This window comes from Caloenas nicobarica, chromosome 32 (genome assembly GCF_036013445.1).
Source record: "Caloenas nicobarica isolate bCalNic1 chromosome 32, bCalNic1.hap1, whole genome shotgun sequence".
NCBI classification, from domain to species: Eukaryota; Metazoa; Chordata; class Aves; order Columbiformes; family Columbidae; genus Caloenas; species Caloenas nicobarica.
Window position 1 is genome coordinate 2,920,001 of NC_088276.1, and position 70,668 is coordinate 2,990,668.

Consider the following 70,668-nt stretch of genomic DNA (forward strand, 5'->3'; position numbering starts at 1 on the left):
GCTCTACACCGCAGCCGGAGATAATGGTCCTACCTGGAGCCTCTGGCAGAAAGCCTCAGGAGAAACCCGAGGTCGACCCTTAGGTTTTTGGAGTCAAGGATACAAAAGATCTGAGGCCAACTATACTCCAACTGAAAAAGAGATACTAGCAGCATATGAAGGAGTCCGAGCTGCTTCAGAAGTGATTGGTACTGAAGCACAGCTTCTCCTGGCACCTCGACTGCCAGTGCTGAGCTGGATGTTCAAAGGGCAAGTTCCCTCTACACATCATGCGGCTGATGCTACATGGAGTAAGTGGATTGCATTGATAATGCAACGAGCTCGAATTGGAAGTCTCAGTTGCCCAGGGATCTTAGAAGTGATTACAGACTGGCTCGAAAGTAAAGACTTTGGGATGTCTCCAGACGAGGAGGAAGTAACACATGCTGAAGAAGCACCACCGTATAATACACTTTCAGAGACTGAAAAGCAGTATGCCCTGTTCACAGATGGATCCTGCCGTCTTGTCGAAAAACATCAAAGGTGGAAAGCTGCTGTGTGGAGTCCTACACGACGAGTCACAGAAGCCACTGAAGGACAAGGTGAATCTAGTCAATTTGTAGAAGTAAAAGCCATCCAGCTCGCTGTACCCCATGCTACAGACCGAAATACGATCTTGGGCCTTGAAAAGCAAGTCCTCTGGCGACATGGTACGCCAGAAAGGATTGAATCTGACAATGGTACTGATTTCAAAACCAGTCTTGTAGACAACTGGGCCAAAGAACATGGTATTGAGTGAGTATATCACATTTCATATCACGCACCAGCGCCTGGGAAAATCGAAAGGTACAATGGTTTGTTAAAAACTACAGTAAAGCTACAGGAGAGTGTCCAGATGAGGCTACGAAGTTGGTGAAGGGTTTGGAGAGGAAGCCATATGAGGAGTGGCTGAAGTCCCTAGGTCTCTTCAACCTGGAGAAGAGGACACTAAAAGGAGACCTTATTGCGGTCTACAGTTTCCTCACAAGGGGAGAAAGAGAGGCAGGGCTGAGCTCTTCTCTTTAGTGACCAACGACAGAACCCAAGGGAATGGCAGGAAGATGAGCCAGGGGAGGGTCAGGTTGGACATGAGGAAAAGGTTCTTCACCCAGAGGGTGCTGGGCACTGGAACAGGCTCCCCAGGGAGGTGTCATGGCCCCAAGCCTGACAGGATTCAGAAGGAGATTGGACAACATTCTCAAACACACGGTGTGAACTGTGGAGTGGCCCTGTGCAGGGACAGGAGGTGGATTCCATGATCCTGATGGCTCTCTTCCAACTCAGGACATTCTATGATTCTATGATCCTTTGTCTTTGGTATTTTGTATCTCATTATCATAGGTAAAATTTTTATAATTGCATATTTTAATTCCAATTTGCTAAATTACATTTTTAAATTATTATTATTTTTTTTTAAAATTCCAATTACTTAGCTGTTTTTAACTCAACCAATGAGTGTTCTCACTGTTACTCCTCCAGTTCTCTCTCCCATTCCACTGCAGGGAGGGAGTGAGCGGTTGCATGGGGCCTGCTTACTGGCTGGGGTTCAACCACAATGGTCCTTTCTCTACCCCTTGTTCCACCCCAGGGACGTCAGGCTCAGGTCCCACACGATCCAATACGTCCTCACCAACCACCGCTTCCCTTCCCACCCTTTGATGTCACACACACACAGTTGCCCTCAGTCCATGGGCTGCCCCTGTAAAACGTCCATAAAATGTCACTACAGCCCATTGAGCTCATGGAGTCCACGGCTCTGGGCTCTGTCTCTTCCGTGGCCACTCCGGACAGCAGAGGTGTCTGTTCCATGGGATCACAAGCACCAAATCCAGCTCGGGTCAGAACCAAGAGGGTCCCCTCTTTAGTGCCATCTGATAGCACCTGCCCATCCTTTTGAGTGCAGTGCCTGTACGCCATGATAGCGACTGTCAAAGACAAGAGGAGAGACATCTAATGGCACTTGGGAGAGACACAGAAAGGGGAGCAGGCAGCCCAAGGCATAACCCAGCCTTAGACCAAGTTCTAAGCTCTGGTGTGTGTCTGACAGGTGTTTACCACGTGGGATATCTTGGCACAGAAAGCCTCTGGAGCACCGCAACAGAGATAGAAGACCTGAGTGAAACCCTGCCCCTGCCAGACCAGCTCCTTAAACTCCAGGAACAGCTTTACCATCTGCGCTGCAGGGCAGAGGACGTCGCGGAGCGGGGTCTCCAGGAAGGCGTGAAGCAGGCAGAGCTCCCAGGCTTTACCGGACGGGTAAGGGCAGAAGGCAGAAGGATCTACTGAGGGGTTTTATCCTCCTTCCGGCACATATCCTACTGCATTCCCTGTCCCAGCCAACAGGCTGGTGCTGCTGGAACAAGTGCTGTCATGGCCACACTTCTTTTTCCTGTTGCTCCACACTTCCTTATGGGGAAGAGAGAGCCATGATGGGAATGACAGCTGTCTGAGTCGTACCTTCCTCTGCGTCCAGATCTCGGGTCCCCCTCAAGGGAGGACTGGAAAGAAAGAATGGTCTCAGAGGTCCAGAGTTAAACCAGTCCTAACTCATGCCCAGAAGGCTTTTCTGTCCATTCTCCCTGGCCTGGGGCCTCTCCACAGGAAAAGCCCCTTCGCACAGCTTCAGCATTCAGAGCACTGGAGTGAGCAGCCCCACCCTGTCGGTCTCTGTCGGGCTTTGTAGGGCCTTGTCGGCCTCTCTCTGGCCCTGTCAGGCCTATTCGGACCGTGTCGGGCTCTGTTGTGTTTTGTTGGGCCTTGTCCAGCACTGCCAGACTCTGTTGCACCCTGTCGGGCCCCGATGCACCATTTCCGGCTCTGTCTTGCCCTGTCTTGCCTGCCGGGCCCTGTCTTGCCCTGTCTTGCCCTGTCGGGCCCTGTTGCGCCATTTCTGGCTTTGTCTTCCCCTGCCTTGCCCTGTCGGGCTCTGTCTGGCACAGTCGGGCCCTGTCAGTCCCTGTCGGGTTCTGACGGCCCTGTCGGGCTCTGTTCATTTCTGCTGGGCCCTGTCAGCCACTGTCAAGCCCTGCCGGGCTTTGTCGGACTCTGTCATGCCCTGTCAAGCCCTGTCGGGCTCTGTCGGGCTTTGTCGGGCATTGTCGGGCGTTGTCGGGCTCTGTTGGCCTCTGTCGGGCTTAGTCGGGCTGTAACAGACCTTGTCGGTCTCTGTCGGTCTCTGTTGGTCTCTGTCAGTTTCTGTCAGTCTCTGTCGGTCTCTGTTGGGCCCTGTCAAGCCCTGTCGGGTCTTGTTGGGACTTGTCGGGCCCTGTTGGGTCTTGTTGGGCTCTGTTGGGACCTATCGGGCCCTGTCGAAGCTTGTCCGACATTGTCGGGCCCTGTTGCGCCCTGTCGGTCTCTGTCGGGCCTCGTTGGGCCCTGTCGGGCTCTTTCGGGCCTTGTCGAACACTGTTGGGCTTTGTCGGGCCTTGTCGGGTCTTGTCAGGCTCTGATGGGCCCTTTCAGGCTCTGTTGGGACCTATCGAGTCCTGTCGCAGCTTCTCCAACCTTGTCGGGCCCTGTCGCGCCCTGTCGGTCTCTGTCAGGCCCTGTCGGGCTCTTTCGGGCCTTGTCGAACACTGTCGGGCTCTGTCGGGCTTAGTCTGGCTTTGTCGGGCCTTGCTGGGTCTTGTCGGGCTCTGATGGGCCGTGTCAGGCTTTGTTGGGACCTGTCGGGTCTTGTCGGGCTCTGTGGGGCCCTGTCGGGCCCTGTTGGGCTCTGTCAAGCCCTGTCATGTTCTTTCACACCTTATCGAACCGTGTCGGGCTCTGATGGGCTTATTTGGGCTTTGTCCGGCCCTGTCGGGCTCTAATGGGCCCTGCCGGGCTCTGTCGGGCTCTGTTGGGCTCTGTCGGGCTTTGTTGGGCTCTGTCAAGCCCTCTCAGGCTTAGTTGCACTTTGTGGGGCCTTGTCAGGCCCTCTCGGGCTCTGATGGTCCCTTTTGGGCTTTTTTGGGCCCTGTCAGGCCTTGTCGGGCTCTGTTGGGTTCTATCAGGCTTTGTTGGGCTCTGCCAGACCCTGTCAGGCTTAGTCAGGCTCTGACAGGCCGTGTTGGGCTCTGTCGGGCTCTGTCAGGCTCTGTCAGTCCCTGTCGGGCTCTTTCATGCCTTGTCGAACCCTGTCAGGCTTAGTCAGGCTTTGACAGGCCTTGTCAGGCTCTGTCGGGCTCTGATGGGCCCTTTTGGGCTTTGTTGAACCCTTTTGGGCCTTGTCAGACACTGTTGGGCTCTGTTGGGTTTTGTCGGGCCCTATCAGGCCCTCTGGGGTGTAGTTGGGCCTAGTCGGGTCCTGACAGTCTCTGTCGGGCTCTGATGGCCCCTGTCGGGCTCTGTCGGACCCCGTCAGGCTTACTCAGGCTCTGACGGGCTGTGTTGGGCCCTGTCAGGCCCTGTCGGGCTCTGACAGGCTCTGTCAGGCTTTGTCGGGCCTTGCTGGGTCTTGTCGGGCTCTGATGGGCCCTGTCGGGCTTTTTTGGGATCTGTCGAGTCTTCTCGGGCTCTGTCGGGCCCTGTCGGGCTTTGTCGGGCTTAGTCAGGCTCTGACGGGCCATGTCGGGCTGTGTCGGGTCCTGTCAAGCTCTGATGGGCCCTGTTGGGCCTTGTTGGGCTCTGTTGGGCTCTGGCGGGCCCTGTTGGGATTTGTCAGGCTCTGTCGGGCTTAGTTGGGCCCTGTCAGGCCCTGTCGGGCTCTGACAGGCTCTGTCGGGCTTTGTTGGGCCTTGCCGGGTCTTGTCGGGCTCTGATGGGCCCTGTCGGGCCTTTTTGGGACCTGTCAGGCTTTTTTGGGACTTGTCAGGTCTTCTCGGGCTCTGTCGGGCCCTGTCGGGCTTTGTCGGGCGTTGTCGGGCGTTGTCGGGCCCTGTCAGGCTCTGATGGGCCCTGTCGGGCTCTGTTGGGCTTTGTTGGGCTCTGTTGGGCCCTGTTGGACTTAGTTGGGCTCCGTCAGGCTCTGTTGGGCCCTGTCTGGCTCTGATGGGCCCTGTTGGGCCTTGTTGGGCTCTGTTGGGCTCTGGCGGGCTCTGGCGGGCCCTGTTGGGCTTTGTCAGGCTCTGTCGGGCTTAGTTGGGCCCTGTCAGGCCCTGTCGGGCTCTGACAGGCTCTGTCGGGCTTTGTTGGGCCTTGCCGGGTCTTGTCGGGCTCTGACAGGCTCTGTCGGGCTTTTTTGGGACTTGTCGGGTCTTCTCGGGCTCTGTCGGGCTCTGTCGGGCTTTGTTGGACGTTGTTGGGCGTTGTCGGGCCCTGTCGGGCTCTGATGGGCCCTGTCGGGCTCTGTTGGGCTGTGTTGGGCTCTGTTGGGCCCTGTCGGACTTAGTTGGGCTCCGTCAGGCTCTGTTGGGCCCTGTCCAGCTCTGATGGGCCCTGTCGGGCTCTCTTGGTCTTTGTCGGGCTCTTTCGGGCGTTGTCGGGCTTAGTCGGGCTTAGTTGGGCTTTCTCGGGCTTTCTTGGGCTCTGTTGGGCTCTGTTGGGCCCTGTCGGGCTTAGTCAGGCTCTGATGGGCCATGTTGGGCTGTGTCAGGTCCTGGCAATCTCTGATGGGCCCTGTTGGGCCTTGTTGGGACCTGTCGGGTATTCTCGGGCTCTGTTGAGCTTTGTTGAACTCTGTCGGGCTCTGTCAAGCCCTGTCAGGCTCTTTCATGCCTTGCCGAACCCTGTCGGACTCTCTTGGGCTGATTTGGGCTTTGTCGGGCATTGTCAGGCCCTGTCGGGCTCTGATTGGCCCTGTCAAGCTCTGTTGGGCTTTGTTGGGCTCTGTCGGATCTTGTCGGGCTTAGTCGGACTCCGACAGGCTCTGTTGGGCCATGTCGGGCTCTTTCGGGCCTTGTCGGGCTTAGTCGGGCTTAGTTGGGCTTTCTCGGGCCTTGTTGGGCTCTGATGGGCTCTGATGGGCTCTGTTGGGCCCTGTCGGGCTTAGTCAGGCTCTGACGGGCCATGTCGGGCTGTGTCGGGTCCTGTCAATCTCTGATGGGCGCTGTTGGGCCTTGTTGGGCTCTGTTGGGTTCTGGCGGGCTCTGGCAGGCCCTGTTGGGCTTTGTCAGGCTCTGGCGGGCCCTGTCGGGCTCTGTCAAGCCCTGTCATGCTCTTTCACGCCTTGTCAAACCCAGTCGGGCTCTGTTGGCCTCTCTCGGGCTTATTCAGGCTTAGTCGAGCTCTGATGGGCCCTGTCAGGCGCTGTCGGCTTGTTTCAAGCCTTGTCAAACCCTGTCGGGCTTGGTCGGGCTTCGTTGGGCCTTGTTGGGTCTTGTCGGGCTCTGATGGGCCCTGTCGGGCTTTGTCAGGCTGTATCTGGCCCTGTCGGGCTCTGTCAGGCTCTTTCACGCCTTGTCAAATCCTGACGGGCTCTCTCGGGCTTAGTCAAGCTTTGTCAGGCCTTGTTGGGCTTTTTTGGGCCCTGTCGGGCTTTGTCAGGCTTAGTCGGGCTCTGACGGGACATGTTGGGTTGTGTCGGGTCCTGTCAAGCTCTGATGGGCCCTGTTGGGCCTTGTTGGGCTCTGTTGGGCTCTGGCAGGCTCTGGCGGGCCCTGTTGGGCTTTGTCAGGCTCTGTCGGGCTTAGTTGGGCTCTGGTGGGCCCTGGCAGGCCCTGGCGGGCTCTGTCAAGCCCTGTCATGCTCTTTCACGCCTTGTCGAACCCAGTCGGGCTCTGATGGCCTCTCTCGGGCTTATTCAGGCTTAGTCGGGCTCTGACGGGCCCTGTCAGGCGGTGTCGGCTTCTTTCAAGCCTGTCGGGCTCTGTTGGGATCTTTCACGCCTTGTCGAATCCTGTCGGGCTCTCTTGGGCTTAGTCAAGCTTTGTCGGGCTTTTTTGGGCCCTGTTGGGCCTTTTCAGGCTCTGTCTGGCTTTGTTGAGCTCTGTTGGACCCTGTCGGGCTTAGTCGGGCTCTGTCGGGCCGTGTTGGGCTCTGGCGGGCTCTGGTGGGCTCTGATGGGCCGTGTCAGGCTCTGTCGGGGTCTGTCGGGCTCTGTCAGGCCCTGTCTGGCTTAGTCGGGCTCTGACGGGCCGTGTTGGGCCGTGTCGGGCTCTGATGGTACCTGTCGGGCTTTGTTGGGCCCTGTCGGGCCCTGTTGGTCTCTGTCAGGCTCTGACAGGCTCTGTCAGGCTCTGTCGGGATCTGTCAGGCTCTGTTGGGATCTGTCAGGCTTAGTCAGTCTCTGACGGGCCCTGTCGGTCTCTGTTGGGCCCTGTCAGTCTCTGTCAGTCTCTGTCGGGCCCTATCGGGCCCTGTCGGTCTCTGTTGGGCCCTGTCGGGCCGTGTCACCAGCACTGCCCCTCCTCTGCTCCTCACCCCCACACTCTCTCCCAGACTGTGATGGACCCGTGTAGCTGAGCTGCTCCTTAGGAGCACAGGACACGGTTGTGCTGCATCTTCCCATCTCTCCTGACAGGCCTGTATCCCTGCCCCCCAGCCATGTGAGCCATCCCCCACATGCCCCGCGTTACTCCAGCCATGGGGGACTGAGCTGTGGGACTGCACACAGAGCTCTAGTGACTTGGAGTTTCCAGGGCCGGGGGCATTCGCACACATACACTGGAGGCGGATCAGCACCGCTCTCCACCACCGACTGCACTGACATAACCTCCCTCCTCGGCCATTCCAAGTTGAAAGCTCTTTCTGGTATTGGGGAAACTGCTGTGTCTTACCAACTGTTCTGTGTTTCCCCAATTTTTAGGCACGACACTGCCAGAGGAGAACGTACAGCTCCAAGAGGACTGGGAAGCCAAGACCAGCTCCTTGAATTCTTCACCCAGCGCTACTCACATTACAGAGGTAACGAGCTCCCCCCTTGCTGGCACTCTTGGCTGTGGCATCAGCAGGGGACTTGTGTGAGCAAAGTCCTCCAGAATCAGTGGGGCTGGCGTGGCCTCCCTGTCCCTGCTGAGAGGGTTCCTGCTGTCCCCAAGCAGGGACGATGCGAGGGCTGCGCTCCGGTGTCCCGGCAGCAGCCCCAATCCTCCTGGCCACCAGCAAGCCCTGGTTCATGGCAGGGCCAGCACCCTGTGCCCATGACCCCAGCCCTCACCACTCACCCTGGGGCCTCTCTTCTTATCCTCGCTGTGCAGGACTGCCGCTCCTGCTGCCAGCTTTGCTGCGGGCACTGCCGCCAGCACTGCCGGGTGTCTCTGCAGGGCTGCTGGCGCTGCCCAGCGAAGCAGCACCATCAGGGCACTCCGTGTGACATGGCTTTGCTGCCTCCCTTCCTCCCGTAGTTCTTTGCAGAATACCTCCAGCCTCCTGAGAGGACAGGCATGGTGCTGGTGTTCATTGAGGCAATGACCGACTTCAGCACCTTTGACAAGGAGGTGGCCAGAAACGTGCTGGACATGGTCAAGGGAAACTCTGACTTCTGGCTGGCGGATGTAAGTGGCCTGTGGCTGGATTGCCCTGCCCTTCGGCCCTGTCAGGTCTTGTTCCTCGCTCTATCCCTCTCTGCCTCCCAAACCCTGGTGTCTCAGGCACCTGAAGGCACCTGAAGGCAGCAGAGGGAGATGGGAAGGACAGCTGAGGAAATGGCTGCACTCCAGTGGCAGCACCATCCTCACCTGTGTCCCCTCCAGGTGTCAGAGATCACGAGCTGCATCCACAAAACCCTGGGGTGCTCCAACATGGCACCAGCCCGGCAGAGTGTGGAGTCCCTAATTGTCCCCATGGCTCACAAGTGCCCTGGGGAGGTGGTCTTGACGCTGCTGACAATCACACCACCAGGAGACAGGTACTGGCCCCAAAAGCCATGAGGGCTTGTTCCCTGTGGGGAGAGGGGCCCAGAGAAACTCCGGCTGCCAGAGCCAAGGAATCCTGCAGGACACCCCGGAGGAGCAGGACACTCCATCCCACCACGCTTTCCAGCCCTGTGGTCAGCCAGGCCCGCAGCAGCCACAGCTGAGCAAGCCAGCCCAGAGAACCCCCACGCTCTGCCAGCCCCACAGGAGCACCAGCTCAGCCCTCTGCTGCTGCCCAGGGCATCCCAACCGTCCTGCAGCGCTGAGCCCGGCCGTGCTGCTGTGGCCGAGGCTGCCCTGCTGACAGTGCGCTCTGGCTTGCAGCACTGCCCTGGCACTGTGGGAGGTGATGTTCTCTATGCCCCAGACCTTGCAGAACGTTTTGAAGGAGCTGCACATCCAACTCCAGGAGCGGCACTATGGGGTCTTATATACACACACCGGGAGGACACCTCCATCCTTCGCTTGGCTGTGAGTTACTGGAAAAAGCTCCCGGTGCCCCAGGAGCTGCATGGTGCAAGGAGCCCCACCAGCTCTGCCAGTCGCTCACTGCTGGCTTGCTTTCAGATACTGGCCAGCAGTGATCTGCAAGATGAGGAGTTTGCTGCAATGTACCTAATCAGGAGGTTTCTGAGGCAACAAAGACCAAGGGTGCTCTCCCTGGTGCTCAGGGGCATGATGACGCTGTCAGAGAGAAATGAGACGGTGAGCAGGGTGTCGCCAAGGGGAGCCATGTTGGCAGCCAAGGGCCGGGGCAGCGGGTGAGGGCTTGGCCTTGGCTGGCAGTCAGGCGGTGGGGTGACTGCTCCAAAGACCCTCCCTGCCATGGTGGGGCCTGGTGGCTGCCTGGGGAGCTTTCCAGGCGTGGACCTGGTCCCAAAAGGGCAACTCTCTTTTTCATACAGGCAAGAAAAATGAAGGTCATGCTGCCAGACCTGATGTGGGTCCTGCAGTACGGCAATCAGGCTGTCAAGATCAAAGCTCTGGTGGTCTTCAGAAACGTGATGGCTCAGCTGGAGAGGGAGGAGGCCAGCCCCATTGCTATGCTGCTGGCAGAATTTCTCCTGCCCTTCTTTGATGACGAAAGGCCAGCTTCTCCCTACCAGCTGCTCCCACAGCTCCTCCCCACCATGACTGGTGAAGCTGGTGGGGGATGCTGGGTGGCTGGGAGAGTGCTTTGAGGAACAGGCAATGCCTGAACAAGTCTCTGGAGTGGCCTTTCATGGAGCCAGGGCCGCAGATCTGGCCCACAACTCCAGTGTGCAGAATGCCACCCTGGAGCATCTCCCGTCACATCAGCCATGCTGAAGGTTCTGCTCACTATGGGCAGAGAGCTGCTGGCACTCCAGTCCTACTGCGCTTCTCCCTCCCAGGAGCTGAGCCAGTTGAGAGAGATCTCCATCAGCCTCTTCAGAGACCTGATGAAGATGGTGGTGGGGAACGACAAGAGAGTGATGAAGAACATGGTGCGACTTGGCCTGCTCCCTCTCTTCTTCCACATGAGTGACCAAATGCAGAGCGTGGCCAAGGTACAGATTTCAAAGCTGAGCAGTGATGCAGGGAAGAGACCCCTGGATGTTTGAGCCATGGCATGTCCCAGCTCCCTAAGGGCCGAATCAGCCCAGGAACAAAGCCAAGAGGAGGGGGATGCCAGGTGTCATTCCCCAGACTGTGCTGCCACCTCCCAGCTTCTGCTGTTCCGCAGGCCGCCGGGGAAGCCCTTCTTGGTGCAGCAGAGCTGCTCAAGTGGAAACAGCCCAAATACTTGGCACAGACACAGCAGAAACAGAGGCTTGGTGAGGACAACCCCAAGGCCCAGGGCCCAGGCTGGACGGGGGCTGCCCCACATGTCTGGGCTGTGGGCTCTGCAGATGTGCCTCACCTGCCCTGCTGCAGCCCCGAGCTGCATCCTTGTTCCCTGTCCTCAAGAACAGAGCCCCCAAGGGCTCTTCCCTCTGCTGCGCATGAAGCGGGAGGGAGGGCTCTCAGCACCGTTGGGAGCCCTCGGCCTGTGTCTCTCTCTCAGCCTCAGCCCCACAGGGCTCCTGGCTGGAACATGGGAATGGCCAGGGGGGAAGGGGAACGCGGGTTCCTGGAAGGAGGGACTGATCCAGCCAAGTGGGGAGGGACAGTGACGTGCCCATCCCCTTGTGCTCTCTCCAGCTGGAGCAGGACAGGAAGAGGGCTGAAGAATTCTTGAGTCAGAGCCTGCCGTACCTGAGGGATGCTCAGGCCAGCTTGCGAGAGGCGGCCTTGAGGTTCATCGGTGAGTCACAGCCCCCGGTGTCCCTCTCTTGGCAGCCTGGCCCCAGTCCCCGCTGCTGCCCTGGCACAAGGAGCAGCCCTGTGGCTGCCCGAGCCCTGGCTGCCCCGTGCAGGGCCTTGGCCTCCCCTCCCAGCCCTGCCCATGCAGGTGGCCTTGGTGGCCACCTTGCTCAGTCCCACCATCTCGGCTCCTGGTCTTCCCTGGGGCCAGCCGTGATGAGGGGCAGGGAACGTGGCTCTGACAGAACTCTCTGGCCAGGGCTCGCTGCGCGGCACCTGAGGGACCCAAGCGAGGAGAATCTGTCTGAGATCTGCAACCGTTAGTAGGGAGTGTGGTCAGGAGGGGATACCTTGGGGTCTCTGCAGACATCAGAAGTCATCTGAGTCTGAAAGATTCAGATTGTTCCCCATCATTTGGGTTCTTCTCACATGCCAGTTTTCATCCCAAGCATATCCTAAGGCTATGACCGTGAGAAATACGATTTTCCAGGTTTGACCTGGGTTACCTTCCATGGTGCTTTGCAGGCTTTCTTCACTCTAGAATGATGGATCCAGACATTCTGTTCTTTAATCTTGATAGTGGTGAAGGATGTCAGGAGGACTTGAAATGGACCTTCCCATTGTGGTTGCAAAGTCTTTTCTGCAAGAAACTTCACATACACATAATCTCCTGCTTGGATGTTATGTACCAGCCCATCCAAACCCCTACTCCGAGTCCCAAACACCCTTCCCAATTTTGTTGTTTACCCAGTGCCGCCATATAAGAAGTCTTCATCCCCTACTTGTGCAGACATCCCCTTTTGTACACTATATGGTCTCCCATACAGGATTTCAAAAGGACTCAACCCTTCCTTTGCTCTTGGCCTTGTTCGTATACGCAAGAGGGCCAAAGGTAAGGATTGAGGCCAAGCCAGTTTAGCTTCCTGCCCCAATGTTACAATTTCTTGTTTAATTAGATGATCCATTTTTTCTACCTGGCCGCTGGATTGAAGACGATAAGGGGTATGTAGTTGCCAGTCTGTTCCCAAGTGCTCACTGATTTGCTGTACAACTTTTGAAATAACATGTGGTCCTCCATCAGAGGATATAACAGCTGGAACTCCAAACCTCGGTATTATTTCTTGTACTAATGTTCTAGTCACCTCCCAAGCTTTTGCTGTTCTGGTAGGGAATGCTTCTGGCCAACCTGAAAAGGTATCGGTTAATACCAACAAATATCGGTACCCCCCTTTTCTTGGGAGTTCCGAAAAATCAATTTGCCATTGTTGCCCAGGCCCATTCCCTTTTGCCAATTTGACCCATTTCTGGCTTGGGTGTAGTCTTAGGATTAGTCTGGAGGAAAAGATCGCATTGCTGTGTCACCTGCCTTACGGTAGTTTACAAATTTCTAGCTACTATTTTTCAGATCAAATGTTTATATAGTGCTTCTGCTCCCCAATGTCCCTTCCTGTGCTCTTCCCTTCCTAAAGGCCAAACTAAATAGGAGGGAACAATAAGTTTTCCCTGTGGGGTGTGAGCCGACCCTTCCTTATTATGTGATCCCTCTAAATCTATAATAAATTTCCGGTCTTCCTTAGTATACTCTGGCTTACCTTCCAAAGAGACCTGCCCATCGGGGACTAGGGCACTTTCTATTTTTACCTTTTGCTTAGCCACTTGTTTTGCCTCTCTGTCCGCCAGTTCATTCCCTTTTTCCAATTCTGAGCTCACTTTCTGGTGTGACTTGGTATGCATGATTGCCACCTTCTTAGGAAGCAGAACTGCTTCCAATAGTTTCAATATCTCTTTTGCATGTTTGATATGTTTGCCTTGACAGTTCAAGAGTCCTCTTTCTTTCCAAATTGCTCCGTGCATATGCACGACCCCAAAAGCATACATGCAGTCAGTAGAGATGTTAACAATTTTACCTTGAGCTAGTTCCAGAGCACGAGTAAGGGTGACTATTTCTGCCTTTTGTGCGGAAGTACTTCTAGGCAGAGGTCCAGATTCCATCACTTCATGGCTAGTAGTTATAGCATAACCAGCATGCCTTTCACGGTTCAGGATACAGCTGCTTCCGTCCGTAAACCAGTTCTCAGCGTCTTCCATTGGACTGTCTTTTAGATCTGGTCGACTGGAGCATGTTCCTTCGATGGTCTCCAGGCAATCATGGTGAACTGATTCTCCAGCGTTTCCGCTGAGGAAAGAAGTTGGGTTGACAATGTTAGTGACGATGATTTCTACATCTTCCTGTTCCAGCATTATAACCTGATATTTGAGAAGCCTTTGTGGGGAAAGCCTATGTCCCCCTTTTGCTTCTAGGACCGTAGACACCATGTGGGTTGCTAGCACAGTCATTTTCTGACCCACGGTAAATTTCCGGGCCTCCTGTATATTCAGTACCACCACCGCAACTGCCTGCAGGCAACCAGACCACCCCTTTGCAGTTGCGTCTAATCGTTTGGAGAAATAGGCCACTGCTCATTGATATGGGCCAAGATCCTGTGCCAGTATACCCAAGGCTATTCCCTACTTCTCGTGAGAGAACAGAAAAAATGGTTTACTCACATCTGGGAGTCCTAGAGCAGGGGCTGACATCAAAGCCTTTTTAAGTCCTTCAAAGGCCCGTGTAGCTTCTTTATTCCATTGCAGGTGTTTCTGGTCCGTGCATACAATGGCTTGACAAGCAATCCATAATTACAAATCCACAACTGGCACCACCTTGTCGTGCCCAAAGAGGTCTGTAATTCTTTTACAGTTTGAGGCCTTGGAGTCTGGCATATAGCCTCCTTTCGAGCCTGTTCCAGGGTCCTCTGCCCTGCGCTATTTTCATAACCCAGATAAGTTACCTGTTGCTGCACCCTCTGGGCTTTCTTCTGTGATACCTGGTATCCTTGGAGCCCCCAAAAATTCAATAAACTTACGGTCCAGGTTATGCATGTCTCCTCTGTTCTGGTAGCGATCAAAATGTCATCCACATGTTGTAGCATCCTCCCAGAATTCAAGATCTTTAGCAAGCTGATTTGCAAATATTGTCGGGCTGTTCTTAAACCCTTGAGGCAACACCATCCATATGAGCTGGGTTTTACACCCACTTTTTGGGTTCTCCCATTCAAATGCAAATATTGTCTGGCTGGCTTCATGGAGAGGGAGGCAAAAGAAGTCATCTTTTAAATCTAGAACAGTAAACCAAGTCACACCAGGCGTTAATACTATCAAAAGGGTGTATGGGTTTGCCACCACTGGGTAGAGGTCCTCAGTTATTTTGTTTATAGCGTGTAAGTCCTGAACAACCCGACATGACCCTTGGCTTGCAGACAGGCAATATAGGGGTGTTGTAACTGGACTCACATTCCTTTAATAACCCTATTGGCAGGAATTTCTCTATCACTGGCCGAATTCTTTCCCTGTCCTCTTTTTCTGAAAGAGTATTATTTTATCCTTACTGGCTGCCATCCTTCTTTGATTTTTACCTCGACTGGTGGGGCATTTTTGGCTCTTCCAGGTACATCAGTGGCACCACCTCTTCATTAATTTTGCCCTCTGTGGGAACAGTTGCTAAAAGCAAGCCCATTACTTGCATATATTGCTGATCATTTGCCTCCAGAGTAATTTCTCCTTTTTCAAATCTGATTACCGCACCCATTTGTTTCAACAGATCTCTCCCCAAAAGAGGTTTTGTGGAGTTGGGCATATATAAAAAATTATGAATGCCTTCTTGTTTAGCCAATTTGTATTTCAAAGGTTCACAAAAATAGGCTTTTTCACTTTGGCCAGTGGCTCCCTTTACTACTACGTAATTGTTACTTATTGGCAATCTACCAAAAATTCCACTTGTTTTTTTTCATTCCAGGTTCCCGTCAGTCTTTTTCAAAACTCGCTACTGTCTGATTCTCTCTCTGCCTACTTCTTCTGCACCTTTCCCAACATTCATTTTCCCAATGTACATCTCTCTCTAAAGGCTTTCAAAGCCTTCCATCCTCTTTAGTAGTGCCGCTACGCCTATCCTTTCGACAACCTTCCTCTTCCCTGTTACTAGATACTCTCCAGGCTTCATCTAACAATGTTTCCAAATTCCTACTTTCTGTTGCTCCTAGTTTCTGTAACTTTTCTAAGGAGAGGTTGCACCATTTCGGGTGCGAGAGGCTACCCTGAGAGGTATCCAGCTTGCCCCCTCCCTTTCGCTGCTTCTAGCAGCGGTTTTTCTATTTTTTTTCCTTCTTTCTCTTCTTGCTGCAGTTTAAACACAGGCAAGGCCATGCGGAGCGGTGGGGTTGATTTTCTCTTGCAGCTTGGCACAGGCCTGAAATTTATGTTCAAGCTGGACAGCACAGGCCTGGGATATTTTGCTTTTTCATTTTTCCATTTAATTCCAGTCATAATACACTTTATATGCAATTCCAATTAACTCAGCAATAGTTACATTCCTCAGCCCCATTTACCTTTTGCAATTTTCTTACAGATGTCAAAAACCAGCATATTAAACATAAATCCATTATTCCCATTTTCCTAGATCCAATTCAGTTCATATTCTAGCCACTTTTAAATACAACCTCTCCCAAGCTCACATCCATCATAACATTTAGTTTGGTTTTTTCCATACCTGCGACTAGCACCTAAATTCAATACGAATCGGAGTTTAACAACTTAAATCCTTTTCTGGTCTCAAAATGATTAGATAACAATAAGAGCAAACTAACTTACAGTACTGTACTTCATCCTATTTTTCCCAAGTTCTGCAGAACAACGTTTATTGCCACTAATTGCTATAATCCCACATTCAAGCCACAAGTGAATGCAATATTGTTTCAAACTTTCTTACACCATGCGCACTGTAATTTAACTCACGCCACGTGACTTAAATCAAGGTGTTTTAAGCTCATCTTCTGCTTTATACAGATCACGAGCTAAAGCATAATACCACCATACATTTCAACAGTAATTACTGTAATTAGCACACACTCAGGCAGCACACCCAGACAAACAGACACTTTTACCGGCTGGCTGGTGTTACAACAGATAGCTATCTGGCATAGTGCTTAGAATGGAATGCGTGGAATGCCCGGGCACTTACAAAAGATAACACACAGTTACAGACTGACTATTACTTCTTCAGCAGCTGTGAAAAGTAACTTGAGAGATTCTGCTTTACCCTTCTCCTTGCTAAAAAAATCATTAGCAGGTCCGTCCTGGCTCTCAAAACCGGGACGCAGAAATCTCAGGGTTGCTCGATCCGCTCCTAAGATCGCTAGCGGCCGACTCTCATTTGGACAGCAAACCCCTCCCAGGTACTCGTTGACACCAAATACCATTGCGGAAACCCTGGCCACGTGTGGGCGTCCCCTACGACTTACTGGCTTCCCGCCTTACAATACAACATACTCGACATCCCTGTTCCGCTGTTAGTGCTGGAGGTCTTTTTTTCTACTCCCGCAGTGACCGGCTGGGAGCGGAGGTCTTCCAAGAAAGAGCTTCGGGGCATGCCCAAGTCATCCATTCTCAGCTGTTCATGTGGCCAAGCGGAACGCCCTCCTGGCTGGCTTGCCAAAATGAGGTGAGGAAACGATCTTACAACCTGTGAGATTGGAAAAAAGATATGTATTTACAGTGCTGGACACACGGGGGAATAATTCCACCTAAAACATATGCAAATTTCCCGTAGCAGTGAGCTTGGTTAAATGCTGTAAAGTGTTACATATTCATGAAAGTTCTAGGAATGCCTATACATATTCATAACCTGTCCCTGAGAAGGCGGTTCTTATTACAATGAGTTCTGGGAAATCATTTCCATAGTCTCCACCTTCGGGCCCTCCTGGTTGCACCTGTGCAGTGATCGTGAACCAGGGTCTTCTTCTCTGTACACCTTCACCTTTGGCTTGGTGTGCTGAGCTGTCTGGGACTCAAACTGATGAGTTGGTTAGAACTGGTGTATCTCCTGTCCTGTGCCCAAGTTTCTGTTATCTACTTCACCCAAGGATGCACCTAGGATGCACCCAAAGATTTTATCTTGGCAAGGCCTATGAAGTCATCAGTGGACTCTTGTTTCTCGTACAAGAATTTGCACAAAGCTAAGCAAGGCTAGGCAATTGTGATGTGAGTTAAGGGTTAGCTCTCTAAAGTGTTAGCTCCTTAGTTCTTTAAGTGTTACTTAGTTAATTCCCTGTATCAGTGTGAACAGGGGGGTTGTCCTGTGCAGGGACAGGAGGTGGACTCCATGATCCTGGTGGTCCCTTCCAACTCAGGACATTCTATGATTCTATGATCCTTTGTCTTTGGTATTTTGGTATTCATTATCATAGGTATAATTTTTATTATTGCATATTTAATTTCAATTTTTTAAATTACATTTTTAAATTTTTTAAAAAATTCCAATTATTTCACTGTTTTTAACTCAACCGACGAGTGTTCTCACTGTTACCCTTCCAGTTCTCTCCCACATCCTGCTGCAGGGAGGGAGTGAGCGGCTGCATGGGGCTCAGTTACTGGCTGGGGTTCAACCACGACGGTCCTTTCTCCACCCCTTGTTCCAGCCCATGGACGTCAGGCTCAGGTCCCACACGATCCAATACGTCCTCACCAACCACCGCTCCCCTTCCCACCCTTTGATGTCACACACAGACAGTTGCCCTCAGTCCATGTGCCGCCCTGTGAAACATCCATAAAATGTCATTACACCCCGCCGAGCTCATGGACTCCATGGTTTTGGGCTCTGTCTGTTCCGTGGCCACTCCGGACAGCACAGGTGTCTGTTCCGTGGGGTCACGGGCACCAAAGCCAGCTCGGGTGGGAACCAAGAGGGTCCCCTCGTGTTCAGGGCCCAAAGTGCCATCTGTAGCATCTGCCCGTCCTTTTGAGTGCCCAGAGCCTCCTTCTTGGGGCCCAAATCCTCATGTTTAGGGTCCCAACGTGTCTTTTATCACCCATGGCCTTTGTTCAGGGCCCACAGTTTCAGTTTTAGGTGGAACTCGTTGCCTGGCAACAACCAACCAATAGTCTGTGGGGAGTCGGTGGACCCAGGACAACCAATCACATTTGAGGAGGCGGGGCAAGTCATGTGATTGATATGTAACCCTCTTTCTGCCTCTCTTCCGCTTTCCCAGCTGATTCTGCTTCCATCTCTCTTCACATCCCTGTCCCTATTTCCCTCTTACTGTTCTGTCCATTTTTTATTTTCTGTCTTTCTGTCGTGTTCCCAGTCCTGTCCTTTCTCACTATATCCCCCTGTCCAGCTGGCGGCCCCTTCTTTCTTCATTCTCTTTATTTTTCTTCTCTCCATCTCTTTGTCCTGCTGCCCACCACAGTTGTTTTTTTTCCTTCAGTGCTGTCCTGCGCCCTGTTCCTTTGCCAGTCCCTGTTCCTTGTTCTGTCACTCTGTCTCAGTCCTGGTGTATTTTTAAATGTTTTTCATTTCATTTTCTTCTTCTTCCACTCATTTGTCCTGCTCCCTGCCCATCTTTGTCTCTCCTTCCCTTTATTCTGCTGCCCATCTCATTTTCCCTTCCTGCTCCAGCTCTCTGTCCTGCTCCCTGCCCCTCTCATTCCCTCTCTGTTTTTCTGCCCTTCTCCCTGTCTGTTCCCCACTCTGTTTTGCTGTCCTGCTCCTTCTGTAGTTTTTCCACTCTCTCTGTCACTCTCTCCTGCTCCCTGTCACTTTCATTTCTCACTTCATCTCTGTCTTGCAGCCCAAAACTGTTTTTTGGTCTCCATTTCTGTTCTGCTGCCCAGCCCAGGCTTTTTTACCTCTATCTGTGCCCTGCTGCCTGTTCCTCACTTTTGTCTTTCCCTTTGTGCTGCCTCCCTGACCCTTTTTTTTCCTCTGTGTCGCCCTGTCCTGCTCCCTGTCTTTGTGTTTCTCTGATAATCCATGTCCTGTTCCCTTTCCTTCTCGCTTTGTCTCTTGCATGTCCTTCTTCCTATCAATATTCTCCCCTCCTCTCCCCTCCCCTCCTCTCCCCTCCCCTCCTCTCCCCTCCTCTCCTCTCTCCTCCTCTCCTCTCTCCTCCTCTCCTCTCTCCTCCTCTCCTCTCTCCTCCTCTCCTCTCTCCTCCTCTCCTCTCTCCTCCTCTCCTCTCTCCTCCTCTCTTCTCCTCCTCTCTTCTCCTCCTCTCTTCTCCTCCTCTCTTCTCCTCCTCTCTTCTCCTCCTCTCTTCTCCCCTCTCCTCCTCATCTTTCTGTTCTTGCTGCTTCTTCCTCCACCTGTGTCCTGTTCCCTGCACCTTTTATCCTCTCACTCTGCCTCTGTCCTGCTGCCTGTCCCCATCTTTCCTGCCTTTATTCCTGCCTCGCCGCCTGTCCCATTGCTTCTGGCAATAGACCTCTGTCCAGCTGGCTCTGCCTTCTCTTTCTCCTCTCTTCCTCTTCCCTGCTCCTCAGCCCTCCTTTTCTCTTCCTCCAGCTCATTGTGGGTTCTCTCCCTTTGTCAGTCTCTTCATCCCCATCCGAACTTTGCTTTGTTTCTCAGTCCCTCTGTTCTGCTCTCTGTCCTTCCTTTTCTCCATCTGTCCATCCCCCTCACCATCCCTGTCTTTCTCTGCCCCCCTTTCCTTCTTCTCCTCCCCATCCCCTGTTGCTCTGTCCTGCTCCTCCATCCTCCTCTTTCTCCCTCCCTGTCTCATCATGGCTCCTGATCCCTATTTACCTTGATCTCTCCATCTCTCCAGCCTTTTCTCCATGCGTTTCTTTCTCTCTGGGCTCCTCTGTCCTCTCTCTTGTCTGATTTGTCATTTTCTAGTGCTCTGTCCTTCTCCCCAGCAGCTTCAGCTGAATGACCAGGTGTCGCTGTGCTCTGGTATTTCCTCAGCACTGCCCTGAGCATGATCTGTGTCTGTAGGGCTGGGGATCATTTAGGAGCTGGTCTCCTTGTGCAGACGGCAGAGCCGGGTGTAGTTGTGGCAGAGGTTGTTCTCAGCTGCTGCTCTGTGCAGCTTGGTGAAAGAGCCAGCTGGGGGCCTTCTTTTGGAGGAAGGTTTCTTGTTCTGTGCTCACTGCTCCTCGGGACCCTGCACAGGAGCCGTGTCGGGGTCTGCAGGGACGGGTGGGACCTGCTGTGATTCCTTGTGAATGTGAACTGAACTTGTCCAGATGTCCTCGGATGAAACCACACTGACCGAACGTAGTTTTGCTACCAGCTCCAGTGCCAACCTGTGTGCTTAACGCTGAAGAACGAGAGACACTGTGCTATTTTCCAGCTGTCAGTGGCTGCGAATCAGCTGAGAACATCATTGCCTTAGGTAATGGGGCAGGTGGTCTAGTGATCAGGGGTGTGGACTTGCATGGCGCTGCTTTCACTACCATTTTCTGGTCTTGCCACTTCAAAGCCGTTCCTTCTCCTGGAAATTTTAAGATGGCATTTCTTATTCTGAGGGACTGGAGTTGAACTTAATGCTGAGTGCCTGATATACTACAGCCCAGAAAATAAGAACAAGTATCTCGCTGTTTTGTGGGGCTTTTTCTTACACCGTCTGAACTTTGGTAAGCAAGAGGAAGAGTGGTTGACAGAGTCTGTTTTCTGAGAGTAACATGTTCCTGTACCTTTCCCGTCTTTCTGTGGTGAAAGAATTTCTTCCCTTGCGGAGAGGACTGCAAGACCTGCTCCTGTCAGCTTGGACTTCGCCTCCAAAGGTGGCGCAGCCTCTTCCATTGTGACATCACCCACTGCCATTGATGTCACAAAGCAGCATCAGTGCTGAGGTAGGCACAGCAGGGTATAAGACCAGGGGCCTCCCTGCGCCTTTGTCACTCTCGATCTTGAGGGAACTGAGATCGCAGAGTTTTTGGCTCGCTGCTGAGCAAGCAAGATGCTTGTTACCTGCACCTCAGCAGGTACCAAGAGACAGCCAGAGAAGGTTCAATGTCTGGACAGGTACGTGTCAAAAATCCTTTCCGCACATGTGTTTTCCACCTCGTCGGCTGGGGTGGGTGGAGGGTGGACAGGAGAGGAAGACTAGGGCAGCCTGAGAGCTCGGTCTTGAGCTGGTGGAAGGCAGCAGCCGGCTTTCAGTCTCTTCATGAGCACAAGGGCGAGGCCTGGAAAGCCTTTGATCTCTGCAGAATAAGGGACAGGTCCATTTTGGATCACACGGAGGGAGTGTGATCACCAGAGTGTTTCTTTGGTGCTTCCTTGGTTGCCCGTTGCTTGCCAGAACGCACTGACATTCAGCCTCCCTCCCTCTTTCCCCAGTCTGCATTTGTCTGCAGTTATGCCAAGAGAAGGGCCAGAGAGAACCCGGCTGCTAAAGAAATGCTGCGAAAGGGGAGACACGCACCCCTGCCTGGCAGCTGTTGACCTGTAGGGGCACAGGCTGAACCTTCTCTTGAGAGGGTGGAGAACAGGATCAGTACAAGTGCTGATGGGATGGTGGGCAGGAGAAACAGGCGTTCATTGTGTCCCTTCCGTTTCCAAAGAATCCCTCTCCAGCCCCACAGACATGCACTGTGGCAAGAGCTCCCATTGCAGCTCCTGCTCTTTGGAGTCAATCTTGAGCCCTTTGTCCCTAATGAAACAATCGCTGCCATGACAAATCCCCCACTGGTGCAGCTGCTGACAGCTCCAGCAGTGACTCGAGCTGGTGCAGGACCAAGCCAACGCACACGCCAGGAACGCCAGGCTCAAGGGCTGCAGTCCCTGCTGCTGCTCTCCAGTCTGCTGCTGATCTGCACGGGTACCGCCAGCTTCACCTGCCTTTTCCTCCTTGCTGCTCTGTAGGATGATGAAGGCGCTGATGGCAATGATGCTCGTGCTGCTTCTCGGTCTGTTCTGTTTCGGTGAGTCTCTGAAGAGCTCCAAGTTGAGGACGGTGCTTTAGGAGGTACTCGGGGCTCCATCCTGCCCTGTTCCGCTTCCCCCGCTGTGACCAGGGGAGCTCAGCTAAGAGCAGAAAGTCCCCAAGAGAGCTGTGCCAGTCCCTGCTCCAGCGGGATGGGTGTGGGGGTGAGGAAGGGGTGACTTGCCTTCCCCAGGAGGGCTAAGCCAGTTCTCTTCAGCCGAGGGAGAGGCCGTAGCTGAGCTCTCCTGCCCCAGGGGGATGAAAATCTTCTGCAGGACAAGGAGCACAGTCCAGGGCAGGGAACGTCCATCTCTTGCAGAGCCCGTACACCATGATAGCTGCTGACAAAGCAACAAGAGGACAGACAACTATGGCACTTGGGAAAGACACAGAAAGGGGAGCGGGCAGCCCGAGGCATAACCTAGCCTTAGACCAAGTTCTAAGCTCTGGTGTGTGTCTGACAGGTGTTTACCGTATGGGACAAGTTGTCACGGAAAGCTTCTGGAGAACTGCAGGAGAGTTAGAAGACCTGAGCAAAACCCTGTCCCTGCCAGACCAGCTCCATAAGCTCCAGGAACAACTTTATCATCTGCGCTGGAGTGCAAAAGATGTCGCTGAGCGGGGTCTACAGGAAGGTTTGAAGCAGGCAAAGCTCCCAGGCTTTACCGGACGGGTAAGGGCACAAGGCAGAAGGATCTACTCAGGGGTTTTATCCTCCCTCTGGCATGTATCCTACTCCATTCACTGTCATGGCCACGCTTCCTTTTCCTGTTGCTCCACACTTCCTTATGGGGAAGAAAGAGCGTGACGGGAATGACAGCTGTCTGAGTCGTACCTTCCTCTGCGTCCAGATCTCGGGTCCCACTCAAGGGAGGACTGGAAAGAAAGAACTGCCTCAGTACTGCAGAGTTAAGCCAGTCCTATCTCATGCCCAGAAGGCTTGTCTGTCCGTGCTGCCTGGCCTGGGGCCTCTCCACAGGAAAAGCCCCTTCCCGCAGCTCCAGCATTCAGAGCACTGGAGTGAGCAGCCCCCCCTTTCTGATCCCGTCAATCACAGCAGAACAAACCTGGGAGGCTTCCAGGCAATTTGGGTGTTCCTTCCATCTGATATGGGCCTTGTCCCCATTCACCTTGGCTGGCCTTGCAGGGGAGCTGCTTGCCCCCTTCCTTTTCCTTCCAACAGCCGCTCTCCTTTGTGTTCCTTCCCAGGTGGTTCAGGAGATCATCAATCAAGCCCTGGAGAAGCTGGAAGAAATCCAGGTCCCGATGCCTGATTATGCCCTGAAATCAGCAGGTGCCGTGACATTGTACATACAAACCAGTTTTAAAGCACTTCTTGCCCAGATTGACAAGATGTGCATTGGAACGTGTTCAGGGATAGGAGAGAAGGGGTGAGAAGTCAAGGGTCACCTAGCTGACATTCCTTGATGACTCCCTGCTGCGTGTTGCAGAGGGGCCGTGCCAGTGAGAAATAGGGGAACCCACTGTAGGACACGGATGACAACTGAGAAGCCTTTTTCAAGTCAACAGCGCAATATTCCTCCTGACACTGCCTGATGATCGTGCTCATGTTTTAATTTCCAGGGGCTGCTGTCGTCCATTCCAGGACTTCTCCATCCCTCCTAAATGCCAAAGCAAAGTTCTTCTTATATTCCCTGCCGGTGATGGATTACATGAGGTCCCCTGCGCTTATTCTGGAGGTAGGAGCACCAAGAAGCAGTAAAACAAAGGTCGAGGGAATGAACCAGACACACTGCTCAGACGAATGAGAGCCAGGGCAACCTTCTCCATGTCAATGTTGTTTCTTCTTGTCCTTTCAGCCAGAAAATCATCCTGGAAACTGCTGGCCCTTCCCAGGAAGTCAGGGACACATCTTCATCAAGTTGTCTGTGCCAGTCATTCCCACAGCAGTCACCATGGACCATGTCTCAGGGACAGCGTTCCATGGAGAAAGTACCTCTGGAGCTCCAAAGGACTTTGCTGTCTATGTAAGAGATTTCTCTGGAGTCGGGGGCAGGGGGTTGCACAGCATTTCTAAGCAGGGGGTAAAGATGGGTCAAAGAGTCCAGTGGCCTGAAGCTTCCTCCTGGCTCTCAGAAGAAACAGGCTCCCTAGAGTTGCTTTCTTCCCATTGTATTAATCCTTTATTCAATGTACCACTCAAAAGAAAAAAAGCTTCTGGGGCAAGATGCTACTCCACGAGCCACAGGAAAAAGGAGCTGGACAGTGCATGGTCCTAGACCTTCTTGGCTTCCAATCGCAGTGGTATTTGTGATCCTCAGGTTACCTCCCTCTCACTGAGAGCGTCTGCTCCTTTTCTGACTGGCGGCCTGGACTCGTTGAGTAGGCAAGTGTGGCGTGCTGCCCACCTGCAGCTTCTCGTCTTTTCTTTGTGCTCATTGTCCTTGGACTACGTAGATGAAATAACACCGTACTTCACCGACTGAAGTTCAGTCTTCCCATGGTGATACCAGAAGCTCTTGTTTTCTCCACCGCTGTCTTTCTGTAGGGCTTCAAGGAAGAACACGAGGAGCAGGGAACGTTCCTGGGACAGTTCACTTTCCTGGCACCGCTGAATCCCAGTCAGACCTTCCAGCTGAAGGTATGGGGACAAAGAGGGGGAGAACTGTAGGAGAGGAGGAGAAATGTGGCTGGATGGGGAGAGGCTTCTCTGCCAAAGGGCTACAGGCAGCCCTGTCCTTGAACATGTGCCACGCTGGCCTTTCTTGTGCTTTAACTTCCTGGTGGCAGATGGCTGGACTGCCGCTCTTCTTCTCTTTCATTTTGGGTTTAAACTTCAGCACGTAGAAGTGCCACAGTTGAAGCTGGAATCAGCTTGACTGTCTGGAGCCCAAGTGGACAGCAGCAACCACATCTGGTAGGATGCACGACTGCTGGTCTGCCAGTTAAAGACCAGAAATACTGGGCTTCCTGAGGATTCTGTTGGTGCTGGCAGTGAGTAGTGACAGGGGGGCCATTCTGTTTCTGTGGCTTCCTAGAGAAGACAATGAGGCATTTTCCTGACACCACCACTGGTTCTTCTGACTGTGGAAGCCTGTGCCCCAAAGCAGGCGAGAACTTTCCAGTGTATTTCCTGAGGCATCTGGGTGCTGCTTCTTCCTTTATAGTTCTTATGTCCCAATGAGGTGGAGCAGGATAGAACGTCTCGACCACGACTCTCAAAAGCCTTCGCGGGGCAGCAGGAAGGAAGCTGTTGAACGAAGCCGTCGCTGTGGCACTTCTGTCAGTGGTCACGTACCAGAGAGGAAAAGGCGACTCATTTCTTCTTGTCGTTTCAGAACGAGCTCCCTGGGGTCATGAATTACATCCAGCTGCAAGTGCTGAGCAACTGGGGCCACCCGGACCACACCTGCCTGTATCGGTTCAGGGTGCACGGTGATCCACCCAAAGACGGGGGAGAAGTTCCAGTTTCATATGTCAATAATTTCCATTAATGTTCACCAAGTCGAGTTCTGGTCTGCTTTGCCTGCGATGCTGACTGGTCCTTCCTGAGCTAACTGCAGCTCCCCGTCCTTCTCTCAACCCATCAGCTTATGGGAGACTTCAGGAGTCCACAGCAAGATTTTCCTTATTAAGGAAAACTCAGTCACAAATCTGCAGAAAGCCTGACATCCACATACTTGCTGCCTCCACAGGTACATCAGCAAGGCCCTGCCTGTACACCAAAGATTAAATTAATGGACAGTTTTCCTGTGCAGGAAGCAACTAAGGATCAATGGAACCATCTGTTGTTACCTGTTTTCACAAGAAGCAGATGCTGCTTCAGCGTCCACCTTTCAGTGTGTTGCCAATGAGAAAATGGAAGTGTGTTTTTTTCTAAGAAGGAAACCTTAACTGGAAAGTTGGTTCATGCCTCACTTGCCTCTCTGTGCCTATAATCGAATTAATAGCTCAGGAAACGTTACAGAGTGATTAGCAAAGCAAACTCAGGACACTTAAGAGATCCCATAACCACACGAGTCTGTCTTTCCTTTTGACTCTGAGTTCTCCAAGCCCCAAGGCAGGAGCAGGCAGGGCAGTCGTGCGCTTGGGTGGCACCAGGGAGGAGAGAGCAGGAGCAGCGCTTGGCACCCAGGGCTGGCAACAGCAATTTGTGCTCTGAGCTGGGGTTTAGTCCATGTGCTAGCCCAGCACAGATCCAGATACCAAACTGAGGGTGTCAGTTCATCCCCGGTGCCACACACACGGCACCTTCTTCCATCTCCTCCTCCCGATGAGCTGTTTTCCAGCCCCTTCCACCTCAGCCCAGCTCAGACACCTGCACTCTGGCCCGGGGCTGACTGGGGCTGGTGACCCTCGCTGGGCAGCAGCAGGAACCGCTCTGACCCTGGTTGTGGGGCTGTCCCTGGGCTGAGCCCTCGGGCCCAGGGATGGAGAACTGGGCCATGTTGGGGCCCAGGGGTTCTGAGGTCAACAGGTCCATCCAGACTGTCCATGCTGGAGACACCTGCTCCTGCAGCACCCCTGGTCCTGGACCTGAACCTGCTCCATCCTCATCCAGAAGCACACGTTTGTTTGGCATTTTCTTAAAACTGAAGATCATTCAGGTAGAGGGAGAGCCTGTTTAGAAGTTTGAGTAGTTTGGGGGCTGGGGCCCTCAGGGGTGGGGGCTGTTTCTGCCCCGCGCCCTTGGCCGGCCGCTCACAGCTGGGAAGGGACTTTCCAAACTCCTGCTGGAAGGAGGCAGATGTGGCCACCCCTGGCACAGCCTCAGGGTCTGCTGCCAACCTGCCGTCAGATCATCTCTCCATAGAATCACAGAATCGTTTTGGTTGGAAGAGACCATCAGATTCATGGAGTCCAAACATAACCCAACTCTAGCACTAACCCATGTCCCTCATGACCTCCAGTCTAAACCTCCCCTGGCACAACTTGAGGCCATTTCCTCTTGTCCTCTCACTTGCTCCTTGGGAGAAGAGACCAACCCCCTCCATGCTCCAACCTCCTTTCAGGCAGCTATAGACAGTGATCAGGTCTCCCCTCAGCCTCCTGTTCTCCAGGGTGAACCCACCACTTCCCTCAACTGCTCCTCATCACACTTGTGCTCCAGCCCCTCAGCAGCTTTGTCGCCTCCTCTGCACTCTCTCTAGTACCTCAATGTCCTTCTTCTGATGAGGGGCCCAAAACTGAACACAGGATTCAAGCTGTGGCCTCACCAGCGCCGAGCACAGTGGCAACAAGAAAGTGTGGCTGATGTTCTTTCTTGACCACACTCCCTTCCCCACTAAGGAAAGGGAAAAGGAGGAAAAGGGAGAGAGACTTACAAGTTGGATAGATTTAAAAAACAAAACGAGACGAAAATTAACACTTTCCTCATAATACTAATAATGAGACAAATAAGGCACAATATACAAAACCAATATTGTATTTCCCAGAGTAGCCAAAATGCTGCCACAGGGGCAGGTGTCACAGCAGAGGCTGCAGAGAAGACATCAGGAAGTCCTGGACTGGACTCGGCAGTAGACAGGAACTGGGTTCAGGGATGCAAGGACGGGAACCAGGATCAGGGTTGCAGGCAGGACAACGGGCAGGCTCCTCTTGAGATGCCAGCCATGGACCAAGAGCCTGAGACCCTCGTGATCTCCCAGCTTTAAACTGTGCATGACGTGGATGGCATGGAACAACTCGGTTTTCAGTTGGCGTCACTTGTTCTGTCCACCCCTCCCTGCAAGTACAACCCCCTCACTTATGGGACGTAAGAGATTCACCAGCGATGTTGGCTGCTATAGCAATAAGATCTAGTCCTAGGCCTTTTCTGCATACCAGCCCTACCGGTAGCTCAGTAAAACTGTCAATATTGGCCGTTGTCAGCTCTGGAGCAGACAGTGTTTGAAAAACACGCATCCAACTGCAGAAATTTGCAGTTACTTAGAAGAGCTTAAGCTGAAAGGAAAATTCACTAAAATACAATTAGTCTTGTTTTAACAAAAAGCAGGACAGCCCTCATCACAGTCTGCACCTTCCTCAGAGAGGCAGCAGAGGTGAGGGGCCGATGTCCTGTCTCGGGTGACCAGTGAGAACAGGACAGGTGGAAATGGAATGAGGCTGCGTCAGGGCACGTTCAGCCTGGACATTAGGAGAAAGTTCTTCAGTGGAGGGTGGTCGGTCACTGGAACAGGCTCCCCAGGAAAGTGGTCACGGCTCCCAGTCTGTCAGAGGTCAAGGAGCGTCTTGTGGTTTAATGTTACATGGTTGTGCGAGCAGTGCACAGCTGGACTCATTGATCCTTATGGGGATCTTCTAACTCGAGATATTCTATGATTCTGTGATGTTCGAGCTCAAGAATAGTCCATCCCCGACCCATTTGTGTGTGTGTGTGTTTGTCTCTTTCTGGGCTAACTGGGGAGATGAGGAGATCTCTGGGAGGAATCTAAACCTTACATGTGTCATATGGATGAATATTTTCCACTAGCACAGTCAAGTGTACAGAGAGACATGGCGGGGTTGGGGAGGTGAGGAGCAGGTTCTCCGTACAGTGATGGACCTCAGGCAGACTGCTGCTCCTTCCTGTCCACACCTCCTCAGGGGACACTCTGCATCAGTATCAATGGGAGAATTCTCCTGTCACTTCTCCTAAGTGCTCTTTCTGTACCTTCCTCTTTCACTACACCCTTGAAATGTATCTAATTAAGTGCACAAGTGTTGAAGACCAGATGTACATGAGGGAAGTGACAGGGCTCTGTCAGTCCTGTCTGATAACTGCCAGTCCCAGGCAGATACCTCAGGTACCCTGGGGCCTCTGGAGGTTTGCACTGGGGGCTTATGGTCAGACCATGGAGCTGTGCCTGAAAACAGGAGAACTGCTCTCAGTTCTTCAAAAAACAAACAAACAAACAATACAAACCCACAACTTACTCATCAGCTGAAATGATTCAATATTTTAAATAAAATGTCCATGAATTTCTGTCCTGCCAAAATACGGATTTTTACAATATGTATGAATTGCAGGAGAAGAAATATTGTAGTTACCCTGTGCTTGTATTTCCAGAACTCTGCCTATGATACTGTGTATTTAATCCCCCTGAACATCCAGGTGTTTCTACCTGTCCGTATTCAAACCACCATGTCTGCAGTCGTCTCTTCAGAAGCCTGTCTGGACATTTGCACTTTCCATTGCTCCCCAGAGGTTCTTCCTCCTCTCACTCTTTGCTCATTCAGAGCCTCTCACCTTTCTCTGCTTTGAGCTTCAGGCAGGTAAAGCTGAATTGTCTTTCAGCTGTCACTCTCATACTCCCTGTAGGCAACTCTTCAATTGTGGTGATGGACCTCACTGAAAGTTGCTTAAACTAACGATAGAGTATATTTTATTGTTCGTTATGTTCTGTTGTGTTTTCTTTCTCATTATCTTTTTTGCTTTTGCCAATTAAAATGCCTCTTTCTGCCTATTTAAATCCAGATCTCTAAGGAAAGCATGAAGTAATTTGTGCAGAGAAGTTGTAATAATCAGGTACAAACTTCAGTGGAGAATCTGATGTAAAGAAAAGTGATGTAACTGCCAGGGGGACAATGAGTGAAACAGGGAGGTTAGAGAAGTGAGGAGCAAGGGTGTCCATCCCGTGTCTGGCCTCAAGGGACTGCTTTTCCCACCTGTCCAACCTCCTCAAGAGACACTCTGCACCAGTATCCATGGGAGAATTCTTCTCTCGCTTCTTGCAAGTGCTCATTGAAAATGTTCTCTGTACCTACCCCCTGAAACCTCTCTAATGAGCTCTACGAATCTTCAATACTTGAAGAAAATTATGGTAGAGACACAGCTTGTGAGGGCTTGAAATATTTTAATGAGCCCATGGTGTATTTGAGGCTGAGATCATGAACCTCAGGTACTGACAAGAGACTCAACAAAGCTCTCAAGTAGCCAAAGTCAACAGCAAAACCTTGAAGTTCCTCGAAGCATTAATGGGCCCCACTGAGGGCTGTTCCTGACAAAGCCTCCCCAGGGACTCGTTAGAGCAGATAATTGGAGGCAGTGATGACATGGAGGCCAAGGCCCTGTGCAGGTGGCTCTGATGGTGAGAAACACCTTGGTTTGCTCTCTGAAGCAGAAAGGAGAAGCCATGACCTCCAGGCAATGGGAAGAGGGGTCCTGTCCCTCACACACGGCTCAGGGCTCTTCCTGGGACCGTGGGATGTGGGTGTGCAAGGCCGAGGGAAGGACAACACTGGTACAACAACTTCCAGCATCCCCATGGGGCTGCAAGGAGGCAACGAGGCCCCAGCACCATGAGGACGACATGTCTTCTCATGGACCTCAGTGGCAGAGACAACTGCCATGGCCAAGGAGACAGAGACCTGGGTTCTCTTGGTGCCTTCCAGCCTTGCCAGCACCCTTTGCCAGCTCCACCGCAGGCTGTTCTACATGGTCTTACACCTCAGAGAATCACAGAATCAGAGGATGTCCTGAGTTGGAAGGGACTCACAAGGATCATCGAATCCAAGTCCTGTCCCTGCATATGACAGCCCCACAGTTCACACCATGTGTCTGAGGGTGTCGTTCAGTCTCTTCTTGAACACTCTCAGGTTTGTAACCATGACAGCTCCCTGGGAACCCGTATGCTGAACATCATGTCCAGGAGGAGATTTTGAGAGACACTGTCAGAGGCTTTACTGAAATCCAAAAAGATCACGTCGACGGGTTTCCCTTGGTTGACTAGGTGGGTAACCTTGTTGTAGAAAAAATTAAGTTGGTTGGGCAAGACTTTCCTCTCATGTACCCGTGCTGGCTGGGACCAATGACTGCGTTGTCCTTCAGATGTTTTTCTGTAACTCCCTGTCCCTCTTTCCCTGCAGCCTGTAGACACCCATGTCACTTCCCACCTGCTCTCACCCCAGCATTTCTGTCCCTTCACTGATGTGTCTGCACCCTCACTGGCTGTTCTTTGGAACACAAACCATGAGCTGATCCAGCTCCCTCTGGGTGGCCTCTTGCACCATAGCACTGCCCTTACAGTGACATTTCTTCCTCCTGATAACCAGTCTTCATCTTCCAAGTTACACTTTGTGACTTTTTTTTTGCTCTCCTCCTTTTTTCTGCTACCAAGGAAAGCTCGACCATCTCAGAAACTGCCCTTCAAGCTGGGAACACAACCCATCAGTCTTCTTGTGGTGTTCCATCTCAACAAAGAGAAGTCACCTCACCGTGAGCTCCTAAATCCCAGGACTGCTGCTGGCCTTTTAGCTTCTCTGATGGACACGACCATGTCCCTGCTGCTGTCTCGTCACGTACTCAGGTGGAATGGACATGACAACGCGTCTCCAAGGCCTCTTCCTGGGTAGGGCCTGTGGATACTTAGGCCGAGGTTCTTTCCCAGCCATGTCCCTGCTGCTGGGCTGTCACCTCCAGAGAAAAACTGACCTCACTGTCCCCTTCACAGCCACGTGCTTCTTACTGGATTATGAGTGTCTGAGACCCAACTGACCTCAAAATACCACACCCATCCATCACCCACCTTGTGGCCCAGGACCTGACCAGACAAAAGTACGCTTGTTGTATGAATCTGATGAAATCTATTTCTTACTAATGGAGAATGAGAGAATGGAGAAACATTCTTCACAGGAAGTGCTGTATTCATGTTGACACGTTTTAGATCTCCTCCTCTGCCTGTTTATTTTTTTTTCTTCTTCATACGTATGTTCGGTTTTCCAAAACCTCTCCAAGGTAAAGATTCATTGAATCATAGAATAACTCAGATTCGAAGAGAGCCCTGAACATCATCTTGTCTGACTCTCCTGTTCAAGTCAGGGTCAACCATGTGAGGTTATTCAAGGCCTCTGCCCAGCTTTGCATCATCCTCAAAAGAGCTGCTAGTGCACTCGTCACATCATGCAGGGAGAGAATAAACACATTCAACAGTGTTTACCCAGTGCTGGTCACTGAGGGATTTCACCAGTAACTGGTTGCACAGAAATATTTGTACCTTTTACGACATTTGTGCTTGATCATTCAGCCAAGTTCTCACCCAGCGTGCACTTCTTCAGCCCAGACAGCACCAATCTGGCTATAAGGACACCATGGGAGACCATGTCTGAAGCCTTGCAAAACTCCATGTACAGGACATACCCTCCTTTCCCCTGCACATTTTGTTTCAGCAATCCCTTTCTTCTCCTTCAAGTGCTTGGAAATGCCTGTAGGAGGACATGACGAATCCCCTTCCCAGGGACAGAGGCAGGCTGAGCAACCTGCAGTCCTCTCAGTTCTTGTTCCTGCCCTTCTTGAAGATGGTTTTGATGTCTGCCTTTTCCGAGGACCCCACAATCTCTCTGGTTGCTCTGGTGCTTTCAGAGCACAACCCAGAATCACAGGCAAGGTTGACATAGCAGACAGGAGCACTTGCAATGAGGCTGTCCAAGGTAGCTAAGATCAATCTCTATGGACCAGTGGGGTTTGTTCCTGGAGTCACACACAGAAATGTCAGGTTCTGTCAGGTGTCCACATCTGAGCTGGCCTCATGGACTCCTTATGCACCCAGGGATGCTCAGAGTCTGTCCCTTTTATGCACAGAGGCAGGAGTCACAGTGTCCCTCTGGCCTCCTGTTGCCACTCCCAAGGGATGGGAGGCACCTCAGCCCTGTGGTGTGTCACCCCGCTCTGCACTCATCTGAGATGTCTCACGTCATGAGGAATAGATACGGGGACCTCAGTTCAAGGAAGAACATCCCAGTGCTGCATTCGGGTGATTTCCTATGGGGTGTGCTTCCTACCATGAAGTGACCTCAAGACCTCACTGTGCCACAGGCCTTCATGGAACCTCAAGGAATAGTTGATGGTGTTTGTGCTCACTTGCGTTTATGTCACATCACATACATGACGTGTGTGCTCACATCTGATGTCTACAATGCAAACAGGGATTTCTGACCTACTCATTCCGTGTCCCTCTGTGGGTGAGAGGCCAGTGCTGGCAATGGTGGTTGTGAGGGGCCAGTGCATGATGATGCCCTGGGGCAGCTTCTGTGGGGTGTCCAGTGCACAGGGGCACAGCCCAGCCCCTGCTCTGCTGGTCCTGCAGGTCTCTGGCAGGAGGCCTGGCTGTGAGAGGACACTGCTGTGTGCCCAGCCCTGCACACACACACTGTGCAGCTGTGCCCTGGTGTTTTGATCTTCAGGCCACATTCTCAGAAGGTTCTTGAGAAAAAATTTGAATGAAGACCTAAGCCTTTCACCTTTCTTGTGGAAAGGCTGTTGTGAGGCCAGCTCTGTCACAGCAGTGCCCATTGCCTGTCCCTGCCTGCGCTCACAGGACTGACACACAGCAGGACGGTGACCAAGCTGCCAGAGCACTCAGGCCTTGCACCAACACAAGGGATGAGAAGGAGAGTGTGGGAGTGGAACGAGAACAGCTCTGGAAGGCCAAGCGCTGCTGCTCCCTGGCAGTGCTGCCAGGCTGGACTCTTTTCCCCTCCTCCCACCCACACAGGAATTTTCCCTGAACCTCCAAAAAGGCCTTGGAAAGGATATAGTGAAAAACAAGTTACTACAGGAATGTTTATTTTGTTTAAGAGAAAAGGAGAGCATGGCTCCTCATTTATACAGCCAGTGGTTATAAAAGAAAAGCAGAGAGAGAATTAGAAAGGGCATGACAACATTAAAACAATAAAAAACCAAGCAATAACAGAAAATCCAGATGACAGGCTGGTCCTGCAATTAGCTACATTAAAACTGCTATGTAGAAGCAGATGGGCAGTTTATTGCTTCAGAAAACAGTAAGATATGAGTTTCCACAGGGCATCCTTGAGCTCCTGGTTCCTCATGCTGTAGATGAGGGGATTCACTGCTGGAGGCACCACTGTGTAAAGAACAGACACCACCAGGTCCAAGGATGGGGAGGAGATGGAGGGGGGCTTCAGGTAGGCAAACATGCCAGTGCTGACAAACAGGGAGACCACGGCCAGGTGAGGGAGGCACGTGGAAAAGGCTTTGTGCCGTCCCTGCTCAGAGGGGATCCTCAGCACAGCCCTCAAGATCTGCACATAGGACACGACGATGAACACAAAACACCCAAATCCTAAACAGGCACTAACCACAAGGAGCCCAGCTTCCCTGAAGTAGGAGTGTGAGCAGGAGAGCTTGAGGATCTGAGGGATTTCACAGAAGAACTGGTCCAGGGCATTGCCTTTGCAGAGCGGCAGTGAAAATGTATTGGCTGTGTGCAGCAGAGCATAGAGAAACCCAGTGGCCCAGGCAGCTGCTGCCATGTGGACACAAGCTCTGCTGCCCAGGAGGGTCCCGTAGTGCAGGGGTTTGCAGATGGCAACGTAGCGGTCGTAGGACATGACAGTGAGAAGATAAAACTCTGCTGCAATGAAAAAGACAAACAGAAAAAGCTGTGCAGCACATCCCATATAAGAAATGGCCCTGGTATCCCACAGAGAGTTGGCCATGGATTTGGGGAGAATGGTGGAGATGGAGCCCAGGTCAAGGAGGGCGAGGTTGAGGAGGAAGCAGTACATGGGGGTGTGGAGGTGCTGGTCAAAGGCTATGGTGGTGATGATGAGGCCGTTGCCCAGGAGGGCAGCCAGGTAGATGGCCAGGAAGAGCCAGAAGTGCAAGAGCTGCAGCTCCCGTGTGTCTGTGAACGCCAGGAGGAGGAACTGGGTGATGGAGCTGCTGTTGGACATTTGTTGTTTCTTGCCGTGGCGACTCTCTTCCAAAAAGGAAATGACATCTTAAAATCAGGACATACTCCTCTGAGCAAAGCCACTCCATTTTTCATTCACACCCAGCCCCATTTGAAATGCATTTCGTTTCTCTGCTATGTGCTGGCAGAGTGTGCTGCGAGGAGCAGGACCTCTGCCCGTCTGGGGCCCAGCAGCCAGCTTTGCTCGGCTGCAGTGGGGACACAGGGGGAGCTGGTTTGAGAGCTCTGATGTTCACAAGCAATGTTATGCACTGTTAATGAAAATCTTCAATATCTGCTCTCATGACACTTAAGAGCATGGGCTGCAGAGCGGAGGCTTAGTGTGTCATTATTATGATTTTGTCCATGTTTTTAATTTTCCACCATCACATCTCATGACTAGATTTTTGTAGGGCTTGAGTTTCTCATATATATGACTGAAAATGTGAAGAGTCTTGAGACAGGACAGGCAAAAGGGCTCATCTCTCTGTGGCTCAGTGCAGAGTCAGGAGAGCAGCTTTTACCCATTTGCCCTGTGCTTTCACCTGTGCTGCCTTAAAAACAACTTCATAAACAATCCTCTCTTTAAAAGAAAACCCCAAACTGGACTCGTACTGGAGCAGGGAGCCCTGTTTGAAAGGGCAGATCTGCAAACTCTTCTCTGCCCCAGCCCAGAGGTGGAGATGTGATGGAGAGAGCAGGACACGACCCCTCACCCAGACAAGCAAAGGAGTCTGAGCAGTGAGTGCGGACCCCAAGGAAAGGCTCAGCACTCCTGGGACCCTACAGCAGAGCTGGGCCTTTCTGGGGGCAGCTGGTGAGCCCAGCAGGACAGGCAGAGCAGAGTCAGGGCTCCTGGAGATGGGATGTGCTAAAGGGACAGTCAGATCATTGCCCAGCAGACAACCCCCAGCAGCCACCTGCAGAGCAGGAGCAGAAGAGCTCCTGAACAGCCCCTGCTCTGCTGCCTGGAGCTGTCCCTGCCTGCAGCTGTGTCTCTGTGCCCAGGTCTCCTCCTGTCAGTGTCACAGACCCCATCCCAGCCACTGTGTGCTCAGCTCTGCCCTGCAGACCCCTCCCAGCAGCCGGGCACTGCCCAGGGGCAGCTCTGTGTGGGCCGGCTCTGATCAGAACATCAGACCAACAATAATGAGCATGGAAAAGTCATGCTGATGATGTCTGGAAGCCAGGGTGTGTCCATTTCTGATACTCACAGGTTTATTCACTGCTAAGAACCACAGATTTGGAATTTCAGTGAATCCTCCTGAACTGAGACGTTAATTATTGTGTCCCATTGGCCTCATAGACAATCTAGAGTACGAGACCGATAGAACAGGATCCTTACTTTTGACAGAGCCCCTGTCTTGCTGTGCCTTTCCAAAAGCCTCTGAGGAATGTCCTAAAGTGATCTGGAGCTATGAGCAGCTGCTTCCCAAGCAGAACCCACTCCATACCTAGACCCTGCCCAGCCAGAGGTTGCTCCTTCCACCCACAGCTTCTCCCCACAGCACCGTGGGGATCTCCCCAGGCAGGCTGAGCGCTGACCCTGGCAGGCGGCAGAGTCCCTGCCCCGGCACAGCCCTGGGGTGCAGGGACCCTGCTCTGCAGGACAGCCCTGGGCACCCTTGGCTGCAAAACCATCTGCTTTGATTTTCAAAATTGCTGAACAAAGTTCCCCTCCATAGGGATCCCACAAGCTGTGGCTGTTCCAGCTTTAGGAGATGCCTCCAGGAGCTACAGCTGCATTGCCCTGCACCCAGGGACTTACCATAGCAAGGCTGCAAAGATTTCTCCTCCAGCGAGCTCTCAGTCATCCTCCCAATGCTGACCACCTTTAATCTCTCTCTGCCTCGCTCGTCTCCCTGAGATCCCCAGGCAGAGCCCTCAGCCCTGCTGCGCTTTGCAGAGGAGCTGCTCCTGGGCAGAACTGTCTCTCTGCAGCGCTGCCGCTTGCCAGGAGCTCCCTCTGTCCCAGGAGCCCAGCCCAGCTCAGCAGCACAGGAGCAGCCCAAGGCACTTTAATGACCCCTCTGGTGGGTTTGGTGCTGAGGCCATGAACATCAGACCCTGAGAGGCAGTTGAAGAAACCTGTCAAGAAGTCCAAGTCAGATTCAAACTCCAAAGTTTCTTGTAATGTTAATGGGTCCCACTGAGGAACACTACTGAGGAAATGACCCCAGGGTCTGGTTAGAGAAGAAAACTGGAGGCAGAAATGACAGATCAGGAAAAGCAAGGTGAAGGTCTCTCTGATGCTGAGTAAAACTGGATGTGTTTCATTAATCAAAGGGCCAAGCCCTGACCCCCAACCCTGGGAAAGGAGATCCTGTCCCTCCCACATTGCCCAGGGCTGTTCCTGGGACAGTGTGATGTGGGGCTGTGCAAGGCCAAGGGTAGGACTATGGTCCGACACCTCCCAGGTTCCTGGCTGGGGACAAGGAGGCCATGAGGCCCCTGTGCTGTAAGGACAAGGTGTCTCCTCACAGGCATCAGAGGTGGAGACAACAGCCACAGCTAAGGGGAGAAGCAGCTCATGTCTTGTGGGGGCTTTCAGCCTCTTTACATCCCTTGATCATCTCCACGACAGCCTGTCCTATGCTGTGGCATCCCCTGCACCTGTTTCCCTGCAGGCTGGAGACATCCCCCCTGCTGCCCCACCTTGCTCTTGTCTGAGCATCTTCCTTCCTTTGCTGATCTCTCTCCATCCTCCCCAGCTGTTCCTTGAAGCACAAAGCCTTGGGCTGATGCAGACTGCCTCTGGGTGACCTGCTCCACCACAGCACTGCCCTTCCACTCACATTCCTTCCTGCTCATGTCCAGCCTGTACCTCCCCAGCTGCACTGTGTGCCATTATTTCTTTCTCGTGCTCTTTCCCACTATGAAGAAAACCTCCACCATCTCTGAAACCACCCTTCCAGCACTCTCAGGCTACTCCTACACTGCTGCAGCCTCCCCAGCGCTGCTGGGCCAGAGCAGCCCAGGTTCCTCAGCATCCCACACCATGTGCACAAGGTCCTGAACCCTGCCTTGGCAGAGCCCTACACTCTCCAGTTCCTCCCTGCTTCTCCAAACTGGGAAGCCGCACACTGACACACACCCGTGTGTGTGGGGTCACACCAGTGCTGAACCGAATGGGATGAGAACTCCAGGTGTCTGGGTCCCCACGCTCCTCCTCATGCAGCCCCGTGTGCAGCTGCCTTGGTCATGGTGAGCGTGCAGCACGGGCTTGTGTGGCGGCCCTTGTAGTGCCCAGGCCCTTCTCCTCAGGGTCACTGCTCAGCGTGTCAGGTCCTGCTCTGTCCTGATGTTTGGAGTTATTCTCCTGCCCCGATACAGGACTGGCCACTTCTCCTTTTGAAACTTAGGAGATTCCTGATGGTAGAACCCCAAAGTTTCTCAAGGTCTGGACTCTCCCTGCACTGCTGCAGCCGCATTCCCTCCAATTCCAGCCAGGGCAGGGACCACTCACCCAGGGAGCCCCCGGTGCCCCCTAAAGAAAAGCGGCCTCAGCTTGCAGGACTCTCCTGAGCCCAGAAAGAGGCCACTAAAATGGTAGCAGTAGCAGGGTTCCATCAAGAGTTTATTCAAGAAAAAGGAAATAATTTCCAATTTCCCTAGCACAGTCTTTCGGTGCTGCTCTTCTCTTCCTTATGCTGGTGCCTCTCCCTGACTGCTGTGCCCCACTTTCGGTGGCACCACATTGTTGGGGGGCATGGCCATGTGCCCCCACAGGCTTTGTCATTGGTGCCCTCACTCACAAGGGAAAACCCATCTGGTCACTCTCCACATAAAGGAGCTCCATACATCCAAGCAACTTCTTCACTCTGAGGGAATCCTACTGCTGATCCTTCCAGCCCGTCTCTCCTGAAAAGCCTGTACCCAGCCATTGTAGCACCCCAAGCTGTGTGACTTGTCCCACCACGCCTTGGCGGTGACTCCATGGGTGTCAAACAGCACAGGCTGCATCTTGTCCTGGCTGTGCCCTTGGCTGAGGGCATCAGTGCACAGTTGGGCTGTGGCACCTCAGCTGTAGCACCCGGCCAAGCTCTGAGAGTTCTCGGGAAATCTGGTTGGTATCAAGAATCCAGGTCCCCATGTGTGCAAAGGTTTGACTTCAGAGCAGAGCAATGTCACAGTGGTTGGCAGATGGAAAGTTAGGGCTGAAATTGGGCAACAGGAGAGTGAGGAAGCCCTGCTGTCCCCAAGGCCAGAGAGAAACAGGGCTGGGAATGACAGACCTGGAAGGAAACGTGTGTTTTATCAGTGGCGTCTCTGCTGCCCCTGAGGTATTTGGGCAGACGTGTCACTGATCTCTAGGAATGACAAGGTGCTGCCGACAGGCCCAAGGTGACAATGGTTTGTCTGTTCCTTGATTGTGTTATCAAGGGGGTGAGAACAGGGTGGTGAAAAGAAAAAAAGGAGATTTGGAAGTGTAGCTATACGCATGGACACCTGGCGTGATGCGCTTCCTATTCAAGGGCTGCCCTACATCTCCTGGATAGAGAAGGGACAGATCTTACGATGCTTCAGAGGTGGGAATGAGTTTCTTGCACAAAGGCACCGAATCTGTCTGCAATGCTGTCTGGGGTGTCTGTCCCACACTCACTGTGGATGGGGATGGCTGCCCTGGACAGGACCATCGCTGTCCCTGCCCAATGCATGTAGGGGTGTGTGAGAGCCTTGGCACCTCACGTAACACTGCAGGCCTGTAACTGGCATTAAAGGGAATAACCGCCCTGAATTTGATTTGTCAATAGAATTATAGAATAATTTCAGCTGGAAGAGACCCTCAGGATCATCGAGTCCAACCGTAACCCAACTCTAGCACTAAACTATGTCCCTAAGAAACCCAATTGAATGTCTTCTAAACACCTCCAGGAATGGTGACTCCACCACTGCCCTGGGCAGCCTGTTCCAGTGCTTTTCCATGAAGAAATGTCTCCTAATATCCAATCTGAACTTTCCCTGGCACAACTAGAGAACCTTTCCTCTCCTCCTATCACTTGCTACTTGGGAGAAGAGTCCAATACCCTCCATGCTACAATCTCCTTTCAGGTAGTTGTAGAGACCGATAAGGTCTCCCCTCAGTCTGTTTTTTTCCAAGCTAAACAGCCTCATGTCCCTCAGCTGCTCCTCATAAGACTTGTGATCCAGGCCTGTCACGGTCCATTCGGTGATGGACTCGTGATGCTTCATTTACCTTGATCTTGAAGTGCAAACTTAAGGCAATCAAAAAGCCAAGAGGTTGTAATTCAGTCATCAATATTTCTTTATTTATTTTGCCTGTAAAGCGGCATGTGATAGAGAGAGTGGAGAAAAAGGAAAGAAAAGAAAAGGGGAAAAAAAAGGGTTGGCTACCACTACGAGATCCAAAGGCGTCCCTATGGTCTCAGGTGCCGTGAGAAGAGTCCTGCCGGTTCTCCATTGTGATCCGTGATCCTTTGGTGGGGAGAACTCAACGATGTCCTGTCGGGAATCGTCTTTCATGCTTCTTCACCCCGCTTTGCTCCTATGGATTGAGGCCAATCTCTACCTTTGTTTCGCCATCCAGGCTTAACTGCACAGGCCTGAAGAGTCCCCGCTTCGCTTGCCAGAACCCGTCTGTGCCTGCATCGCCTCAGTTCAGGGGTCTCTTACTGGTCCATTGGGTGACCTCAAGACCTTCGTCAAGCCTCTGCCCATGCTCTTCTTCACTGGCCTTAGTAGCAGGGAGGAGGTGGGGGCAAGTTTGGCCGAGGCAGCAGGTGAAAATCCATCTTCTGCACAGCAGCTATAGTCCCCAGGTGGGAGAGACCTGTAGAACACAATTCCTTTTAGGAGGTGGGGGCAAGTCCGGCTGCGGCAGCAGGTGGAATCCGTACAGCAGCCATTGTTACCTGTAGCCCCCGGGTTGGAGAGACCTGTACAACACAATTTTTTTCGTCAGGCCTCTCTCCAAGTCATTGTCCAATTCTTTCTATCAGGACATCTGTTCTCCAAGTCCCTGATGGTGATGTTCAGGCAAATACTGTTCTTCAGACTGACTCTTTCACCTTCCAATCCCTGATTTCTGTGATTCTGTGAGATGGAGGGGCCAGGAGAGGGAGATGTGAGGAGATGGATGGATGAGGAGATAGAGACACCAAGAGAGAAAGGGTTGGGTAGGTAGTGGGTGAGGAGATGGGGATGGACAGATGGATGGAGACACGAGGAGATGGAGACACCAGGAGATGGAGATGGAGGGGCGAGGAGGTGGGTGAGAAGATGGGGATGGACAGATGGACAGATGAGGGTGGAGACACCAGGAGATGAAGAATGAGGGTCAGGTGGGTGGTGGGATGAGGAGATGGAGGGATGGCCATGTGGAGGGACGGATGGATGGACAGATGGATGATGGACAAGTAGACACTGGCCAAACAGATGCCCCCTGATGGGCCCTCCACCCACTCACACGTCTTGTTGCACAACACCAACTTCCTGGTGGCCCCAAAATGGATCCAGATGAACTTCCCTGGGAGAGCAGCAGTGGCCACTGCTCCTGGCAGGCCCCGCCCACAGACCCCGCCCACAGGCCCGACCCCTCCACTCACCAATCAGGAGGAGTTGACGGGAGATGTTGGGATCTTGGGTTTTCCATCCTCCAGATGAGGTTGGATGAAGTTTGGGATATGTTTGAGGGTCTCAGTTGGGATTCAACACCCTCCAGGTGCGACAAAGTTGGGGAGATCTTGGAGTCTTGGGGTTCAACGTCGTCAGCGTGAGGTGTGACAACACTGGGGGAGATGGTTCAGGTCTTGGGTTCTCCATGCTCCCAGGTGAAGAGGGATGAAGTTGGGGAGATGTTTGTGGATCTTGGTTGGGGTTCAACATCCTGCAGGTGGGACAACACTGGGGAAGATGTTGGGGGTCTTGGGGTTCTCCGCCCTCTAGATGAGGTGGGACAAAGTTGGAGAGATGTTTGGGGTCTTGGTTGGGGTTCAACATCCTCCATATGATGTGGGGTGAAGTTGGGGAGATAGTTGGGGTCTTGGGGTTCTCCACCCTCTAGATGAGGTGGGACAAAGTTGGAGAGGTGTTTGGGGTCTTGGGTTCTCTATTCCCCAGGTGGGACAACACTGGGGGGAGATGTTGGTTCTCAGCTGGAGTTCAACCTCCTCCGGGTGAGGTGGGGTGAAATTGGGGGAGATGTTTGGTCTTGGGGTCCAACATCCTCTAGATGAGGTGTGGTGAAGTTAGGGAGACGGTTGGGGTTGAACATCCCCAGGTGAGGAGGGGGTAAGTTTGGGGAGAATTTTTGAGGTCTTGGAGTTCAACACTCTCCACATAAGGTGGGATGAAGATGGCGGAGATGTTGAAGTCTTGGTTCTGGTTGGCCCAAGGGGTCCAGGCATGGGACATCTGGGCCTGGGTGGCCCAGTGGAGCTGGAGATGGGACGTCGTAGGACTTGGTGTCCCCAAAGTGTCCAGGGATGGGATATCCTGAGTCTTGGTGGCCTCACCGTGTCCAGGGATGGGACATCTAGGCCTGGGTGTCCCAAAGTGTCCAGGGATGGGACGTTTTAGGTCTTGGTGGCCCAAAGTGTCCAGGCATGGGACATCCTGGCCTGGGTGGTCCATGGGTTGGGGCATTTAAGGTCTTGGTGGCTCAAGGGAGCTGAAGATGGGACATCTTGAGTCCAGAGAAGGGACGTCTTTGGTCTTGGTGTCCCCAAAGTGTCCAGAGATGGGACATCTTGGGTCTTGGTGGTCTAAGGGGCCCCAGGATAGTACATTTTCTGTATTGGCGGCCCAAAGTGTCCAGAGATGGGACATTTTATGTCCCGATGACCTAAGGCTTTCAGGGATGGGACATCTTGCACTGAGTGGCCCAAGGTATCCAGGGATGGAAAATTTTGGCTCTTGATGGCCTAAGGGTGCTGGAGATGGGACATTTTGAGTCCAGAGATGGCACATCCTTGGTCTTGGAGGACCAAGGGGGCTGGAGATTGGGCATTCTGCATCTTGGTGGCCCAAAGTGTCCGGCAATGGGAAATCTTCGGTGGAAGGATAGGACATCTTGGCCTGGGAGCTCTGGGGCTCCAAGGGTTTGGACATCCTGGGTCTCGGTGGCCCAAAGTGTCCAGGGATGGGACATCCTGGGTCTTAGTGGCCCAAGGGGTCCAGTGATGGGACATCTTGGTCTTGGTGGACCAAGATGACTGGAGATGGTACATCCGGGTCTTGGTGGCCCAAAGTGTCCAGGGTTGGGACTTCTTGTGTTCAGGAATGGGACATCTTGGCCTGGGTGGTCCAATGGGCCCAAGGGTTGGGACATTGTAGGTCTTGGTGGCCCAAGATGCCTGGCGATGGGACATTTTGGGTCATGGTGGCTTAAAAGTTCCAGATATGGCACATCCTGCATCTTGGTGGCCCAAAGTGTCCAGGGTGGGTTATTTTGGGTCCAGAGATGGGACATCTTGGATCCAGGGATGGGACATCTTGGATCCAGGCATGGCACATCTTGGTCTCAGTGGCCCAGAGTTTCCAGAGATGAGACATCGGAGGTCTGAGATGGGGCATCCTGGCTCACAGTGGCCTTGGTCTTGGTGGCCTAAGGGGTCCAGGGATGGCACATCTTGGCCTGGGTAGTCCAAGGGGTCCAAGGGTTGGGACATTTAACATCTTGGTGGCCCAGGATGGCTGGAAATGGGACATCTTGGGTCCAGAGGTGGGACATTCTGGGTCTTGGTGGCCGAAGGGGTCCAGGGATGGACATCCTGCTCTGAGTAGCCCAGGGGATACAGGGATGGGAAATTTTGGCTCTTGATGGCCCATGGGGGCTGGAGATGGGACAATTTGGGTCCAGGGATGAGATATCCTGGGTCTGGGTGGCCCAAGTGGTCCAGGGATGGGACATCCTGATCTTGGTGACCTCATAGTTTTCAGGGATGGGACATCTTGGTCTTGGTCACCTAAGGGATCCAGGGATGGGAAATTTTGCCTCCTAATGGCCTCGCAGAGTCCAGGGATGGGACATCTTGTTGGCCTAAGGGTTCCAGGGATGGGACATCAGGGGTCTGGTTGGCCCAAGGTGGCTGGAGATGGGACATCTTGGGTCCAGAGATGACACATCTTGGTCTTCGTGTTCCAGAGTGTCCAGAGATAAGACATCTTGGTCTTGGTGGCCCAAAGTGTCCAGGGATGGGACATTTTAGATCTTCGTGGCCTAAGGATCCAGAGATAGGACATCCTTGGTCTTGGTGGCCCAGAGTTTCCAGGGATGGGACATCTTGGCCTGGGTAGCCCAAGGGGGCTGGAGATGGGACATCTTGGGTCCCGGGATGGGACATCCTGCATCTTGGTGGCCCAAAGTCTCCAGGCATGAGACATCTTGGATCCAGGGATTGGACATTTTAGGTCTTGGTGGCCCAAAGTCTCCAGCCATGAGACATCTTGGATCCAGGGATGGGACATTTTAGGTCTTGGTGGCCCAAAGTGTCCAGGGATGGGACATCTTGATCTTAGTGGCCCAAGGTTGCTGGAGATGGGACATCTTAGGACTTGGTGTCCCCGAAGTTACCAAAGATGGGTCATCCTGGGTCTTGATGGTTTCATGGGGTCCAGAGGTGGGATATCTGGGCCTGGGTGGCCTAAAGTGTCTAGAGATGGGACATCTTGGATCCAGGGATGGGACATTTTAGGTCTTGGTCTCAAAGTCTCCAGGGATGGGATATCCAGATTCTGGCATGGGACGTTCTGGCTCTTGGTGGCCCAAGGGGTCCAGGGATGTGACATTTTGGATCTTGGTGCCCTAATGGGTCCAGGGACAGGAAATTTTATCCTGCGTGGCCCAAGGTATCCAGAGATGGGAAATTTTGGCTCTTATTGGCCTCACAGCTTCCAGGGATGGGACATAGCGGCAGAGAGAGCGGTTCCGGTAGCAGTGCTGGCTACGGCAGCATGTCCGGCTGCGGCCACATCTTTTCTTTCACCAGGACCAGGTCACGGTGGAGTGGCCACCTCCCTGTCCTGCCAGAGGATGCAGCTCTGCAACCCCTGCCCCGCTTTTAAAGGGGTGCCTGGGCAGGGCCCTTTGTGACATCACCAGTGACATCACAACGCCCCACTGTGGCAGTTGCACATCCCCCTGAGATCCAGAGCCTTCAATAGGGCAGTCGATGGCTCCTTCGCACCTTTTGTGCCCCACTGTGCCTGTCCCCAGGTACACACCAGGGTGGTACCAAGCTGCTGACAGTCACATCCTCCCCTGCCCCGGGCAGGGTGACTTCACCTCCACCAGCTGGGGGGCAGGAGGGGTGGGACCCTCAGTCAGTTGACAGGGTTCTCAGCAAAGGAGGTGCCCAGAGAAGCTGAGAAGCTTCTGGACTATGTTGTAATATCCACAGCCTGTCACGTCCTGCCCTCAGGTATGAGTGCGGAATGGAGGGAATGCAGGTTCTCGTTTTCCTGTTTCTGGAAGAGTTTCATCCTTGGTGGAGAAGGGAGCTGAAGGTGTAACGGGTAGGACTTCATGCTCTGTGAATGTTCTTTTGGATTATGCCACCTTGATACCAGTTTACTCAGTTTATCAAATGGTAAGTAAGCCCTCCATTATATCTCCGGGAACTCCCTTTTTAATTCCCAAACCGCACCATTGTTGTTGGATCTTAGGTTGTTCCCCCTTTCCTCTTCTAATATGCGGATGCTTCTTTCTTGGAGCACCGGTAGCAGCAGCAGTACTGGTAGAAAGGGACAGATTCTTGACTTCAACATGACACATTCCTCTCGACCTTTCTTCTAGGATTTTTACAGGGCCATATTTCCTATTATAATGTATCAATTCTTGTGCTGCTTCCCCCCACATCCACACCTTTTTAGTATTTGGTTGGTTGGGGGAAGTCAGGGCAGGGGTGAACAGTGAATCAATGGCAGTGTCAGGTCAGTCCCTCTGGCTCCCACTTCTGGTACCCTGGCTTCTGATCAAACCTTCCAACCTTTCTACTGGGCTCATCAATGCGATTGTCCTTTGAAGGTTTAAGTGTCTCTGGAAGTCCCCTTATCAAGGGAGTCATCATGTCAGGACTCACTGGCAGCATCATTGAGGATTCACATTCAGGAATCAATTTTCTTTCATGTATCATTTGCAAGCAGGCTGCTTTGTGTGCACTTTCTAGCAATTGATCAGGTGTGCCAGTGATTGCCAGGGGCTCTCCCCTATCTAAAGGGCTTAGCCCTCCAGCCCAATAAGCAGCTCGCTGGGTTAGGGACCATGGGGCACGTCTGTCACCAGTTGTTAAGAAAACCTCACGCCTCCAGTAACCATTAGCTTCCTGTTCACTTAAATGAATTTGGTCTCTCCCAGTTAGAGATATGTGCCACACGTGCTCCGTTTCAGGTTCTTTAGGGAGGCGACCATACTCTTTCTTTAGTTTGCCAGCTCGGTGTCAGTGTAAGGTGTTTGCTTAGTCGTAATGTGAGGGTCAGTATCCTCCTCATTTGCATAAAAATATTCTGTTTTCACTAAGGGTCTCACGTGTGGGTATTCCTCATCACGTTTTCTCGTCTCCTCCAATTCTTTCTGAGGGCAAATTTGATTTATTTATTGGATACTTTTCTCCTCTAGCTCCCGCTCCCTCAGCTCTCCTGTGGTTTTTAAACATTCCTCCTTTAGTGTGGCTTTTAATGAGCGTTTTTCTCCCCTCTCTTTTACTAACTGTTGTGAACAATTTCCTAATTATTCTTCTAAACTAGAGGTTGTTTTTTGCGAAATCTGCACCAGATTTTCAAGGGATTCTATAATTTTGCTTTCATTACTATGTTGCCTGAGGCAATCTTCAATCACTGTGACTGGGCTGGCTCCTAGGACAGCACAGACTACAGCTTTGTTTTTATCTGAAGTTAGACTTAGTCTATAGAGAAATCACTCAGCCCACTACACTCTGTAAATTAGCCCAATTATCATGAGCCCAGTCTTCTCTGGGTACGGAGGGTCGAGGCCCATACTTTGCTAAAAGTGTGTAGAACGAGTCTTGATCTTTCCCTAACCAAAAATTTGATTATCAGCCTTTTCAGTCATTCTTATTATGAAGGGACCAAACCCACTTCAGGAAGGGACAACTTAGTCATACAAAAGCACAGCAACTGCTGTGTCACCCTTCTCTTTCCCGAGTGGTTGAAGGGGCCAAAAATCTGCTATGGGAAGGCTCAGCATAGTTACGCGAAGACACAGGATTGCCCCTTCACTCTCCCTAGCAGGCAATTCTCATCAACATGAGAACAACACCCGTTTTTGCACTTTGAGATCTGAGAGACAGAGCCCTCAACTCAAGTTTGGAGCACTCAACATCAAGGGGTGTGTGGTGTGCGGGAAATCTGAATCGCCCCCCTTGCTTTCTGGACACCTCTCACCTTACCGGGTGGAGGGCCAGGTGTGGATGGAGTGAAACTTTCTTCCCCTATTATAGACCACACAGTACTCCTTTGTTTACTCAGAATCCAGTCCATGACACAAATTTAATGTCACGGTCCATTCGTTGATGGACTCATGATGGTTCGTTTACTTTGATCTCAAAGCGACCAAAATGCCAAGGGGTTATAATCCAACCAACCATTGTTAACTTTATTATTTTGTCTGTAAATCGGCACGCGATAGAGAAAGTGGAGAAAAGAGATAGAGAAAAAAAAAGGGGGAAAGAGGATTAGCTACCACCACGAGTTCCAAAGGCATCCCTATGGTCTCAGGTCCCGTACAGCGTCCTGCCGGTCCTCCGTCATGACGCGTGATCCTTTGGTGGTATGAGGTCCATGATGTCCACTTGGGAATTGTCTTTTATGCTTCTTCGCCCCGCCTCGCTCCCATGGATTGAGGCCAATCACCGCCTTTGTTTCGCCATCCAGGCTTAACTGCGCAGGCCCGAAGAGTCCCCACTTCGCTTGCCAGAACCCGACTGCGTTGCCTCGGTTCAGGGGTCTCTTACTGGTCCGCTGGGCGACATCAAGACCTTCGTCAAGCCTCTGCCCATGCTCTTCTTTGTTGGCCTTAGTAGCAGGGAGGAGGTGGGGGCAAGTTTGGCTGAGGCAGCAGGTGAAAATCCATCTTCTGGACAGCAGTTATTGTCCCCAGGTCGAAGAGACCTGCAGAACACAATTCCTTTTAGGAGGTGGGGGCAAGTTTGGCTGCGGCAGCAGGTGAAATCCATACAGCAGCTATGTAGCCCCCGAGTTGGAGAGGCCTGTACAACACAATTCTTTTCGTCAGGCCTCTCTCCAAGCCATTGTCCAATTCTTTCTATCAGGGCATCTGTTCTCCAAGTCCCTGATGGTGATGTTGAGGCAAATACTGTTCTTTGGACCGACTCTTACAGGAGGTCATGGAGAACACACAGCCAGGCTCTTCACCATGGTGTGTGGTAGAAGAACAAAAGAGAATGGGTGGAAGGTGAGAGAGGTTCAGCCAGGACATAAGGAAAAGCTTTTTCCCCAGGAGCTCAGCCAAGTGCTGTCTCAGGTCACCCAGAGAGGCTGCACAGTCTCTGTCTTTGCAGGTTTTCAATCTCTGATTGAATCAAGGCTTGAACACCTTGGTGTGACCCAGTTTCTGACAGGTTGGACTGCAGACTCCTGAGGTCCCTTTAACCTCAGTTCTCTGACGATCCCATTGTGATGTTGGGCTCTGTTTCTAACTGGAGCAGAGCAGACGATTATGGGCCATGAATCCAGCTGTGCTGTAGGTGACCATCTAAACCAACATCTCAACCAGTGAACCAGTCAACACCTCAGTGTGACTTGCCCTGGGCAAAGTGTGAGGAGTCCTGGGCAGAGAAGGTTTAGAAGGCATGGGGCGCTATGCAAGACACAAAATGATCTTGGCTTAATGCCTGCAGGCCCATCAGATGTCAGTTAATGTCAAGGAAAATTAAAATAAGAAGAACTGAAGACAAAGATCCAAAGCAAAGGAAGGTGTCAACATACTTGTCTTTATTTTTCTTTTTTTCTTTGGGAGGGTTTCTTTTCTTTGAAAAGGAAAGAGTTTCCCAGAACTGGGAATGGATTTAGGACACAAATGTCTTCAGCTCCAGGGACACAAACACCTGGTGCCAGTGTAGATGCCCCGGGAACCCCTGCCCAGGCTCCACCTGCATTGCAAGGTGCTCTGGTCTCCCCCAGGTCCTATGTGATAGAGGCCAACCCCAGGCCAGCACCTCAGGTGCACTGGGGCCCCTAAAATGGCACTGGCTGTTTATGGTGAGACAACAGATGACTGATGTCTGCCTGGAAGGGTGCACTTTGTTGTTGTGGTTGTTTTGTGGTTGTTTTGTTGTTGTTGTTGGTTGGTGGGTTTGGGTTTTTTTTTTTGCTTTGGTTTTGTGGTTGTTTTACTTCTTTTGTTTCGTTGGTTTCTTTGTTTGATTGGAGGATATTTTTTTTTTAACATATTAAAATTAAAAAAAAAAAAAGCCAAAAAGTGAATTACGGGGAAGTGTACTAAGGGTAGGAAAACAAGTACTGGTCTTCCCCTGTACTTCTATTACCAACACTCTATTATTTCATCTCCCTCGTCATTCAGGAGTTTCCACCCCTCCTGATTAAATGTCCATGTCAAAGGACAACTTTCCAGCAGACTGTCTGGACGTTTGCCCTTCCCAGTGCTCTCAGGTTTCCTCCTCCACTTGCTCTTTGGTCACTCAGTTGCCTCTCAACTCTCTGGTTTCTGCTTCAGAGCTTCAGGGAGTTACAAACTTGCCCCATTCTTCAGAAGTCTAATTAACATGGTAGTTAATGTGTTAATTGTGTTTATATATATCCTTTCCTATCTCTCTGTCTAAAACAGTTCTTGTGTGGATGTCCCTTGTGGATGGTGGACCTCATTAGATCCAGCTTACACACACAGATGAGGAAAGTGGTTTAGTGTTTATGAAATTGTGTAGTGTTTACACAGGAGAGCAGGTGGGAGCTGGTGTACAGGAGCTGCAGCATCCACCTGCAGAGCTCAGTGGAGAAGTCTGATGTGAGGAAAAGTGATGCAAGTCTCTAGTGGCCAATGAGGGAATGGGCAGACTGGGGGTGGGGGGTGAGGAGCAAGGTTGTCCATACAATGTCCAACCTCAAGGGACTGTTCTCCTGCCTGTCCAGATGGCTTCAGGAGACCCTCTGGATCAATGTCTGTTGTAGAATGCTGCTGTCACTTCTTCTACACACTGAAAAATGACAGAAAATACCCTTGAAAGAAAAAAACCCTCCTTTATGAATTCTTTGAAATCTTCACCAGTAAGTGTCCCATTGAAACCTCTCCAGTTAGTTCTACAAGTCTTGAAGATTGGAAGAAAATTACAGAAAGAAACATCATTCGTTAGGGTTTTCTGTGTTTTAATGAGCCCCATGGCGTATTTGGTGCTGAGTCCATGAACCTCAGATCCCAAGGACAGACTGAAGAATCTCCTCAAGAAGTCCAAGTCAGAAGCAAAGCCCAAAGTACCTTGAAGCATTAATGGGCCCCACTGAGGGCTGTTACTGACAAAGCCTCCCCAGGGACTCGTTAGAGCAGATAATTGGAGGCAGTGATTGCATCAGGCAAAGGCAAAGTGCAGCAGCTCTGATGCTGAGAAAACCCTTGATTTGTTTGATGAAGGAGAATGGCCAAGCCTTGACCCCTTGCCCCTAGGAAGGGAGATCCTGTCCCTCACGTGTGTCTCAGGGCTCCTCCTGGGGATGTGGGGATGATGCCCAGTACAGGACAATGGTGTGACACTCCCTGGGGGGTGCAAGGAGGCAATGGGGTGCCATGGCCATGACAACCATGTGTCTCCTCTTCGGCCTCGCTGTCAGGGACATCAGCCATAGCCAAGGGGACAAAGACCTCGGGGCTTTCAGGGACATCCAGCCTTGCCAGCACCCTTGGCCATCTCCACCACAGTCCATCCTACACTGTCCCAGGTCTGTGGCTGTTTCCCCACAGGCTACAGACACCCCATACGCTTCCCCAGCTTGTTCTCACCCTGGTGTGTCCCCACCTGTGCTGCTGAACAGCTGATCCCAGCAAGAGAGAGCAAAAGGGCAACAGGCAGAAAGACCCAAAGGCCAACTGCAAAATGGCAGAAAGGCAAAAGGCCGAACTGACATCGAACTCCTGACAGAATGAAACCTCTGAATGGAACTAACCAAACCAGCTGGAAAACCCAAAGTAATGGATGTAACAAGCCCTAAAAGCTGGCTCCAGCTTTAGACTGAGCATGACGCTAATCACAGGGAATATTTCATTGATCAGCCTGCATGTCAATCCAGGTGCTGTCCTGTCTGTGTCCCCTCCTGCCAATTTGCATCTGCAGCTGGATGGCCAAAGAAGTCCTTGGTTTCCCTGACAACAGCCAAGATATCAGTGAGTTCTGACATTCCTTTCATACCAAATGGCAAACACTGTAAAGCTGCTAAAAGAAAAAATTAACTCTATCCCAGCAAAGAAACAGCATTATCTCATTATTCTCATAGTAAATCTAAATTAAAGACTGTAGTAGCTATGAAGGAGATTCAAAATGCAAGAAGAAAATTAACTCAATTTCAGCAAAACCAGCACGTTTCCTCAGCCTCCACTTCACCAGGCTAAAGAAGTTTGGGTCTCTCAACATCTCCACACATGACCCAGACTGTCTCTGGCCACACGACAGCTCCTCCCCGTTCCTCCAGAATGGGGAACCTCCCACTGGGACACCCCGCTCCAGATGTGACCACACCAGTGCAGAGTCAAGATGGACAATAACTGCCCTTGGCTGGGTGGCCACGCTCCTCCCAGTGCAGCCCAATGTGCTCATGGGCATATTCCTGTTTAGCACCCCTGAGAACTGACCGAACATCCAGGCTCAGAGGGTTGTGACCAGCAGCACAAAGCCCAGCAGGAGGTACCATGAGGAGCACTGAAGGACACCGTATCCCTACCCAACATCTCCTCCTCACAGGTGTCTCTTGGGTCCCTGGAACCACCTCAGTGACAAGGGGGAGAGCACTGCCTGTATGGGGTGGAGGAGATGGGGTCTGGGATGAGGGTCCTGGGGCAGTTTCTCCTGGTTGTTCATGCAGCAACAAGCTTGGCTGGATATTTGGAGAGAGGAACTCTTCCTAAGGGCCTCCAGTGGGCTTGGGGATGGTCTACAGTTTCCTGCATGCTGCCTTTTCTGGTGGAGATCACAGAGGCTGCCGGCCCTTTAGAGGACCCAGGACAGGCCTTGTCCTTCCTCTGGTCACAGCTGGACCCCAGTTCTCCAGCTCGGCTCCAGCTCAGGAGCCTTGTCTAGGGGTGACTGTTGAGGTAAGGTTGACAAGAGGGGTGCATAAGTTTGTCTTAAGGACATGTGATGAGCACCAGGACTGAAGTACCAGAGCAAAATGATGTGGCTTCTGGGTGAATCCTTTCTTCGGTGCAAGTCGTGACACAGGGTCCCAGACTTGCTTTCCATGCCACCCTTCACGAGGGATGATGCACTAAGAGATGGCAAGTGGGGGACACCGATCCTTCTCCAGCTACTTCCCAGGCCTGGTGAAGCACCAGGACAGCAAGGACTTCTGGCCCTGCACCCTAAACTTTGTGTATAATCTTGGGGCAGCTGAACACCAGCATTTTTCTCTCCAAGGCAATTTCCAGCCCAGGTCAGCTCCTGTCTGATCTCCCCCCATCCCTCCTCTGATCTGGTCTGGTGCTCCTGGCCCCTTCCCTGTGCTCCCCACAGGGCCCCAACCTGGCACTGATGCTCTACAGAGCAGGTTGGCTGCAGGACCATGGGATGACTCCACACTGGTTGTGCTGCTCGGTGAGGGACACAGATGCAACTGCATGGGCTGCGCTGTCACTGAGCTCTTTCCTGGGGGTCTAAAGCTCTGGAATGGGTTCAGAGAGTTTCTTGGGACTCATTTTTTTTTCTGCTCATTTTGGTTCAGAAATCCCTTCCTTGCCCTTCAGGTGCCTGCAGATTGGTGCAAGAAGATGCGGCCTATTCCCTTCCCAGGGACGGAGGTAGGCTGACCAGCCTGTAATTCTCCAAATTCTCCTTCCTGCCCTTCTTGAAGATGGGTTTGACATCTTCCTTTCCCAAGGACCTCAGAACTCCTCTGTTTCTGCTGTCACTTTTGAAAGCACAATCCAGAATCATGAGCAAGGGTGATGTAGCAGACAGGAGCACTTGCAATGAGCCTGTACAAGGGAGCTGAGATGAATTTCACTCGGCCACTGAGGATTGTTCCTGGAGTCACACACAGAAATGCCAGGATTCTATCAGGCATCCGTGTCTGAGCTGGTCTCAGGACTCCTTATGCACCCAGGGATGTTCAGAGACAGAATCTGTCCCTTTTACTCACAGAAGCAGGAGTCACAGTGGGTCTCTGGCCTCCTGCTGCCACTCCAAAGGGATGGGAGGCACCTCAGCCCTGTGGTGTGTCACCCTGCTCTGCACTCATCTGAGATGTCCCACGTCATGAGGAATGGACACAGGGACCTCAGTCCAAGGAAGAAGATCCCAGTGGGTGGTTTCCCATGAGCTGTTACTCCCAACATGAAGTGACCTCGAGACACTGTCTGTCCCACAGGCCTTCCTGGAACTCCCAGGAATAGCTGATGGTGTTTGTCCTCAGTCGGTTTCATCTCACCTCATGTACATGATGTGTGTGCTCACATCTCATCTGTACAATGCAAACATGGACTTCTGACCTACTCATTCGGTGTCCATCCGTTTAGGGAAGAGCAACTTCTGTGAGCTGGGGAGAGACGCCAGGGCTGGAAATGGTGTGAGGGGCCAGACCATGACGATGCCCTGGGGCAGCTTCTGCGGGGTGTCCAGTGCACAGGGGCACAGCCCAGACCCTGCTCTGCTGGTCCTGCAGGTCTCTGGCAGGAGGCCTGGCTGTGAGAGGACACTGCTGTGTGCCCAGCCCTGCACGCACACACTGCGCAGCTATACACTGGTGTTTCATCTGTGGCCATTTTCTTGGGCATGTTCTTGAGAGAAGATTTGGAAGAAGACCTAAACCTTCAGGCCCTGCCCATAGGAGATCACCTTTCTTTCTGGAAAGGCTGTTGTGAGGCCAGCTCTGTCACAGCAGTGCCCATTGCCTGTCCCTGCCTGCGCTCACAGGACTGACACACAGCAGGACAGTGACCAGGTTGCCAGAGCACACAGATCATGGCTCCTCATTTACACAGCCACTGGCTATAATAGAAAAGGAGACAGTGATATAGAAAGGGAATGACAATGTTATCACAATTTAAAAAAAGCCAGCAACCACAGAAAGTACAGATGAGAGACTGGACCTGCAACTAGTTACATTAAAATTGCTATGTAGAAGCAGATGGACAGTTTATTGCTTCAGAAAACACTAAGATAGGAGTTTCCACAGGGCATCCTTGAGCTCCTGGTTCCTCATGCTGTAGATGAGGGGGTTCACTGCAGGAGGCACCACTGAGTACAGAATGGACACCACCAGGTCCAGGGAAGGAGAGGAGATGGAGGGGGGCTTCAGGTGGGCAAACATGCCAGTGCTGACAAACAGGGAGACCACGGCCAGGTGAGGGAGGCACGTGGAAAAGGCTTTGTGCCATCCCTGCTCAGAGGGGATCCTCAGTACGGCCCTCAAGATCTGCACATACGAGAAAAGAATGAAAATAAAACACCCAAATATTACTAAGAGACTAACCACAAGAAGCCCAAGTTCCCTGAGGTACGAGTTTGAGCAGGAGAGCTTGAGGATCTGGGGGATTTCACAGAAGAACTGGTCCAGGGCATTGCCCTTGCAGAGTGGCAGTGAAAATGTATTGGCCGTGAGCAGCAGAGCATGGAGAAACCCACTGGCCCAGGCAGCTGCTGCCATGTGGACACAAGCTCTGCTGCCCAGGAGGGTCCCGTAGTGCAGGGGTTTGCAGATGGCAACGTAGCGGTCGTAGGACATGATGGTGAGAAGAGAATAATCTCCACCAAATAAGAAACCTACAAAGAAGACCTGGGCAGCACATCCTGCAAAGGAAATGACCCTGGTATCCCAGAGGGAATTGGCCATGGATTTGGGGACAGTGATGGAGATGGAGCCCAGGTTGAGGAGGGCGAGGTTGAGCAGGAAGAAGTACATGGGGGTATGGAGGTGCTGGTCACAGGCTATGGTGGTGATGATGAGGCCGTTGCCCAGGAGGGCAGCCAGGTAGATGCCCAGGAAGAGCCAGAAGTGCAAGAGCTGCAGCTCCCGTGTGTCTGTGAACACCAGGAGGAGGAACTGGGTGATGGAGCTGCTGTTGGACATTTGCTCTGCCTGTGAACATGAGGACCTGTCATAGGAGGAAAATATAGTGACAAGTTAAGAGAGACTTCTCTGAGCAAAATAACGATGCCATTTCTCATGGAAAACCTCATACTTGAAGGGGGCATGTGTCAGCTAATTCTCCTTTCCTACCAAATGACAAACACAGGTCATCACAGCTTAAAATGCAGCTTGGGCATCTAGTTTCCATGAACACACCTCCGGGGTAAGACCCCCTGGGTTGGTGTCAGAACTGAAACGGACCCACATTCCCACCCCAAGTCCAGAGAGTCAGAGCACCAGGGACAGGTGGAGAAACAGGGAAGAGCACTGCAGTGCTCCTGAAAAATAAAGCAAGGACAGAAAGGCAGATTGGCATGATGTGAAACCTTCTCCTTACCTGGCTGTGCTGCTGCCACTCACATGATGACACTGTAGATCAAGTACTTGTAGCACCTTTTTGTGTACCACGTTCCAGAAACCCTTCACCTGGAGGTCCAGCTGCTGAGGTGGAGACTCATTACCTGGACCACATGGCTTTGGGGCAGGGGTTCTGCTGGGGAGGGGAGGAGACCAGAGGGTTGCACTGGGAAATGTGTCTGCACTACAGGGGATGGCAGGGGGGTTCCTGAATCCTCTCCCCAGCATTTGGGTGACGGAACACTGGAACAGGCTTCCCAGGGAGGTTGTGGATTCTCCTTCTCTGGAGACATTCAAAACCCGCCTGGACGCCTTCCTGTGTAACCTCACCTAGGTGTTCCTGCCCTGGCAGGGGGATTGGACTAGATGATCTTTCGAGGTCCCTTCCAATCCCTAACATTCTGTGATTCTGTGATTCTGTGATTTCTGGTTGCAGCTCCCAACCCCTGCCCATGTCTCTGCTGCATGGACCTGTCCCTGCTGGGAGCTGTTTCTCTGTCCCTGGGTCTGCTCCCTGTCAGTGTCCCAGAGCCCGTCCCCCATGCTCAGCTCTGTCCTGCTCACACCTCCTGGCACCAGGCACTGCCCAGGGGCAGCTTTGTGTATGCAGGGGCTCAGGAGCAGCTCCGACAAGTCCTAACGGGAACTGGGGTCTTAGCACCTTCTCCAGGGCAGAGAAATAAATTCCCATGTCCCACTGCCCACCCAGCCAACCAAGAGTGGAAAAAACTCAAAACTTAAAATCATCCCTATGAGATAAATACTTCCTCAGTGTCCTTCAGAAGGAACCTCTGCAAATGTCCTGGGGGTGAGCTGGAGCTGTGAGCTGTCCTGACCCACGCAGTTCCTTCTCAACAGCTGAAAGACCCTGCCCTGTCGGAGGTCGCTCCTTCCCCCCACAGCTTCTCCTTCAGTGTTGTTGGGATCTCCCCGGGCAGGCTGAGTGCTGACCCTGGCACGCAGCAGAGTCCCTGCCCTGGCACGGCCCTGGGGTGCAGGGACCCTGCTGTGCAGGACAGCCCTGGCACCCCTGGGTGCACACCCGACTTCACACCCTGCAGCCGGGAGAAGGCAGCTGTTGTGCCCGGTCCATGCAGAGAATCCCTGCTGAGGTGCAGATCCTTCTCCTCCACACCAGCCATGGGATGTGCCAGCTCTGGGAGATAACTGCAGGATCCATATCAGCACCACCCTTCACTCAGAGACTTACTGTGTTAAGGACTGTTAAGATTTCACCTCCAGTGAGCTCTCAGCTGTCTCAACACCCCAGACTGCATTTCCCCTCTCTCTGCCTGGCTCCTCTCCCCTCGGTGCTGCAGGCAGAGCCCTCAGCCCTGCTGCGCTTTGCAGAAGAGCTGCTCCTGGGCAGAGCTGTCTCTCTGTAGCGCTGCCACTTGCCATGAGCTCCCTCTGTCCCAGGAGCCCAGCCCAGCTCAGCAGCACAGGAGCAGCCCAGGATGTCCCTTTCTCTGTCCCCTCCTGGTTCCCTTGTGGTGTTCCTGGATCTCCGGGGGAATGTCCCATGAAACAGTGTGAAGTAATCAGTGATGTTTCTTCTCTCACCTCTACAGAGACACTTCTTTCCTGCAGTAGCATTTTTCATATTAGAAAAGAATTTGGGCATGAGAACCATTTTTTCTTGTCCCATTGTTAGAGAGGACACACGAAAGTTACAGCAAAGGATCCAATTTTTCCAAGCTGGGGAGGAATATCTTCAGTTGAAGGCATTTAGCCATTTTATTCTGGTTTTATACTCCTAGGGCTAGAGAGACATTCAGCAATCTTTGGCCATGTCATGTCTGTGCTCTGAGGCAAAGCCTTTGCACACATGGGGTCTTGGACATTTGGCACCTGGTTTCCTTGGGGCAGTTCGGAGCTGGGCTGGTGCCACAGCTGCGGTGGTTCAGCCCAGATGTGAGGCAATGTCCTCAGCCAGGGACCTGACTGGGTGAGCTGGAGCTGTCAGTGTTGCAGACAGAGCTGTGACACGGATGGAATAAACTGCCAAGGCAGAGTGGCAGAAGTTAGTTCATCTGGTCTTCATGGACAGCAGCCTCCAAGCACAGCAACAGTCCAGATCAAAACTCGGTCTAGCTCTGTAAGGCAATTCAAGGGCCCCATAATGAGCTGTTACTACTGCAGGAACAGTTAAAGAAGAAACAAAGACACCGTTTGGCCCTTGATGAAATTAAAAACGGAAAGAACTTATATTCTCTGTGTCTCTTCCTCCATCTTCAGCAAGTTCTCCCAGTCCTCTGTGACTTGAGACAGGAATCTGGAGGAGAACAACCAGCAGTGGATGGGGATCGAGTCAGGTGTCACTGGAACTAACACAATCTTTTCCAGTCTATGGGACAGGAGGGGCAGCATCCCAGGAGCTGACACAGCAGGACCATGTCACAGTGAGGCCACTCTCCACCTTCTTGGAAAGCTCATGGAGACTGGGGGGACTCCCTGACCACTGGCAGCTCTCACACATTGTGTGCACTTTTCAAAAATGGCCAATGGGTGAGCAGGGGAACTAAGGGCTGTGCCCCAGAACATGTCCACAGGACCCCATTTCTGGGTGTCTGGAAGAGAAGGTGAAGGGGTTTACCCAGGGCAGGTTGTGCCTGTCCATCCTCTTTGCTTTCTGTGAGGAAAGGACAGGGTTGCAGGACGTGGGGAGAGCAGTGGTGGTCTGTTACCTGGAAGTCAGCAAGGCATTCAGCATCATCCCCCACAATATTCTTGTGTCCAAGGTCGGCTATTATGATCTGTGTCAGTGTGTAAGTAGATGGGTAAGAAACAATCTGGATGGTTGGGCTTGGAAAGGTGCTATAGAAAGGGAGAAACTTCCCAATCCTGAGGACAGTCAAGCCCTGGAAGCTGTTTCCCAGGAGTGCACATCCACTCTACCCCAGAAAGTACCCATATATGTGTTTGGATACAGCCCTGAGTAATCTGGTCTGACGCTGCTTTGAGCAGGAGGTTGGTCAGGACACCTCCCGAGGTCTCACCCAGCCTGAACGACGCTGTCCTTCCTTCCCCTTCATATTTTCAGTTTAGGGACAGCTCTCAGGTTCTCCCTGACCACAGGAATAATTCACATGAGGTGCAGGGCTGCTTTACAAGTGCCCCCAAACAGCCCCCAGGAGACACGGCACAAGCTGTTCCTTCTTTGGGTCACCCTACAGAGAAGCAGAAGAGCGCATGATTCTGCACCTGGGACATGGCAACCCTGGCTGTACAGACAGACTAGAGAACGAGATGCTGGAGAGCAGCTCTGCAGAGAGGGATCTGGGGGTTCTGGTCAATGGCAGGTTGAACATGAGCCACCAGAGTCCCTGGAGCCAAGAGGGCCCCGTGTCCTGGTGCATCCAGCACAGCAGGGCCAGCCGGGCAGGGAGGGGATTGTCCCGCTCTGCTCTGCGCTGGGGCGGCCTCACCTGGAGCATTCACTGTGTGCAGGGCTGGGGACACAGGAGAAAAAGGAGATAAAGCTGCCGGAGAGTGTCCAGAAGAGGCTACAAAGTTGGGGAAGGGTTTGGAGGGGAAGGAAGATGAGGAGCGGCTGAAGTCCCTGGGTTTGTTCAGCTGGAGCAGAGGAGGCTGAGGGCAGAGCTCATGGGGCTGCAGCTTCAGCAGGGGAGCAGGAGGGGCACGGCTGAGCTCTTCTCTCTGTGACAGTGACAGAACCCAGGGAATGGCAGAAGATGTGCCAGGGAGGGTCAGTTGGACATGAGGAAAAGGTTCTTCACCCAGAGGTGCTGGACACGGAACAGGCTCCCCAGGGAGGTGTCACGGCCCAACCTGACAGTGTTCAAGAAGAGACTGGACACCGTCCTCAGACACACAGGGTGACCTGTGGGTTGTGAAGTGCAGGGACAGGAGTTGGGCTCCGTGATCCTGTGGGTCCTTCAGGCTCAGGACATTACATGATTTTATGATTCTGATCTTGGTCTTCACCACCATTGGTCGGGAGGGCTGTCAGTCTCCTCCCCTGAGCTGATCCTGCAGCTGATTGGCTGCCTGGGCCATGAGTCTGCCTGGTTTGGGGCCCACCCTCCCCTGAGGTGATGCTCTCTCTGATTGGCTGCCTGAAGGGTCGGTCCTCCCCATAGTGCCCACCCTTCCGTGAGGCGCTGTTTACTCTGATTGGCTGTCTTGCATTTCCTCCTGGCTCCTCCCATCAAATGATTGGTCAGGCTGCTTGTCAATCATCCATTGCTGCACGCCTGCCAGCCATGATTGGTGCAGCCAGCACAGCCCGCCCCTGAACGCTGCCCAGTTGGTTCAGCTCTCGCCACCTTTCTAGCAGGCCTCAAAGCTTGATTGGCTGGTTACATGTCAATCATATGACTTGCCCCGCCTGCTCAAGTGTGATTGGCTGTCCTGGGTCCACTGGCTTCCCATAGACTTCTGGTTGGTTGTTGCCAGGCAACGAGCTCCACCTGAAACTGAAACCGTGGGCCATAAACAAAGGCCATGGGTGATAAAAGGCACGCTGGGACCCTGAACATGAGGATCTGGGCCCCAAGAAGGAGGCTCTGGGCACTCAAAAGGACGGGCAGGTGCTACAGATGGCACTTTGGGCCCTGAACACGAGGGGACCCTCTTGGTTCCCACCCGAGCTGGGTTTGGTGCCCGTGACCCCACGGAACAGACACCTGTGCTGTCCGGAGTGGCCACGGAACAGATGGAGCCCAAAGCCACGGACTCCATGAGCTCAACGGGGAGTTGTGACATTTCATGGACGTTTCACAGGGGCGGGCCATGGGCTGAGGGCAACTGTGTGTGTGTGACAGCAAAGGGTGGGAAGGGGAGCGGTGGTTGGTGAGGACGTATCGGATCGTGTGATACTGGAAGGTTCACAGACTGCCTCAGTTTACCTGTCTCAGTCATCTAGTTATAATAAACCCCTCCCCTTATTGATTTATTTAAAATAGGGATTCCTGGCTCTTATGTTACCGTTCCCCCTAGCTTAACTTTTTAAATACAGTAATCAATTTGAGTTCCGGGATTATTTCAAGGAGACTTTGTTTTACATTAAGGATTGACAGTCTGATGACTCTCAGCCCTCCCCCCGGCTGGGGTCAGGCGCCAGGTCCTCAGTTTTCTAAAAACTGCATCCTTTCGTTAAACGTTCCTTACACTGCTCCTGCAAGAGAAGCGACAACCAGTCCGTGTCCCCTCTGTGGCATCTGGACCTTCCAGAGCTGGACGGCTGGTGGGAACTGTCACCATCAGCCAAGGCTCTGTGTGAAGTCTCCTCCTGGCACAGGAACAGCTCTGGCTGTGCCTGGTGAGCACCACACTGCCCGAAGGAGAACAGCAACATCCGTAGTGACTCCTGGTTAATGGGAAGAGATGATTTGAGGGCAGGTTGGCAGCAGACCCTGAGGCCGTGCCAGGGGTGGCTACATCTGGCTCCTCCCAGCAGGATTTTGGAAAGTCCCTTCCCATCTGTGAGTGCCAGGCCAAGGACACGTGGCAGAAAGATCCCCCACCCCCGAGGGCCCTAGCCCCCAACTGGCCTCTGTCCCCAAACTACTCAGACATCTAAACAGGCTGTACCTCTACCTGAATTATTTTCAGTTTTATTTAAAAAAAACAAACTAAAGTGTACTTCTGGATGAAGATGGACCAGGTTCGGGATCAGTACCAGGGGTGCTGCAGGAGCAAGTGTCTCCCAGCGCGGACAGACGGGGGGACCTGTTGGCCTCACCATCCCTGGGCCCCACCATGGCCCAGTTCACCAGACCTGGGCCCGAGGGCTCAGCCCAGGGACAGCCCCACAACCAGGGTCAGAGCGGTTCCTGCTGCTGCCCCGAGGGTCACCAGCCCCAGTCAGCCCTGGGCCAGAGTGCAGGTGTCTGAGCTGGGCTGAGGTGGAAGGAGCTGGAAAACAGCTCATCGGGAGGAGGAGATGGAAGAAGGTGCCATGTGTGTGGCACCGGGGGTGAACTGACCCCCTCAGTTTGGTATCTGGATCCGTGCTGGGCTTGCACATGGACTAAACCCCAGCTCAGAGCACAAATTGCTGTTACCAGCCCTGGATTCCAAATGCTGTTCCTGCTCTCTCCTCCCTGGTGTGACCCGAGCGCACCACTGCCCTGCCTGCTCCTGCCTTGGGGCTTGAGGAACTCGGGCTGAAATGAAAAGATAAACTCATGCAGTTATGGGATCTCTTAACTGTCCTGAGATTGCTTTGCTAATCACTCTGTAACTTTTCCTGGGCTATGAACTCAATATGTGCCCAGAGAGGCAAATAAGTCTATGAACCAACTTTCCAATTAAGGTTTCCTTTTTACAAAAAAACACACTTCCAATTTCTCATGGGCAACAGATTGAAAGATGGAAGCTGAAGTAGCATCTGCCTCTTGCCAAAACAGTTAATAACAGATGGTTCCATTCAGTTGATCCTTAGTTGCTTCCTGCACAGGAAAACTGTCCATTAATTTAATCTTTGGTGTACAGGCAGGGCCTTGCTGATGTTCCTGTGTAGGCAACAAGAATGTGGATGTCAGGCTTTCTGCAGATTTGTGACTGAGTTCTCCTGTTTTCCCTAATAAGCAAAATCTTGCTGTGTACTCCTCAAGTCTCCCATAAGCTGGTGGGTTGAGAGAAGGACAGGGAGCTCCAGTTAGCTCAGGGAGGACCAGTCAACATCACAGGCACAGCAGACCGGAACTCGACTTGGAGAAAACTATTGGAATTTATTGACAACTGAAACTGGCACCTCTCCCCCGTCTTTGGGTGGATCACCATGCACCCTGAACCGATACACGCAGGTGTAGTCCGGGTGGCCCCAGTTGCTCAGGACTTGCAGCTTGATGTAATTCACAAAACCAGGGAGCTCGTTCTGAAATGACAAGAAGAAATGAGTCGCCTTTTCCTCTCTGGCACGTGAGCACTGACAGAATAGTGCCGCAGCAATGGCTTTGTTCAACAGCTTCGTTCCTGCTGCTTCCTTTGGCAGGGAAGCCTCTCCCCATCCAGCCGCATTTCTCCTCCTCTCCTACAGTTCTCCTCCCTCTTTGTCCCCATACCTTCAGCTGGAAGGTCTGACTGGGATTCAGCACCGCCAGGAAGGTGAACTGTCCCAGGAATATTCCCTGCTCCTCATGTTCTTCCTTGAAGCCCTACAGAAAGACAGGGGTAGAGAAAACAAGAGTGTCTGGTATCACCATGTCAAGACTAAACTTCAGTCTGTGAAGTATGGGGTTATTTCAGCTACGTAGTCCAAGGACAATGAGCACAAGGAAAAGACGAGAAGCTGCACGTGGGCAGCATGTCACACTTGCCTACTCAACGGGTCCAGGCTGCCAGTCAGAAAAGGAGCAGATGCTCCCAGTGAGTGGAAGGTAACCTGAGGATCACAAATGCCACTGGGATTGGAAGCCAAGAAGGTCTAGGACCATGCACTGTGCCAGCTCCTTTTCCCTGTGGCTCCTGGACTAGCATCTTGCCCTAGAAGCTTTTGGTTTTGAGGGATACATTGAATAAAAGAGGAATGCAATGGGAAGGAAGCAACACCAAGGAGCCTGTTTCTTCTGAGAGACACGAGGAAGCTTCAGGCCACCGGAATCTATGACCCATCTTCATCCCCTGCTTGGAAATGCTGTGTAACCCCCTGCCCCCTACTCTAGAGAAATCACTTACATAGACAGCAAAGTCCTTTGGAGCTCCAGAGATACTTTCTCCATGGAACGCTGTCCCTGAGACATGGTCCATGGTGACTGCTGTGGGAATGACTGGCACAGACAGCTTGATGAACACATGTCCCTGGCTTCCTGGGAAGGGCCAGCACTTTCCAGGATGGTTTTCTGGCTGAAAGGAGAAGAAGAAACTACATTCACATGGAGAAGGTCACCCTGGCTCTCACACCTGCCATGAGCATCAGAGGATTAAGAATTCATTTGGCCTATCAGTTCTGCTCTGAACCACAGCCAGTACCTTCAGTCGCACCCTGTGGGTACGGAACAGAGAAGCAGTTGTGAGAATTCACGTATCACAGGGCCATTTCAGGAGAGAAGCCCTTCGATGGCTGGGAGCTCCGTGTGCTACTTGTAGAAGCTCAGCAGCCTCTCCTGGTCCAGAGCCCTCACCAAGAACAAGCCAGGGACAGTGTGGCTGAAAGGCCCCTGCCCAGAGCAGGTGGCAGCCACAGGCCCCCCTGGATGAACCGTTCCTGTCAGGGGAAGCCCTCGCTGCCTCTCATCCACCGCCACCTCCTTCCCCTGGCACCAGCCAGCTCTTCAGATTGTGCAGGCAGGTCAGGAGCAGGGCCAGGACGGCTTGAGAGCCCAACGTGGGACTCTCCAGCAGTGCAGGCTCCCAGCCCCGGCTGGGGCTCACTAAGAGAACATCCCAGAGCTCTGCAGGCATCTCTGCCCTTCTCCTTCCTTGCAGTGCTGACACATTGCACAGCGACTGGGCAGACACAGACTGCAGGAGCAGCCTGGCCTGGTAGAAGCTCCCGTGGAGAACCTGGGGCACTCTGGGAGAGGGAGGAGGGAGACACTCAGCAGGGAGACACAGGAGGAGAGCAGGTCCATGCGAGAAGGAGGCAGGAAAGGAAGTTTCAAGGAGCAAAGACAGGGGGAAAGGCAACTCTGAGCAGCGTGTGTGCTTCATTCTCCTGACCCTCCTTTTACTGTTTCTTGGTGCTCCTACCTCCAGAATAAGCTCAGGGGACCTCACGTAATCCATCACGGGCAGGGAATACAAGAACACCTTCGCTTTGGCAGTCCGGAGGGATGGAGAAGACTTGGAACGAATGACGGCAGCCCCTGGAATTTAAAACATGAGCACAATCATCAGGCAGTGTCAGGAGGAATATTACACTGTTGACTTGGAAAAGGCTTCTCAGTTGTCATCCATGTCCTACAGTGGGTTCCCCTCTGTCTTACTGCCATGACCCCTCTGGAACACATAGCAGGGAGTCATTAAACTGTCCTATTTGGCCATGGAAATAGGCAAGACTGTGAACCAGCCTTTCAGTTTTTCCCATGGGGTCTGGCCCGTTACAGGCTCTGTCAGTGGGAGCACTTTTAGGGCACAAGGTGACCCTTGACTTCTCACCCGTTCTCTCTTACTCGTGGGCACATTCTAATGCCCATTTATCAATCTGGACAGGAAGCACTTTGGAACTGGTTTGTTTTTACAATGTCACGGCACCTGCTGATCTCAGGGCGTAATCAGGCATTGGGACCTGGATCTCTTCCAGCTTCTCCAGAGCTTGACTGATGATCTCCTGAACAGCCTGGGAAGGAAGGGAAAGGAGTGTGTCATTTGGAAGGAAAAGGAACGGAGCGAGCAGCTCCCCATGCAAGGCCAGCCAAGGTGAGTGGGGACAAGGCAAATCTCATATGGAAGGGAGGCCCAAATTGCCTGGAAGCCTCCCTAGTTTGCTCTGCTGTGATATATGGGTATCAGAAAGGGGGTCTGCTCACTCCAGTGCTCTGAATGCTGAAGCTGTGTGAAGGGGCTTTTCCTGTGGAGAGGCCCCAGGCCAGGCAGCACGGACAGAAAAGCCTTCTGGGTGTGAGATAGGACCGGCTTAACTCTGGACCTCTGAGACCATTCTTTCTTTCCAGTCCTCCCTTGAGGAGGACCTGAGATCTGGACGCAGAGGAAGGTACGACTCAGACAGCCATCATTCCCATCACGCTCTCTCTTCCCCATAACGAAGTGTGGAGCAACAGGAAAAAGAAGCGTGGCCATGACAGCACTTGTTCCAGCAGCACCAGCCTGTTGGCTGGGACAGGGAATTCAGTAGGATATGTGCCAGAGGGAGGATAAAACCCCTGAGTAGATCCTTCTGCCTTGTGCCCTTACCCGTCTGGTAAAGCCTGGGAGCTTTGCCTGCTTCACGCCTTCCTGGAGAGCCCGCTCCACGACATCCTTTGTGCTCCAGCGCAGATGATAAAGCTCTTCCTGGAGCTTACGGAGCTGGTCTGGCAGGGGCAGGGTTTCACTCAGGTCTTCTCCTAACTGTGCTGCGGTTCTCCAGATGGTTAAGGTGCCGTGTTGTCCCACATGGTAAATACCTGTCAGACACACACCAGACCTTAGAACTTGGTCTAAGGCTGGGTTAGGCCCTGGGCTGCCTGCTCCCATTTCTGTGTCTCTCCCAAGTGCCATAGATGTCTCTCCTCTTGTCTTTGACAGTCGCTATCATGGCATATGTGCTACACAATAGATGAACGTTCCCTGCCCTGGACTGTGCTCCTTGTCCTACAGAAGATTCTCAGCCCCCTGGGGCAGGAGAGCTCAGCCACAGATTCTCCCTCGGCTGAAGAGAACTGGCTTAGCCCTCCTGGGGAAGGCAAGTCACCCCTTCCTCACCCCCACACCTGTCTTGCTGGAGCAGGGACTGGCACAGCTCTGTCAGGGACTTTCTGCTCTTAGCTCAGCTGCTGTGGTCACAGCGCAGGAAGTGGACCAGGGCAGGATGAAGCCCTGAGTACCTCCTAAAGCACCATCCACAGGTCAGAGCTCTTGCAGAGACTCACCGAAAGAGAACAGTCCGAGAATCAGCACCAGGGTTGTTGTTTTCAGAGCCTTCATCATCCTACAGAGCAGCAAGGAGGAAAAGGCTGGTGAAGCTGGCGGTTCTCGTGCAGATCAGCAGCAGACTGGAGAGCAGCAGCAGGGACTGCAGCCCTTGAACCTGGTGTTCCTGGCGTGTGTGTTGGCTTGGTCCTGCACCAGCTCGATTCACTGCTGGGGTTGTCACCAGCTGCACCAGTGGGGGATTTGTCATGGCAGCAATTGTTTCATTAGGGACAAAGGGCTCAAGATTGACTCCGGACTATAAGCAGGAATTCCAACAAGAGCTGTGGCCACACTTCCCGTCTGTAGGGCTGGAGATGGATTCTTTGGAAATGGAAGGGACAGAACGAACACCTGTTTCTCCTGCTCACAATCCGATCGCAACTTGTGCTGATCCTGTTCTCCACCCTCTCAAGAGAAGGTTCAGCCTGTGCCCCTACGGCAGACTGTATCGAGGACACTGCTTGGGACTCCCTCCATGCGATCCAAAATAGACCCGTCCCTCATTCTGCAGAGATCAAAGGCTTTCTGGGCCTTGCCCCTGTGGTCATGAAGACACTGAAAGGCGGCTGCTGCCTTCCACCAGCTCCAGACCGAGCTCTCAGGCTGCCCTCATGTTCCACTCCTGTCCACCCTCCACCCACCCCAGCTGATGAGGTGGAAAACACACCTGGGCAAAGGGGAGGAGGAATTTTCAAACCTACCCGTTCAGACTTTGAACCTTCGCTGTCTGTCTCTTGGTACCTGCTGAGGTGCAGGTAACAAGCATCTTCCTTGCTCAGCAGCGAGCCAAAAACTCTGCGATCTTTGTTCCCTCAAGATCGAGAGTGACAAAGGCGCAGGGAGACCCCTGGTTTTATACCCTGCTGTGCCGACCTCAGCGCTGATGCTGCTTTGTGACATCAACGGCAGTGGGTGATGTCACAATGGAAGAGGCTGCGCCACCTTTGGAGGTAAAGTCCAACCTGACAGGAGCGGGTTTTGCAGTCCTCTCTGCAAGGGCAGAAATCCTTCACCATAGAAAGACTGGAAAGTTACAGGAACATGTTACTCTCAGAAAACAGACTCTGTCAACCACTCTTCCTCTTGCTTACTAAAGTTCAGATGGTGTGAGAAAAAAAAAACACCACAAAAAAGCAAGATTCTTGTTCTTATTTTATAGAACCCATTATATCAGCCACTCAACATTAAGTCCAACTCCAGTCTGAACCTCAGAATAAGAAATGCCATCTTAAAATTTCCAGGAAACAGAAGGGCTTTGAAGTGGCAAGACCAGAAAACATTCATGAAAGCACCGCCATGCAAGTCCACACCCCTGATCACAGACCACCTGCCCCGTTACCTAAGGCAATGATGTTCTCAGCTGATTTGCAGCCACTGACATCTGGAAAACAGCACAGGGTCTCTTGTTGTTTAGCGCTGAGCACATAGGTTGACACTGGAGCTGGTAAGAAAAACATCCACAGTCAGTCTGGTTTCATTGGAGGACATCAGGACAAGTTCAGTTCACATTCACAAGGAATCACAGCAGGTCCCACCCGTCCCTGCAGACCCCGACACAGCTCCTGTGCAGGGTCCGGAGGAGCAGTGAGCGCAGAACAAGAAACCTTCCTTCAAAAGAAGGCCCCCAGCTGGCTCTTTCCCCAAGCTGCACAGAGCAGCAGCTGAGAACAACTTCTGCCACAACTACACCCGGCTCTGCCGTCTGCAGGAGGAGACCAGCTCCTAAATGATCCCCAGCCCTACAGACACAGATCTTCCCCAGGACAGTGCTCAGCAAATACCAGAGCACAGCGACACATGGTCATTCAGTTGAAGCTGCTGGGGAGAAGGACAGAGGACTAGAAAGAGACAAATCAGACAAGAGAGAAGATAGAGGAGCCCAGAGAGAAAGAAACACACAGGGAAAACGCTGGAGAGATGGAGAGATCAAGAGAAATAGGGACGAGGAGCCACAATGAGACAGGGAGGAAGAAAGAGGAGGGTGGAGGAGCAGGACAGAGGGACAAGGGGATGGGAAGGAGAAGAAGGAAAGTTGGGTAGAGAAAGACAGGGAGAGGGAGGGGGATGTACACATGGAGAAAAGGAAGGAGAGAGAGCAGAACAAAGGGACTGAGAAATAAAGGGAAGGTCAGATGGAGATGAAGAGACTGACAAAGGGAGAAAACCCACAGTGAGCTGGAGGAAGAGGAAAGGAGGGCTGAGAAGCAGCAAAGAGGAAGAGACAAAAAATAAAAGGCAGAGCCAGCTGGACAGGGGTCTATTGCCAGAAGCAATGGGACAGGCAGTGAGGCAAGAATAAAGGCAGAAAAGATGGGGACAGGCAGCAGGACAGAGGGACAATGAGAGCATAAAAGGGGCAGGGAACAGGATATACACGGAGAAACAATCAGCAGTAACAGAGAGAAAGATAGAAGAGAAAAAAAGAGATAAAGAGGGACATGGGACAGGGAGAGAAAGGAAGAAGGAAAGGGAGCAGGACAAGGATTGTCAGAGAAACACAAAGACAGGGAGCAGGACAGGGGAACACAGACAGAGAAAAAAGAGTCGGGGAGGCAGCACAAAGGGAAAGACAAAAATGAGAGGCAGGCAGCAGGGCACAGATAGAGGTAGAAAAGGCCTGGGCTGGGCAGCAGGGCAGAGATGGAGACCAGAAAGCAGCTTTGGGCTGCAGGACAGAGATGGAGTGAGAAATGAAAGTGACAGGGAGCAGGAGAGAGTGACAGAGAGAGTGGAAAAACTACAGAGGGAGCAGGACAGCAAAACAGAGCGGGGGACAGACAGGGAGAAGGGCAGAGAAACAGAGAGGGAATGAGAGGGGCAGGGAGCAGGACAGAGAGCTGGAGCAGGAAGGGAAATGAGATGGGCAGCAGAACAAAGGGAAGGAGAGACAAAGACAGGGGCAGGGAGCAGGACAAAGGGATGGAAGAAGAAAAAAAGTAGTAATGGTTCAGGACTGAGATGAAAAAACAAATTAAAAATACACCGGGACTGGGATGGAGTGACCGAGAAAGGGCAAAGGAACAGGGGGCAGGACAGCACTGAAGGAATAAACAACTGTGGTGGGCAGTGGGACAGAGAGATGGAGAGAGGAAAAACAGAGCAAGAGAGAGAGGAAAGAAGGGGCAGCAGCTGGACAGGGGGATACAGTGAGAAAAGATGGGACCAGGATTAGAACAGAAAGACAGAAAAGAAATAAAAGGACAGAGAGACAGCAAGAGGGAAAAAATGCACAATCAAGAAACCAGGTCAAGATCCGACATGGAGGGGACACCAGCTGGGGAGAAACCGGGGACACCAGAGACCCTGATGAAGACTCTCGAGTACCAAGGATGGACTTCAGCAAAGTTATGGCGGGGTTATGGAAATAATTCATGTTTGATGCATCAACCAAGCCATAGAAACGAATATGCAATAGGTGTATGTAAGAAATACCAAGAAGTGAGAATCACACACACGCTCGATTAGAGGAGCAATCTTGCGAGTGTCTGGCGCGCTGTAACAAAAGTGCTGCTTTTACCACTTTCCAAACTGTGTTAAAGAACCTTTTTGCCGACTTTTCGGTACCATTTCCCCCCGCCCAGGAGAACAAGGCCAGAGCAGCCCACGCACACCTGAGCCAGATGCAGCAACAACATCCCCGGGGCCCCAGTTGCAGGAAAAAGGGCCCCAGGGCTGGGCCGGGGGCTCCTCAGCCTTGGGGCAGCTCCACGGGCGCCACGGCAAAGCTCAGCCTGGCCGCCCGTAGAGCCACCGCCTCCTCAGCTTGGGCCGCGCTGCCATTGGGCGGGAGGGCTGTCAGTCTCCTCCCCTGAGGTGATCCTGGATCTGATTGGCTGCCTTAGGGGTCACTCCCCCCACAGTGCCCGCCCTGCCCTGAGGTAATGTTTCCTGTGATTGGCCAGCTGGGATTTCTCATTTCCCCCCCTACCAAGTGATGGGTCAGACTACTTGTCAATCATCCATGTGCTGCACTCCCACCAGCTGTGATTGGTTCAGCCAGCACAGCCCGCCCCTGAACGCTGCCCAGTTTGTTCAGCTCTCACCACCTTTCCTGCGGGCCTCAAAGCTGGATTGGCTGGTTACATATCAACCACATGACTTGCCCCGCCTCCTCAAATGCCATTGGCTGTCCTGGGTCCCCTGACTCCCCATAGACTTCTGGGCTGTTGTTGCCAGGCAACGAGCTCCACCTAAAACTGAAACTGTGGGCCCTGGTCAGAGGCCGTGGGTGATAAAAGGCACGTTGGGACCCTGAACATGAGGATTTGGGCCCCAGGAAGGAGGCTCTGGGCACTCAAAAGGACGGGCAGATGCTACAGATGGCGCTTTGTGCCCTGAACACGAGGGGACCCTCTTGGTTCCCACCTGAGCTGGGTTTGGCGCCCGTGACCCCACGTACCAACTGTCTGCTGTGCTTTCTGACCTCATGGGCCCTCTTGTCCTGCCTCCCTTCTGCTGCTAAAGCCTGTTATAGGAAACAATCACCTTGCCAATAGAATAGGCCCGGGCAAGATCTCTCAGCAAAGCATATTTTATTAATGATTTTGCAAGACCGGGTGTTCTGCCCAAAAGTAGGTACACAGAATAGGGCAAAAAGCCTCCGCTTAGATCCCCCCCAAATCCCAGCTGCAAATTCCCTCCCCTGCTCCCCATTGGTTGGGTACTGCAGGGTTTACAGACTACCCGACACCTGCCTCAGTTTACCTGTCTCATTCATCTAATTCTAACAACTCTCTGACCTTATTGATTTTATTAAAATATGGATTCCTGGCTCTTTGGTTACCCTATCACTTAGCTTAACTTTTTAAATACAGTAATCAGTTTGTATTCTGGGATTATTTCAAAGAGACTTTGTTTTACATTAAGGATTCATAGTCTGATGTCTCTCATCCCTTACCCCCCGCTGGGGTCAGGTGTCAGATCAGTTGTAAAAACAACATTCCTCCTTCAATGGCTCCTTACAACTCGACCTCCACATTGAAACAGAAGAGAGGGCAAGATGGGAACACACAGCACACAGCTCTCAAAACCCCATCACAGGGACTTCTCAGAATGGGGATTTCACCAATTGATGCAAAACCCACAGAGAAGCAAACACCCCATAAATGACAC

General features: G+C 52.4%; 1 protein-coding gene across 1 annotated transcript; it reads right to left on the reverse strand.

Annotated features, from left to right (window-relative positions):
* Positions 1-33,508: 33,508 nt before the first annotated feature.
* LOC136000334 (olfactory receptor 14J1-like) lies at positions 33,509-34,027 on the reverse strand (the record flags this gene model as incomplete). Its single annotated transcript, XM_065654112.1, has 1 exon — positions 33,509-34,027. A coding segment is annotated over exon 1 (519 nt), but the record flags the coding sequence as incomplete, so codon positions are not given.
* Between the last annotated feature and the right edge of the window lie 36,641 nt (positions 34,028-70,668).